Source organism: Urtica dioica, chromosome 6 (assembly GCF_054948205.1).
Source record: "Urtica dioica subsp. dioica isolate 48M chromosome 6, U.dioica_male_clone48M_v1_H2, whole genome shotgun sequence".
In the NCBI taxonomy this organism is placed as follows: Eukaryota; Viridiplantae; Streptophyta; class Magnoliopsida; order Rosales; family Urticaceae; genus Urtica; species Urtica dioica.
In genome coordinates, this window is record NC_142761.1 from 9,080,132 (window position 1) to 9,152,220 (window position 72,089).

The following is a 72,089-nucleotide window of genomic DNA, read 5'->3' on the forward strand; positions in this document are numbered from 1 at the left end:
TATATTTGTGTGTGTTTCGGGCTCGTGTGTATATTTGGTTGAACAATGTTAGGGTTTGGGCGAGTGTGTGTGTGTTTCTGGCTCGTGTGTATATTGAAGTCTTTTGGTCTTGAATTATTGATGTATTTCGTGTTCTCGGATTGTATTTGGTCTTGAAGTTGTTGAAAATTGGTGACTTGATTTGTTTTAGGTTTTATATTCAATGACGAAGTCTAAAGGAACCAAGGTCGAGGAGGCCTAAAAAAGTGTCCGAAGAAGTCCTAGGACGGCTTCGAAAAGGAAAATAATTTCGCCGTCCAAGCGTTCCGACGATGACGACGCGTTCATCGTCGCACCACCAAAGATAAAGAAGGTATAGAATAAAAATGAAGTGACTTAATTAGAGTAATGTATGGTTGTTTGATTTTGTTTTGTGTTTGATATAGACAAAAAACAAGGCTGAGTCCTCGGGCGTTGCGGCCGCCTCGGAGAGTCCTACCACTGTTATTTCCCGAAAGGTGAGTGTCACAAACTCATTTTGATCCTAGTTCGTGACAGATGTGTCACGGACTCACTCACTTCGTGACAGATGTGTCAGAAACTCGCTGACTTCGTGACAGATGTGTCACGAACTGAATCAGTCTGTGACACATCTGTCACGAAGTGAGTGAGTCCGTGACACATCTGTCACGAACTCAAGCATAATGGTTTCACTAATAATGTCATTGACTCATATGTGTAGAAGTGGAGACAGTGTATACCGGAAGCCAACGTTGAAGGATTTTCCTTTAACTTTCACGGGGGATTGGAAAATTTCCTCGCTCTCTTACTCGGCCGCAGCGTCGAAACTCAAGCTGGTTTCGCCCAATCATGTTTTGGGTAGTTTGTGGGGCAACCCAAAATAGTCCGATCATCGGCGATTATAAGCCACCTGGTGTTGAGGACCGGGAGCTTCGAGGGAGAAACCACTGGCATGCTTCTAATTGAGATTGGGGGCCAAGTTCGGGAGTTCACGAAGAGAGACTTCCAGAAGATTACATTCCTCAAAGTCGTCGATGACTACGAGAAATTCAAGTTCGAGGGGGTTGTTTCTGATGACAGCCTCTTCAAAAAATTCTTCGCAAGGAAGTATTTGAGTCGTAACTTGGTCAACCTATTCTTGGAGCCGAGCATGGATTGGCCGACAGAAGTTCAGGTAAATTACCTGAAAATTTACTTCATCTTGAATTTCCTCCTGGCGGACGACGCGAAGAACAGGACACCGTGCTTAGAGCTCATTAAGGCGGTGGAGGACATGGACACATTCAGTCGCCATCCATGGGACAATGTGGTGTGGAACTACCTTCTCGGCGAAGTCTGGAAGTTTGTTAAGAAGGGTGGCGAGCCATTGGAGCAAGGTAAAAAAAAGGAAGCTCCATCTCCCCGGATTCGTCGAGCCGCTTCAGGTTTGGGGAGTGTCTTCCTTTCGTGACGAACATGGGGGTTTGTCAGAGAGTCTCCACCACAGCTCGGCCAATAATGCGTCGGTGGAAGTCTATCGGACTTGTTCAGGATGCCGCCATGAGAGGAATCAACTTCAATGAGGTAAGAAATTTGTAGGTTAATTCATAGTTAATATTGATCACACTCGTTTGTTAACTTGTCCCACGTCTAGGTTGAATTTCACGGAATCGGCGACACTTCTTCAAGTGTTGCCACCCCTCTACGACGCTAGCGGTGGTGGACAAACGCCAGGAGAAGAAACCCAAAAAAGACGCCCCACAACCAGAAGCACCACCACAACAACCACCGCGACCACAAGCACGGACAGTTGAGGTAACACAATTTTGGGTTTCTATTTTAAGTTAAATAACCATTGTCCGTGACAATCTGTCACGGAGTGATGTGTCACGGAGTGGATTCACTTCGTGACACATTTGTCACCGAGTGGATTCATTCGTTAGCCAGCTTACTTTGTTATTTTGCTCATGGACAGTCCCGACTCGACTCTCTCGAAAATTCAGTTTGAAATCTCCACGATCGTTTCCTCTATATGCAAGAGGACTACAGGAAGTTCAAAAAGGAGATTTTGGATGCGGTGAAGAGCTACAGAGTGGCTCTTGATGAACTAAATCAGTACTACGATTGGAAAAGAGCGTTGCAGGAAGTTCACTTCGTGACACATGTGTCACGGACTGAATTCACTCCGTGACACATTTGTCACAGACTAAATTCACTCTGTGACACATGTGTCACGGACTGAGGTTTTTAGTGCTTATGTTTATCTTTTGTCGTGCAGCATGTGGACGTCGCGATGTACTACCTCCGGAAGAAGAAAAAGGCGGGTTTGTTACGTCACTCCTTCACCATCATGTCCACGGTCTTCTTTAAGTATCTCCAAGACACATGTGTCAGGGACTGAGATCACTTCGTGACATATGTGTCACAGACTGTGTTTACGTCGTGACACATGTGTCACGGACTGTGTTCACGTCGTGACACATGAGATTGTTTTATAAATCATTCTTAACAATAAACTCAATACCAATAAAGTTCAAAACATTCAAAATGTAATACATAGCAAAACACCAAGGAAGTTATAGACATTCATGGATAAAACGTGTCGAATTACAAACCAAACCAATGACCCATCCTCGGAGCCCTCATTTCTGGTGGAATTGGGTTGCGACACATAGCTCTATTGTGACCTACACCTCCACAATGGGAACATTTACGAAGCAGGGCATCAGATTCTCCAAGAGAGGGAATCCTTCTCTTCTTAGGTCTACCCGCCGGACGACCTAAGAAGTTAGGCGGATTTACTTTGATCTGCTTGATTTCGTCGGGAAAAGTCCATAACGATTCACTTCCTTGAGGATGAATAACCCCTGCATACGCCAATTTTCAATACTCGGTCGTGTAGTACTCTGCACAATAGCTCTCAACTGGTAGGTTGCGTAAGCGACAAGCCGCAATACCATGGGCATATACAAATAGATCAGTTTGAAATTCTCGACACGAGCACGTCTTATCAATCAAGTTCACTGCCCATGGTGTTTCATCTGTGTCTAAAACCTAGAATTCGTATACTGCAGAAGGTTGGACCTAAAACATAATAAAAAAAAACTTTAAACATAACCACTCAGTCCGTGACACATGTGTCACGAAATGACCCGAGTCCGTGACACATGTGTCACGAAGTGGATTCACTCTGTGACACATGTGTCACGGACTGAAGTCACTCTGTGACATAAGAGTCACGGACTCGGGTCATTTCATGATAGAATTTCAAAATTAAAAACACACTATAACCTGCATATTTGCCGAGACAGTAAGTTTTTTTAACATTTCGGTATGATATTCCATTGACAACACACTTTGAGTTGATGACGCCTTTTCTCATCGTTGGTAGAACCAAACTTGCATTCTCTCCCTCAACCAATCAAGGCACTTCACTATTGGAAATGATCTTGCTTTAACAGTTAAAGCATTCAAAGACTCTGCGAAGTTTGAAGTTATGATCGTATACCTTGATGTCTTGAAAAAACAACGTGCCCACTTCTCATTTCCTACTTCGTTGACAAGGTACGGCCGTATCAACGGATCTTCCTTGTCCAACATGCGCATAAACTTTTGATATTCAAATATAGTATACGCTTTTGCTGCACCGTAGAACTTCCAGTTGAATTCCTTAGCAAGTTTTTTGAATTTTGCCTTGACGTTATTCTTCACGTGGTATGCGCAAAAACCATGTTATGCTCTTGGAAAAACTTTCTTCGCGGCGTTATGACCATGTTATCTCTCTTCCCCAATGCTTCCTTAAGTTTGTTGAAGAAATAAAACCAGGACTTGGAAGTTTCTGACTCACCAATACCATAGGAAAGCGGGAATATTTGCTCATTCGCGTCCATCGCGAAAGCCGTAAACATGCTGCCCTTGTGAGAGTTTGTCAAGAAGGTTGCATCAACAATTACAACAGGCCGACAATACTTCCATCCCTCTCTAAACGGAGCCAAAGAAACAAAAAAGTACATGAAATATCCATCCCTCTCTGTATGAAATATTGACTCCAACCTCTGTTCGCATGTAACTCTGAATCTCCTTTGGGGTACAACTATGTACAGTTGGATCAATAAATTTATGTTTCACCCTCTCTCCAACCAACTCTGCAGTAGCTTGCGATTGCCCTTTTGTCTTACTCCACAAAACAAGTGTGTTTTGGATCATATCTTGAACCATAAACACGTACACAGGATCAAAAACATTTTAAAAATAAAAGTGCATCCATTTTGTGACAGATCTGTCATGAAGTGCATCCACTCGTGTCACGGACTAGATTCACTTCGTGACAGATCTGTCACGGACTGATTCATCTATGAAGAGAAGTTAAGAAATTTCAAATAAAATCAGTTTTTAGGTCGTGAAAATTTACCTGCTAATTTCAAAACAATCTGTGTTCTTTAGCTTCACTGCCCAGACCGCCCAATCACAATTTTTACCCGCACAAATTGTTGGAATTGATCTAGGGTTTAAGAAAAATTTAACGCTTCGGATAAGCGGCGGAATTTAAAAATTTTCTTTTTGACAAGTAAAACGATTTTACTAACCTAGAGAAAGAGCAAGTACATATAAATAAAAACTATTATGAGCATTATAAATTTACTAATCTTTTTAGAAGCTTGAACGTTGAGAAGCTTTTGGAAGGTTGCAACGTTCGTCTCTCTTCGCAGCACGTCTCTCTTATTTCCTCGTGAACTCGAGCAACCACAAAAGTTTCTATCACATAAATCACTCGAGAAAGAAAGGAATTAGTGTGTGGGCACTTTTAAACACGACGACTCGAGAACAAGTCACAAAGTCGAAGAGCTAAAACACTAGGTCAAATGTGGACCTAGGTGCCAAAACAAAAACGAAAAGAAAACAAGAGAGAGAGAGAGAGAGAGAGGAAGGGGGCGGCAACCACAAGTTCTAGAGAGAGAAGCTCTCAATCTCTAACTTATGTGGAATGAATGAAATGAGAGAAATGAGGTGGGGTATTTATAGGAGGATGATTACCTTCAAAAGGTAGTTTCCTCTTTTCTATAGAATATCACATATTCTTGAGAAAATATTATTTCCCCTTTTCCCACTATGTTGCATGTCCAAGGTTGACTAATAAAGCCTTGGATTTGTTTCCTCATTTAGTTTTTGTCTATCTCTTGCCTTGCATTGCCGAAATCCCCTTTTCCTCATTGAGAAAATTTGTTTCCTCTTTTTCTTTTGGCAAGTATCTTCATACATCAATGCACAAAATAATTTCCCCTTTCTCTCTATGGTATGCACGAAATTTTGAGCCTAGAACATGCTTCTAGATGTTTCTTTATTTGTTCATGACAATATAAGAAAAACCCATTAAGAATTTTCACATAAAATTCAATGAAATGAAATAAATCCTCAAGGCCCAAATTCTTTAAGTTCGACTTGTGATTTAAATTTCATTTTTCATCATATGACAATGTCAAAAAAAAAATTATTGACATTCATTTCGTCCTATTTCCAAAAAGACAAAAATACCCTTTTGACAATTTTCGTAAAACTTGTCTCGTTCTTGTTTTGACTTAGCTTCTAGTTTAACTATTCCTACTCGATATGATTTGTGACAGTGACATCATGGATCCAAATGAACAAAGCTTGAGCTAAATACTTGGACTCAAAAGTTCACAAACATTATCCAAGTTTAGCTTAATACCAACTGACTCCACTAAAGAGTTGACACTGAAAATCTCTCGGTTCAAATGAATTTATTTTCTACTCAAGAATTCAACCTAATTGAAATGAGGGGATCCATTGAATATTATCAATATTTACCCTTCATGAATATCATCAGCTAGTCGAGATTTACAAAATTACCATTTTACCCTTCTAGCTGTTATTTCCTCAACTCCTTTGTCGCTTGTGAATAAGTTAGAAACAATGTATTGACGAGGAGCTAACAAGTCACATTGTTTCAACCAAAAGAGTCAAGACTCAATTTGGACACTGGCCAGTTCATTTATTCACATTCCAAGGAACAAAGCATGAGGTGATATACATTGCATTTCAACAATCTTGTACATGAATTCCATATCTATGAGAACTTCACAAAGTTACTCATGACATCTTCACAACTTAGTACTTCACCAATAGGTCCTGTTCAGAATCACATAGTGAGTCCGAACTCTGACTTTCTCAAATGAGAATACGTAAGCTGTGAAATGGCATGTCTCATTTCAGGATTAAGGTAAGCACGATGCAATTCATACGTAGTGACTTCGAGACATAAGAGGTTAAATGGTTTGTTCTTATTTTGTCTCTAGAAGTGCACTGGTCAATTCAGTTCCTTCGAAAGATACCTAGAAGAACTATAGAGTCTCAAACTCTCAATGCCCCAAAACCAGACATCATAGGTTTTCCTAACAATCGTACTGAGGTCAATAGTCCTTTTACCATTAGATTGCGAATATATCGTTTTAAGCAAACTACGAAGAGTTTGTTCATGCAAATCTACATTTGTCTCTTCCTAAGTTGTTAGGTTTGTTTATGGACTAAAGACTAATGTTTTATCATAAAGCTTCAAACAGACAAGGAAGAATGAATGAACGTTTCAACTTTTTATTAATGAATAAGCAATTACAAGCAAGAGTCTTCGTGAGACTTTATTACATCAAATATACAAAAGTAAAGGCTACAACTCTTCTTGTGGCACCATTGACAACACAAATGACATGAAGTTTGAGCGGAGATGAGTTCTTCGTTTTGAACCGATAATGATTATTGATTGCATCTATCCGCAAATGCTTCAACAACGTCGCTTTGTTTGCATATAATCCTTTTTTTTTACACTTACCGGAGATAAAATGTCCAACACCTCAATATCGTTACTCTCGACACATTTATCTGATTCGGGAGCCGTAACTGAACACCTCTTTTGGCTCGATACCTTCTCTTTTCTTTGTGATTGAGTTGGCGGCTGTGGTGGAAGAGGAGGCTCTTGCTGGTGTTGAGTCTGTGGTGGAGCCTCTATCGACAAAATAACTGGTGGCGGAGACCCTCTGGGTTGGGGTGTCGCCTGGCTAAAAGTATTGATGTCATCAAACCCAACAGTATCATTGACGAAAGCCTCCGGACTTGGTACGTCCCATTCACATGACTCGGATATAGGACTCAGCATGTTTGGAATGATCTTGCTTCGATTGCAAGCGAATCCACTCTCGCTTGTGTTTGGTGTTGGAGTGCATCCAACCCGTGGAGAAGACGCTTCATCCGCTTTTTTCTCCTGAAATGCCTCCGGACTAATCTCAAGTACAAGATTCAACTTCGTCCGGTACGGTTCGTTCTTCCTCAAGTACAAATAACATCGCAAACTTTCGTTGTCGTCTATGGTTGGCGGTACGAGCCCGTCAGCTTCATTTTTGACGTTGATTGAATGCGTTGCAGGGGTCACGTTCAACCTGTTGTCAATGGTGCCCACAAGAAGAGTAGTAGTGTCTATTTATGTACATTTGATGTCATATAGTCTTACGAAGACTCTTGCTTGTAATTGCTTATTCATTAATAAAAAGTTGAAACGTTCATTCAATCTTCCTTGTCTGAAGCTTTATGATAAAACCATAGTCTTTTAGTCCATAAACAAACTAAACAACTTACGAAGAGACAAATGTAGATTTGCATGAACAAACTCTTCGTAGTTTGCTTAAAACGATATATTCGCAATCTTAGGGTCAAAGGACTATTGACCTCAGTATGATTGTTAGAAGAATCTATGATGTCTGGTTATGAGGCATTGAGAGTTGGAGACTCTATAGTTCTTCTAGGTATCTTCCGAAGGTACTGAATTGACCAGTGCACTTCTAGAGACAATATAAGAACAAACCATTTAACCTCTTATGTCTCGAAGTCACTATGTATGAATTGCATCATGCTTACCTTAATCCTGAAATGAGACATGCCATTTCACACCTTAGTATTCTCATTTGAGAAAGTCAAATTTCGGACTCACTATGTGATTCCGAACAAGGCCTATTGGTGAGGTACTAAGTTGTGAGTCTGTCATGAGTAACTTTGTGAAGTTCTCATAGATATGGAATTCATGTACAAGATTGCTGAAATGCAATGTATGTCACCTCATGCTTTGTTCCTTGGAGTGTGAATAAATGAACTGGCCAGTGTCCAAATTGAGTCCTGACTCTTTTGGATGAAACAATGTGACTTGTTAGCTCCTCGTCAATACATTGTTTCTAACTTATTCACAAGCGACAAAGGAGTTGAGGAAATAACAGCTAGAAGGGTAAAATGGTAATTTAGTAAATCCCGACTAGCTGATGACATTCATGAAGGGTAAACATAGATAATATTCAGTGGATCCGCTCATTATAATTAGGTCGAATTCTTGAGTAGAAAACAAATTCATTTGAACCGAGAGATTTTCAGTGCCAGCTCTTTAGTGGAGTCAGTTGGCATTAAGCTAAACTTGGAAAAGGTTTGTGAACTTTTGAGTCCAAGTGTTTAGCTAAAGCTTTGTTCATTTGGGTCCATGAGGTCACTGTCACGAATCACATCGATAGGAATAGTTAAACTGGAAGCTAAGCCAAAACAAGAACGAAAATAGTTAAAAGGGTATTTTTGTCTTTTGAGACATAAGGATGAAATGGATGTCAATAAATTTTGACAAGTTCATTTGATGACTTAATGTCACTCGGCCATAATATGATTAATTGGGCCTTGTGAATTAATTTCATTTCATAAGAATTTTATTGAAAATTCTAAATGGGCTTTTCTCATGTTGTCATGAACAAATGAAGAAGCTTCTAGAAGCTCCTTCTAGATGAGAATAGGCGCCCATAATACCCAAGGAAAGAGAATTTATTTTGTGCATAAATGTATTTAGATACTTGCCAAAAGAAAAAGAGGAAACAAATTTCCTCTAAGAGGAACAAGGACAATCGGCCAAGTAGAGTCAAAGAGGGAGAAGATATATGAGGAAACAAATCCATGTGGCATAGGTAATGCCTTACACGCCCAAAAAGAAAAAGGGAAACAATGGATTTGTTCATGAATATGTGATATTCAATATAGAAGAGGAAACTACCTTATTGAAGGTTAAGACCTCTCCTATAAATAGGAGCCTCATTCTTCTCATTTTTCTCATCCCACACAAGTTAGAGATTGAGAGACTCTCTCTCTAGACATTGTGGCCGAAATCCTCTCTCTCTCTCTTTCTAGTTTATTTTCGATTATTTCTTGTCTTGGCACCTAGGTCCTCACTCGACCTAGTCTTTAGCTCTGCGACTTCGAGACTCGTTCTCAAGTCGTAGTGTTTAAAAGTGCCCACTCACTAATTCCTTCTTTTCGAGTGATTTAGTGATAGAAACTTTCGTGGTTGCTCGAGGTGCCGAGGAAAGGAAGAGAGACGTGCTGCGAGGGGAGACGAGCGTTGCAACTTTCCAAAAGCTTCTACAAGGTTCAAGCTTCAAGAAAGGTTAGTAACTTTAATAGCTCATATTAGTTTTTATTTACATGCATATGCTCTTGTCTAGGTTAGTAAAAACTAGTTTTACTTAAAAAGAAAATTTTTAAAATTCCGCCGCTTTGCGAAGCGTTAAACTTTTTCTCAAACCCTAGATCGATTCCAACAAATGGTATCAGAGCTATGGTCAAAGGAATGCATGTGCATGTTTTTAAATTATGAGCTTGAAAATCGTTTTCGAAAGTTTACTAATTTTGTGACAAGTTAGAATTGTAATCTTAGATTTTTTTTAATTTATTGCTCATGCCTTTAAATTAAAAACCATGTTGATTTTCTATGAGTTTGGGATGATGTTAAAACACATTAGAATCAGTTCTAAAAGTTTTTAATTTTTTATATTGAAAAACGTGTTTTAAAGGTTTGAGAAATGTCGAGTAAAATTTTGTGACTAGTTTTGTTATCTTACTAGTTTCTTATTTTTACTTGAATCGTTTTATGCTTGTTGTTATTTCTTTTATATCATGTTATTACCTTGCTAATAAAACACAAATAAAAGCTTTAACAACCTTCATAAAACGTTCCGTTACACTCGATTCTTTTTCGCACCTTAAAAAGGACCAAGCTTTAATTATTTCTTTTTCTTCGAGCTGGAGTAAACCTGCATTAAAAGTGGCATAACTCTCTGCTCAGAAATCGAAATTTAATGATTCTTGAATCAAATTAAAGATCTGTCTGTCCTCTGTCCAATTCCACTGGTTTCGGCTCAAAAGGACATCGGAGCCGCCAGATATGGCGATTTTACTCCGAGGTGCGCGGCTGTCTGAAACTCCAGTTTTTTAGAAATCCGGATTTTCAAACCCCACTACCATGAGTTATAGAACTCTAATGAGAAAATTTTCTTGAGCAAAAATGTTTTTCATATGATTATAAACATGATGTGTAAGATTAAAAGTTTTGATTTTTGAAAGATTAATTGAAATTGAATTTTTACAAAACTAGTTTGAATTTTGAAAAACCGTTTTCACTTTCAAACTTGAAAAATATTTTGTCATCCAAATCAAATAAATTTTCAAAATGTTTTCAAAACTATATCTATATCACATATGTTCAAAATCTATATGCTCTTGAAAATTTAAGTGGGAGGTCTCCTTGTAGACAAGCCGAAAAATAAAAGGATGTGTAATCTCAAACTTTCAAGTGTTCGAGTGAGTTGAAGTTCACACTTCCCTCACGCACTTTCCCGAAATAGAAAATAGGAAAAGATCGAGTATGTACCTTGTGCCTTTATGCACTAATACTGCTCTGAACATGTCGATCTAGGATTCTCTTCTAGTTGTCCGCTCTGTCGCTCTCTAACTAGGAAATTTGTTTCCGAACTTATAAGAGTCGATGAACCAACTCCAAAAACTAAGTGGGAGGGTTATACTTGTTGTTTGTAACCCACGATCCCCAACACTAATGAAAAGTGCAAGTGTCGCCAGACTAAGAGTCACCCTCGTGGCCCTCTCTTAAATGAGAGTACTCAAGGGCGCTTTGCTCTGATCATTGCTCAATGAGCTACGTCCGAGAGTGAGACGATGATGGCAAGGCCTCCCCTTGGGGGATTGTTTTTCAAAGTTGATCTTTTGGACTAAGTGGTTGGTTGCACACTTAGGCTCAATCCCTAGTAATCCTCCCTCGAGGCCCTGCGAAAGGATGTGAGTGATCAAACCAATTTAAAAGGTGGCTAGTCAAAATAGATGTATTGACATCTTGGCTTAGCATTAATGATGTGTCATTTACTTATAAAAGGAGATTTTTTGCGGCCTTCTCTTGAGGGAGTAAATTATCGTTTGGTTTATAACACCTTTGGATTTTATAAAAGTCTTAATAAAACTTAAATCCTAAACCAAAGACTAATCATAAACTTGTTTCAACTTATATAGGCAATATGTCTCCCAACTCTCTCTCTTTCATTCTTTCCTCGATCAAACTCGAAAACGAAAACTACGTAGACTCGGTACGTAACCTCGACATAATACCTACCGTTAACAAGCACAAATGGGTACTCACCACCCCGTGTCCTCCTCTGACGAATGATGATTCAACTCAAGAGGACAATGACGCCTTAGCGGCCTGGCTTCGATCCGATGAGATTGTGAGGTGCTATATCTTGGCATCTATGAACAATATGCTGAAAGAGCAACATCGTGACATCGAGACTGCCGCTGACATGCTCTACAATCTCCTTGAGAGTTTTGGAGGGCAAAGGCGTCAAGCAAGGCAAAAAGCAGTCCGACAGTTTATGAACTGTCATATGAAGGCTAGGACTCCTGTTAGAGACTTTATGATACTGATCATTAGTTTTCTAAATAAAATGGAAATCCTAGGATCTGAGACTGATGGGAAGAATCTCATAGATATGATCTTAGAAACTCTCCCCGCGTCTCTTGATACCTCCAAGATGAACTACTCCATAAACAAGCTAGAGTACACTGCTACCAAGCTTATGGAGGAACTTCACACTGCTGTAGGTTTCACTAAGAGAAAGAGGAATCAAGGAGAGGCACATGCTACTGAGCAAAAAGCCTCCGCCTCTGAAACTGTGAAGAGACCTTACAAGGCCGATAAAAAGAACTGTCCCGCCTATCTCAAAGCAAAGGAACACAGTATTGTACTAGTTACCGAAGCATGCTTAGTAGCTGATAATGTATCAACGTGGATTCTTGACTCCGCTGCTACTAACCATATTTGCTGTTCCTTGAATGGTTTCAAGAAAACCAAAAGCTTAGAGGAAGGCGAGTTCTGTTTCAAATGGGGTGATGGGAGCCTGGTGTCTGCAAAGGCTGTGGGATCCGTGACGCTGTCTTTTGAAGACCGCACTTTAAACTTGAATAATGTTTATTTTGTTCCTACCTTTGGGAAGAACTTAATATCCGTTGCTCGTCTTCGTGAGCAAGATTATTGTTTAAAGTTCATTAAGAATGGAATTCGTATTTCGTTTCCTGATAATTCTTTTGTCACTGACGCATGTATGAAGAATGCTCTTTTCTACATCTATCCCACTCAACCTTCTCTTTTAGACACCGAAATAGATAATGATCTTATTAGGGAGCCAAAGAGGATCAAACTTTCTGAATCCTCCGATCTAACAAAATCAACACACCTATGGCACTTAAGACTTGGTCATATCAGTCTAGAAAGGATTAAGAGACTTGTGAGGGATGGTCCACTCCAAGCCTCTGCAATAGGTTCACTACCTACTTGTGAATCCTGCATAGAAGGAAAAATGACTAAGCGACCTTTCTCTGATAAAGGTCGAAGAGCCACTGAGTTGCTGGAACTAATACATTCTGATGTATGTGGTCCGCTCAGCCAACAGGCACGTGGAGGATACGAATACTTCGTTACCTTCATTGATGATTACTCACGATATGGGTTTGTCTATTTGCTCAAACACAAATCCGAGACCTTTAACGTATTTAAGGTCTTTAGGGCTTTAGTGGAAAAGCGAACTGGCAAAGTGATCAAAACCCTTCGATCTGATCGAGGTGGTGAGTATATGTCTGGAGAGTTCGACGACTTTCTTAAAGAAGAAGGTATTGCTTCTCAGCTTACCGCACCTGGCACACCTCAACAAAACGGAGTGTCAGAGAGAAGAAACCGAACTCTTATGGAGATGGTTAGATCGATGATGAGTTACTCATCACTCCCGCTTTCCTTTTGGGGATATGCCCTCGAAACAGCCGCTTACATTCTGAACCAAGTTCCGTCTAAAACGGTTCCTGGTACTCCTTATGAAAGATGGACTGGCCGTAAAGTAAGTTTGGGCCACATCCGAATTTGGGGTTGCCCTGCACATGTGCTAAGGCAAAAGACTAGCAAGTTGGCTAGTAGGTCAGAATTGTGCCTGTTTGTAGGATATCCAAAGGAAACCAAAGGTTTCATTTTCTATAGTCCCGAGGACGATAAGACTTTCGTTAGCACGAATGCTCGTTTCCTTGAGGAGGACTTTATGAAGGATGCGAAACCTAGAAGCAAAATTGTGCTTGAAGAAAAGTTGGGTGAGGAAGCTTCTACCTCATCTGTAAGCACTGTTCTTACCCCAACTGAAACACAACCTAACTCATCAGAATCTCGTCAAGTAGTACTTAGACGTAGTGGGAGGGCTACTCAAAAGCCTGACAGGTACATGTCTTATGGAGACTCTCTTGTAGCCGTCTCCGACATGGATGACCCTGTTTCCTATAGCCAAGCGATGGCTTGTTCTGAATCAAACCTTTGGCTTGACGCCATGAAAGTTGAAATGCACTCGATGTATGTCAACAAAGTCTGGAAACTTGTAGACCTTCCTGAAGGGATTAAACCCGTAGGGTGTAAGTGGATATACAAGAAGAAAAGGGGTCCTGATGGGAACGTCGAGACGTTCAAAGCACGACTTGTGGCGAAGGGTTATACCCAACAAGAAGGGATTGACTATGAAGAAACCTTCTCGCCAGTCGCGATGCTTAAATCCATCCGCATACTCCTATCCATAGCTGCAGCTCTCGACTATGAGATCTGGCAAATGGATGTCAAGACAGCCTTTCTGAATGGCAATCTTGACGAGCGCATTTACATGGCTCAACCAGACGGTTTCGTGGATAAAGGTCAAGAGGCCAAGGTTTGTGAGTTGCTTAAATCCATTTATGGACTAAAGCAAGCATCTAGGTCATGGAATATTAGATTCGATGAAACTGTAAAAAGCTTTGGCTTTGAACAGTCGATAGATGAGCCTTGTGTTTACAAGTTAATACACGAAGGTAAAGTTGTGTTTCTGGTACTATATGTCGATGATATACTACTCATTGGTAATGACGTGGGTAAGTTATCTAAGGTTAAGGTCTGGCTGGCAAAACAATTCGATATAAAGGATCTAGGAGAAGCCGCGTACATTCTGGGGATCCAAATCTTTCGAGATAGGAAAAACCGGACCCTGTCACTCTCTCAAGCATCTTATATTGATAAGGTGATGGATCGCTTCTCGATGCAAGACTGCAAGAGGGGTCAAACACCCTTTAGACATGGAGTTTCACTCTCTAAGGACCAGTCTCCCAAGACTGCACAAGAGATTGAAGACATGAGGAAAATTTCTTACGCCTCTGCCGTAGGAAGCCTTATGTATGCTATGCTTTGCACTAGACCTGACATCTGTTTCGCCGTTGGCGTAGTTAGTCGTTTCCAATCCAACCCTGGACCCGAGCACTGGATTGCTGTTAAGCATGTTCTTAAGTATCTTCGAAGAACTAGGAACTTGATGCTTACATACTCAGGTACTGACCTGACTATGACGGGATATACCGACTCCGATTTTCAAGCGGATAAGGATTCCAGGAAATCCACTTCGGGATCTGTGTTCATCCTTAATGGTGGAGCTGTTGTGTGGAGAAGTATTAAGCAATCTTGCATTGCTGACTCCGCAATGGAAGCAGAATATGTGGCTGCTTGTGAAGCATCCAAAGAGGCTGTATGGCTTAGAAAATTCCTTAAGTATTTGGAAGTTGTTCCAAACGTCGACGAGCCCATGACCCTTTATTGTGATAATAGTGGGGCTGTCGCTAACTCAAAGGAACCTAGAAGCCATAAGCACTCTAAACATATTGAGAGGAAATACCATTTGATTCGAGAGATCGCGCAACGCGGAGACGTGGAGGTGAAGTAGATCTCTGGAAGATCCATTCACCAAGGCCCTAGCGAACAAGGTCTTCGACCAACATCGTGAGGGATTAGGCATGTAGGACTACTCACATCTTTTTTGAGTCAAGTGGGAGTTTGTTGTCAATGGTGCCCACAAGAAGAGTAGTAGTGTCTATTTATGTACATTTGATGTCATATAGTCTTACGAAGACTCTTGCTTGTAATTGCTTATTCATTAATAAAAAGTTGAAACGTTCATTCAATCTTCCTTGTCTGAAGCTTTATGATAAAACCATAGTCTTTTAGTCCATAAACAAACTAAACAACTTACGAAGAGACAAATGTAGATTTGCATGAACAAACTCTTCGTAGTTTGCTTAAAACGATATATTCGCAATCTTAGGGTCAAAGGACTATTGACCTCAGTATGATTGTTAGAAGAATCTATGATGTCTGGTTATGAGGCATTGAGAGTTGGAGACTCTATAGTTCTTCTAGGTATCTTCCGAAGGTACTGAATTGACCAGTGCACTTCTAGAGACAATATAAGAACAAACCATTTAACCTCTTATGTCTCGAAGTCACTATGTATGAATTGCATCATGCTTACCTTAATCCTGAAATGAGACATGCCATTTCACACCTTAGTATTCTCATTTGAGAAAGTCAAATTTCGGACTCACTATGTGATTCCGAACAAGGCCTATTGGTGAGGTACTAAGTTGTGAGTCTGTCATGAGTAACTTTGTGAAGTTCTCATAGATATGGAATTCATGTACAAGATTGCTGAAATGCAATGTATGTCACCTCATGCTTTGTTCCTTGGAGTGTGAATAAATGAACTGGCCAGTGTCCAAATTGAGTCCTGACTCTTTTGGATGAAACAATGTGACTTGTTAGCTCCTCGTCAATACATTGTTTCTAACTTATTCACAAGCGACAAAGGAGTTGAGGAAATAACAGCTAGAAGGGTAAAATGGTAATTTAGTAAATCCCGACTAGCTGATGACATTCATGAAGGGTAAACATAGATAATATTCAGTGGATCCGCTCATTATAATTAGGTCGAATTCTTGAGTAGAAAACAAATTCATTTGAACCGAGAGATTTTCAGTGCCAGCTCTTTAGTGGAGTCAGTTGGCATTAAGCTAAACTTGGAAAAGGTTTGTGAACTTTTGAGTCCAAGTGTTTAGCTAAAGCTTTGTTCATTTGGGTCCATGAGGTCACTGTCACGAATCACATCGATAGGAATAGTTAAACTGGAAGCTAAGCCAAAACAAGAACGAAAATAGTTAAAAGGGTATTTTTGTCTTTTGAGACATAAGGATGAAATGGATGTCAATAAATTTTGACAAGTTCATTTGATGACTTAATGTCACTCGGCCATAATATGATTAATTGGGCCTTGTGAATTAATTTCATTTCATAAGAATTTTATTGAAAATTCTAAATGGGCTTTTCTCATGTTGTCATGAACAAATGAAGAAGCTTCTAGAAGCTCCTTCTAGATGAGAATAGGCGCCCATAATACCCAAGGAAAGAGAATTTATTTTGTGCATAAATGTATTTAGATACTTGCCAAAAGAAAAAGAGGAAACAAATTTCCTCTAAGAGGAACAAGGACAATCGGCCAAGTAGAGTCAAAGAGGGAGAAGATATATGAGGAAACAAATCCATGTGGCATAGGTAATGCCTTACACGCCCAAAAAGAAAAAGGGAAACAATGGATTTGTTCATGAATATGTGATATTCAATATAGAAGAGGAAACTACCTTATTGAAGGTTAAGACCTCTCCTATAAATAGGAGCCTCATTCTTCTCATTTTTCTCATCCCACACAAGTTAGAGATTGAGAGACTCTCTCTCTAGACATTGTGGCCGAAATCCTCTCTCTCTCTCTTTCTAGTTTATTTTCGATTATTTCTTGTCTTGGCACCTAGGTCCTCACTCGACCTAGTCTTTAGCTCTGCGACTTCGAGACTCGTTCTCAAGTCGTAGTGTTTAAAAGTGCCCACTCACTAATTCCTTCTTTTCGAGTGATTTAGTGATAGAAACTTTCGTGGTTGCTCGAGGTGCCGAGGAAAGGAAGAGAGACGTGCTGCGAGGGGAGACGAGCGTTGCAACTTTCCAAAAGCTTCTACAAGGTTCAAGCTTCAAGAAAGGTTAGTAACTTTAATAGCTCATATTAGTTTTTATTTACATGCATATGCTCTTGTCTAGGTTAGTAAAAACTAGTTTTACTTAAAAAGAAAATTTTTAAAATTCCGCCGCTTTGCGAAGCGTTAAACTTTTTCTCAAACCCTAGATCGATTCCAACACAACCGGGCATACAATGTTTGCATCAAACTTGGGTAATTCAAATTGGTAGGAAGTAAAAGCGTAAGAGTACCACCCTCTTGATATACGCCCGATTTTACCCACTTCCCGCTATGCTTAGCATATAAACATATTTCCGCCATGGCTGTATACGTTTAGTCATATTAGATATGAGTATTAAAAATGGTTATTAACATCGAAAAACATAAAGTTCGTGACACATGTGTCACGAACTGAATCCAGTTCGTGACACCCTAGAAAAATCGGGAAATCAACAAAAAACACCATTTTTTACAAACAAATCACACCCAACCACAATGGAACCTATTTCAACATGAATCAAAACAATTAAACATGTTCTTGTATGTTAAAGATAGGAAGAACTTACTAAAATTTGTTTGAAGAATTTTGGATCTTTGATTTGAACGGATATGAGCTTGGATCTATTCAATATTGAACAACCACTTTTGATTTTATTACATTGAGAGTTGGATTTCAAATGGGTTTCAGAGAGTTGGGTTTTAGAAATGGGTTTCAGAAAACAAACTTCAAGCTTGGGTTTTAGATATATAAGTTTATCATTATTACATTGAGAGTTGGGTTTCAAATGGGTTTCAGAGGAAGAAGAAGAGATTCCGGCGACAACGTGTGCAGATTCCGGCGAGGAAGAAGAAGAAAAACGTTGGGTTTCAGAGGAAGAAGAAGAAAAACGTTGGGTTTCAAATGAGTTTCAAATGTTAGCGTGAGAAGTTCCTGAATAGGGGTTGAGTGTGTATTGAATAGGGTTGGGGGTAGTTGGGTCAACATTTATTTCTCTCACCAAACTCTAGTATTAGTTTTGTTAATTTTTTAATTTTGAACTAAATATGGTAAGTGACATTGAAATAGTATTATTTGTGTCAATTCCCCATAAATCTTTATATATTCGTCAAAGTGTCATCGAAAGGTCTAAAGCGAGCTAAACAATTATTGATTTGTGAAACCTCTTTTATATATCAGGAATATGCCAAAACTATTTAAGCTTTATTACAAAAGATGACAATACTATTAAGATTAATTATTTAATATCGATGGTATTATAGAGTTTATGCTTGGGAGGAAAAAAAGTTGAAGTGTCCTAGAATTGATTTATGCCTTTTTAATCCTTTGTCAACAGTCACGGAGGAAAAAAAAAAAAAAAATCCTTTGTCAATGGTCTCATAAAATTTTGATAGAGCTTTAAAATTATTGGCATGTCATCATTAAATGCTAAAGCATGAATTTCGTAAGGAACTATTATGATAGAATAGAATACAGAAGGAATACTAAAATCGAATGTATGAGATTTTCGCTATAAATATTATTCCACATTATTAATACTATTTAAGATGCTTTACGAACTTTTTTAATAAAAAAAAAAAAAACTCAATATGGTTATTAACAACCAGGATAAAACATAACCTAGCATGAAAATGGCATTTTCAAAAAAGAAAAATGAGGCGCATATACAGTGACGGATCTAGGTGGGGGCCAGGGTGGCCATTATATAGATGCCATTAAATGTTTGAATTGAAGAACGAACTATTTCCCATTAAAGAATCGGAATATCGGACTCAGATACTCTGACATATGGGCCAATGCCTCCCCTCAATTTTTGAAAATTATTTTTTTAACCCCAAATTTTTATATTTTTATAATTTTACCCATAAATTTTATTAATAATTATGTTTTTGACCCAAATTTGTAAGTTTTTTTTCAATAATGCCCCTCCTAAAAAATATTTCTCAAATTTGCCCCCCCTTGATTGAAATCCTGGATCCGTCACGCATATATATGTATTTTATTTGAGGACACTACATCTCTTCTCTTGCATGAAGACATGAGCTCATCATTCTACCAAAACAACGATTTATCTTTATTATATGAAGTTTAAAGAATTTCTCTGTAATATGAGTTTAAATATTTCATGCACTATATGTCATTATATATGAATGTATAAATGAAAATATATATATATATATATATAGTATATAAACTCTCTCTCTCTCTCTCTCTCTCTCTCTCTCTCTCTCTCTCTCTCTCTCTCTCTCTCTCTCTCTCTCTCTCTCTCTCTCTCTCTCTCTCTCTCTCTCTCTCTGAGACAAAACATTACTAAATGATCCAAAAAAGGGTCATCATGCATGTCACTCAAATCTAATCTGAATTATGTGAAGGTGGAGGCAAATGAAGTTTCAGAAGTAAAACAACACTAGCCTTCTATGGCTCGTTTGGAGTTGAAGTCTCAAGTTTCTCATTTGAATATGCACAAATTGTAAGCTAAGATGGACCATCAGTCACATAATCACGAGGCTTAGTGTTAGCGGACCCACTATGAGCACTTCACCTTACGGACTACATAGGAGTTTTTTTTCTTCAATATATTCACTATTTGTTTTCTCTTTATAACTACTACTCATGGTTGAGCTTCCTAATATATTTAATTTTCCATTGATAACAAGCTTTTCAATCACTTCAGAAAGACAATCCCTCACTTCGACATATCTATCAAATTGACCGAGTTCCTTAGCATTCTTCTAGGCTCCCGAAAGACAATCCCTCTAGGCTTCCATTCTTCTCTAAAAGAGACATTACCATCGTTGTACAGTTCCTCGAGATACCTAACACAAGTCACCAACCAAATTATCAAGATTTTCAACGCTACTGTACACCAATATCTTCATTCATATCAAATCAACATTTTTCTAAGTCTCATTATTCAAAACATTTACCACGAGTTTCTCTTCAACACCTTTCTTTTGACTCTATTCCAGTATGACTGAGCTTTGTATCCTTGTATTCTTTTAAATCGTCAATGACCTCTAGATTCAAATCAAAGTTACACCCTTTTATTCTCATCTCCATCAACGATTTCAAACCCTTGTCCAAATCTCCGTTCGCATCCAAATTCAAATCAATGCCATTGGATCTTCAAACTCCTTCCCGTAATGAAATTTGGATCATATCAAAGTTAGACCTACATTCGAGTCCCTAGACACAGTAGCATCTTCACCAACCTTCCCCCTCGTTTTAGGATTCCGTCGACCCCCAATTTGTTTAAAGTTACTGTTCCTTTTAGGGGTGAAACTGGATCGGTTCGGTTCGGTTTTTGACATTTTTAGTATCCGAATCCGAATTTTCGGTTTTTAAAAACTCGGTCCAGTATCCGGTCCAATTTAGTCTAAAACCGAAATTCGGTTATCCAAATATTCGGTTATCCGGTTTCTTAAATCCAGTATCCAGTCCAGTATCCAGTTTTTAAATTCGGTTATCCAGTTTGTAAAATTTCAGATCCAATTTAATATCCAATTTTATAAAATGGATATCCATTTTCTAAAATCCAAATCCGGTTTGTAAAAATTCAAAAAACGAGTACAAACGACTCTTATAAAGCTCCAAAATGACAATACATAATCTAAAACTTAGTAAAAAAATAAAATTCAAAAGGACACTCGTTCCCAACTACATGCACATGTAAATATCATAATATAAAATTAAAATTACAACCCTAATGATCATAATGAACCATACAACAATTGAATTTGTATGTTACTTTTATAGATCACATAATCAAGTTGTAGTAGCAGTAAGAGTTGATATATGAGAAGTTTGTTCTTTTATGACAACTTGACCATCATCTGTTAATAATAATGACCATCATCCATTTTCTAAAATCCAAATCCGGTTTGTAAAAATTCAAAAAACGAGTACAAACGACTCTTATAAAGCTCCAAAATGACAATACATAATCTAAAACTTAGTAAAAAAATAAAATTCAAAAGGACACTCGTTCCCAACTACATGCACATGTAAATATCATAATATAAAATTAAAATTACAACCCTAATGATCATAATGAACCATACAACAATTGAATTTGTATGTTACTTTTATAGATCACATAATCAAGTTGTAGTAGCAGTAAGAGTTGATATATGAGAAGTTTGTTCTTTTATGACAACTTGACCATCATCTGTTAATAATAATGACATAAATTTAAAATAAATTTGTTTTAATAAACAAACAACAAATGAATATGTCAAATAAAATATCAAATTAATTATCTTACCCAAAACAACTTGCTTAGAATCATTTAGTGCTTCCACTTCAGCAAAATCTGATTTGGGTAAAAAAATAAAAACGCTAGGTCTCTCTCAAAATGAGGTCAAGTATTTTTTTTAATATATATTTATTTTTAATTAAAAAAAATCGGTTAAATAACTGATATCCAGATTTTCCCAAAATCAATTCCGATATCCGGTCCAGTTTTGTAAACCGGATCGGTTATCCGAATCCGAATTTAGGTTAGCTGACGTGGCTCCAAATTTCGGTTTCGGTTCGGTTTGGATATCGGTTTTATCCGATTTTCGGTTCGGTTTTGTACAGCCCTAGTTCCTTTCAGTTCCAGCTGCTAGGTTTCCCTACATACCCAAGCCGAGCCTTCGACGTCTTCGAGAGAGAGAGAGAGAGAGAGAGAGAGAGAGAGAGAGAGAGAGAGAGATTATAGTAATTTCAATAAATTAATAAGTCAAAAAGTTGACAAATGTCAAAATATGGTATAGATTTACCTCATGAATGATTTTAGAAATATACATCAATTTATAAATAACAAATTAAAGAACGTGACATTTTGAAAATCATAAGACATTTTATTAAAACTAATTATATATTTCGTTTTCCTTTTTCAAAATGCCATGCAAATGATTTCTTTTTTCCGAATATTCTTATAAAGACCATTTTTTTTTTTTTTTTTTTTTTTAAATATAAGCAATGTCCACATCATCATGAGCACGTCCAATTGTTTTGACGAAAAACGAAAAGAACGAACCTTCTTTATTTTCCCTCTTATTCTTCTTTTTCTCTATTCCGTTCGTGGCAAAATCCGAAATCGCCTCCGATTCCTCTTTCTCTTCGCTATCCGCTTCTACGAGATCTCCTATTCAGCTCAACTGAATTCGACGCAGAGCTTTGATTCGATTTATGTACAATCAACGGAGCTACTGATCGACATCCATATTTTAAAATATGGAATCCGAAACTAGGCCTGGATTCGAAGAATCTGGAGTTGAAATGTGAGAATTCTTAGGTTTATGCGTTAGGGTTTGTGTGGGAGGATATGGTTAGAGATGACTCGGGAGGTGTATGTGGTTCCTCTGGACCCGCAAGCCATGGTCATGGCGGTGAAGAAGAAGAACCCTCAGTCGTCTCGGAGCTGGGTTATGATGGATTGTACCGGCGAGTCGACGATTCTGGATGTCGACAAGTACGCGATCATGCACAGGGTCCAGATTCACGCTCGCGATCTCAGAATTCTCGATCCTCTTCTCTCGTACCCTTCGACGATTCTCGGCAGAGAAAAAGCCATTGTTCTCAATTTGGAGGTAATTTCAATGGAAGTGTGTTTGCCTTTCTTCCGTATAATTTGGTTATAGTTGATTTTGATAGGCTGCTTTGTGTCTCTTTGTGTTTGTCACAGCATATCAAAGCAATAATCACTGCTGAAGAGGTCAGTTACTTCTCTGTTTCTGATTGATATATATATATATATATATATATATATATATATATATATATATATCGTCATTTAAGTGAATAAATAAATCGCCTGTTGAAATTTCGATGGCTTTTTGAAAGAGTAAATAGCCATAGTCTGAAAGAACTTTAATGACTGAATCTCTGTTTTGTTTTTTAGTAAAGAGTTAGAAAACGCAGAATCCATGACGAGAAGTTAGCATTCGCCTTTGTTTTCATTTTAGAATTAATGAAAGCCATCAATAAGAAAGGAAACAATATTTCTTTTGCTTGCTGATATCTTCACATGTCTATGAATACAAATCAGTGCGGATAAATTCAAGAAGTGTAGACAACTGAAAGTGCAGATATTTTCTCTTAACAGAATACCACTTTATTGATTAAAACTAGACAATTATAAGAAGCAAGAGAGTAAACCAGAAAGGCACTCAGAGAACCGAATGCTGATATGGTTTTAATGGATTGTTAATGAGAATACAGGTTCTGCTTCGGGACCCGTTAGACGAGAATGTTGTACCTGTAATTGAGGAGCTTCAGCGGCGATTGCCTCCAGTGAATGCCATAAGCAACGATCATAGAGATGGACAGAATGACGTGGATGCTGGTGAAGAAGATGGTATTCTTCTTTGTTTCAGCTCATTTGTTTTTATCAGAAATATGTATTTGGGATTGTTGAGAAAAGAAAAGCTGTGTTTTTGTGAATTGCAATGTGTATTTTGGTCATTACATGCAGAGTCTCCATTCGAATTTCGGGCCTTGGAGGTAGCTTTGGAAGCTATTTGTAGTTTTCTCGCTGCACGTACAACAGAACTTGAGACCGCTGCATATCCCGCTCTTGACGAGCTTACTTCTAAGGTATAAAATTACTTCCTTAGCTTTTATTCGAACCATAAACCATGTTATTTTTTTTAATCTATGGTATTTGTTGCAGATTAGTAGCCGCAACTTAGACAGGGTTCGTAAATTGAAGAGTGCTATGACTAGGTTGACAGCCCGTGTTCAAAAGGTACTTGGGTTTATTTTTATAGTTGATATTATTTACTTTTAAACGGTACTTGGATACTCTTTATCACAACTATACTTCGTATGATAATACGCTTGTAATCGGGGGCTGTATCTCCGATTCTGGATTTTCAGTTTTTTGTAATATCTTAGCTGTGATGTTAATAATTAGTCCTTAAAATTTGTCAACATTCTTAATAATGCTCTAGATGTTGTATTGGTTGGTTTGTTGTGATCTGAAACTGTAGTTTACTTTTCAAAGTATTGTATTGAGTGAGTTCTTATTGGTTTTGGTTGTACGAAAGACTAATTAATTACCTCTTTACTACTGCAAATAACCCTTACTTATTGCTATACCAGGTGAGAGACGAGCTTGAACAACTACTAGATGACGACGATGACATGGCTGATCTTTATTTGTCAAGAAAGTTGGTCGGTGCATCTTCCCCCGTCAGTGGCTACGGTCCTGCCAATTGGTTCCCCGAGTCTCCAACTTTAGCCTCCAAGATATCAAGAGCAAGTAGAGCCAGCCGAGCGAGCATCGCTACCGTTCACGGCGATGAAAATGATGTTGAAGAACTCGAAATGTTGCTTGAGGTTGTACTAATGTTGACTATCTTTTTTAATTTCGTGTTGTTTATATGACTTGTTCTAAAGCTTGTGATAGTAACCTTGCAGGCTTACTTCATGCAAATTGACGGTACATTAAATAGATTAACAACGGTATGTCTTTTCATCGATTTGAGTTACTCGTTCTTTCTTTCATTTGGTTGTATTAGATATAATGTCATGTTTCTGTTCCTGAACAGTCAAAAGCTCACTGAATTTGTTGGGCAGAGTAGAAAACACAACTAGTTTTTGTTTTGTTTTGTTTTTGCCTTTTACTTTCTGCTATAAGGAGACATAAAATATGGCTAGCTTAATACATAGTTCTCGTGGTCATCAACGGAGTGAGGGTGCCTTGTATCGGTTGATTGTAGAAAAGATTATATATGTATATGTTTATTTAATTTCTCCGTTGATGCTTTAATTGGATATGTTTCAGTTACGAGAATATATTGACGATACAGAAGACTACATCAACATTCAGGTGAATACCATCCCCAAGACAAACATTCAGTAACCTACTTAAAAAAGAATGTTCTCTGACCAATTGTGGTGTTTGATGTTTTCAGCTCGATAATCATCGTAATCAGCTGATTCAGGTGTGTAACACACCCAACTCATGTTCATAATTCTCAATATAGAGTTAAAGTTGTGTTCATAGTCTATTTTGGCACTGCAGTTAGAGCTGCTGCTTAGTTCTGGAACTGTATGTATGTCCATTTATTCATTGGTGGCCGGAATATTTGGCATGAACATCCCTTATACATGGAATGACAACCATGGATACACATTCAAATGGGTATGCAAATTCTTTTTCGCGTTTTAAATCCCCTAAAAAAAATCACTAAGCTCACCATTCGACTCATTTTCTTAATCCCGCAGGTGGTGAGTTTGACGGGAATGTTCTGTGCCTGTGTGTTCCTAGTAATACTTGCCTATGCTCGCCACAAGGGTTTGGTCGGATCCTGAAATTTTTTACTTCTGAAATAATACATGCTTGAAAACAGATTCAGATTCAATGCCATGGATTGTTTCTCTCCATGTTGACGGTGAATAATCTCGGGTGATTCGAGAGCTGTTTCCGAAGAAGTCGGGGATTATTTTTCTTCCTTATTGGCCCTTTAATCATATAATGGGTCGAAGAGACTCGAGATACACACGTCTTTTAATTGAGATTTTTAGAAAAGAACGTGGCAGCTACTTTTGCTTTCAGGAATATCCTGATGGATTACTTTCTCAACAAACTGAAACTCGCAGTCTACAGAATTATAAATATCCCGCTTTCTGCGTTTGGGGTTTGTCACAATTCTTTGTTCTGCCATGTTTAATGTCGTTTCTTCGGGTAGCTGATAGGTTTGGATCAACAAATCTATGGTTATTTTTTTCTTCTTCCTGATTTCATTAGTTCTATTCTGTAAATATTCACTTGGAGAAACTTAAAGAGAAATTTCATTAAGTGGGCTTAATAAGCCTTTAAATATCATGATTAGACCCTAATTTCTAAAAATATCTAAATATGGATTTTTGTAGCGAAAATGGACAAAAATGCCCCTTGACCTTATATTACCGATTTGAACCCAAACTTTCCCTCTCACTCTCACTTTATCTCACTCGCTCAATCTCTCATAAAAAAAAATTTCGCGTACGATATCATACGAGTCAATACGACCCTGTACGAGTCATTACGATGGCGTACGATACTGAAGCTTCAATCTCCGGCGGTGGTGATGCTCAGAAAGAGACTCCTCAGAAATCCCGAGCTCTCAAAACGTCGAAAAAGTGAGTTTTTCAACTAATTTCTTGTTAAATCTCATAAAAAAAAATAGTCAGAATAGATATTAAGACTTAAGATTTATATGATTTGTGGTTATTTGAGCTGTTTTTGATCGGATTTAGAAAGTTAGGGTTAAAAATTGGGGGCCAGTGTACGATGAAAATCAGGCATCGTACGATGTCGTACGATGAAATTTATATCTCTGTACGATGCGATACGATGGGTTTATGTTTTTTTTTAAATGTCGTACGATGCTGTACGATGTTGTACGATGCTGTACGATGCTATACGATGATTTAAAAAAAAATTTGGTTTACGATGCTGTACGATTGTGTACGATGCCGTACGATAGGTTTAAAAAAAGTTGAAATTTTTGTTATACGATGCTATACGAGTCTGTACGATGCCATACGATGAATTGTGTTTCTGACCTAATTTTGTTGTTTTTTTAGGACAATTTTAACTACATATACAACGTCTCATTCCCGGGGCGTATCACCTACGGTGGGACGGGGATCTTGAAGCTGGTACGGAGGAGATTCGATGAGCTCGGGATAAAAGAACGAATCATCGGGACTCCGTTCGAGCAATTTTTTACGGAGAGCGAGCTTGGTTTCTCACCGGTGCTCGTATATACTCTCCTTCAGAAGAAGATCGAGGCGACGGTACGGGGGGAGATACATTTTGGTATCGGAGGCAAACGAGTACGATTTGGACGCCTCGAGTACGCACTCGTCTCGGGGATGAGCTATGAAGACGTTCCGACCAAAGCCGAACAAGACGAGCGAAACAACGATTGATTGATCACGGACCACTTGAACGGCGTTGTCGGAAGCAAGTTGAGCGCGTTGATCAACGCGTTCACCATATGTCAAAGCCATGACGATGCGTTCAAGCTCGGGCTGCTCGTATTCGTCTATGGGTATCTTCTAGGGCAGCCGGCCAACAAAGCCATCGAAGAAAGGTGGCAGAAATTTCTATACATCGTTCAAGACCTCCCCTTCTTCTTCAAGATGCCTTGGGGAAATTTGAGTTGGGCGGAGACGTATTCCAGCCTGTCGGTGAACCTAAGGCGTTATCACGAGACGCTGCAAAAAGAAGTTGAAGGACAAGCCGGACGTGGCACAGAAAGAGGCCAAGTACACATTGACGGGTAATCTCCATACCCTTCATTACTGGGCGTACGAGGCTATCCCAGAGATCGGGATTAGGTTCGGGTCGAACCAGGGGATTCGTGTGCCCAGGATGCACTCGTGGTCTAGTAATGTGGTCATAATGGGCAAAGACATCGAGGCCGTCCTGAATAAAAAAACGGTAACTTTTTATTATTTAACGTTTATTAATGTATTTTACATTATTTTGGAATATTGGTAACGTTTATTAATGTATTGTAGGTGGGTGTTTTTCAAATGCTGAGACCAAGGGCAGCAGAGAAAGAATTTTTCACTCTCCTCGAGACACAGACGAGCAAATGTCTGTATCCCATAGACGTCGAGGGAGAAGATGCGACAGAGCCGCGAGATATCGAAGAAGAAATAGATCGAGTCGCGACTGTTGCAGAAGATGCCATCGTCGGAGACTCCGACGACGAACACGTGTCAGACACTCCCGCAATGGGATCGAGGCCCACACCGACCACTCCCCCAATGGGATCGAGGCCCACACCGACCTCTCGCGCCGACATTCCCGAGCCCTTTGTCATAACACGGGAAATGTGCGAAGAAATGCGAGCTTCCCAAGAACAACTGCGAGCATCCCAAGAACAAATGATGCAGTCACAAGGGATAGTCTTACGTGCTCTTAGCACGACCGGCCGTAGAGTTGAGCGCATGAGTGTTAACCAGGTTAGGTTTAAATAAAGTTATATTTAAATCAATTTAACGTTTTAGAGTTGAGTTTAAATTTTATTTTAACGTTTTAGAGTTGAGTTTAAATTTAATTTAACGTTTTAGAGTTAAGTTTATATTTAATTTAACGTTTTAGAGTTAAGTTTAAATTTTATTTTAACGTTTTAGAGTTAAGTTTAAATTTAATTTAACGTTTTAGAGTTAAGTTTATATTTAATTTAACGTTTTCGAGTTAAGTTTAAATTTAATTTAACGTTTTAAAGTTAAGTTGAAATTTCATTTTACTTTACTTTAATTTAACGTTGTAAAGTTAAGCTTAAATTTAATTTAACGTTTTAGAGTTAAGGTTAAATTTTATTTTAACATTTTAGAGTTAAGTTTAAATTTTTGTGACAAGTTTAAATTTCGTGACATATTTTATTACTTTGACTTTCAGCTTGCTATGTGGAAGAGGCTGAACATTCTGTTCGAGGACGCAACGGGCTTGCTTGGGGGTGAAATTCCCACGACCCAAGCTGATGGTCGTCGTAAACGCCGGACCCCTCCTCCTCCTCCGGCGGCTAGTCAAAAGCCGGCATCTTCATCGCACGAGCCGTGTTCTTCGCATCGCGAGACATCGAAGAAGTCGAAGAAGCCGTCTTCTACGCATCGCGAGTCGTCGAAGCGATCGGAGATCAGGCCGGTGACTTCGCCCAGGTTGTCGACGTCTTTGTCGAGTCCTCGTAGAGAAGACGTCATTCCGGATAAGCAATGCCCGCTCACAACTCCGCTTAAAAGAAAAAGCCACACGGCACAACTTACTCCGCCACGTCCAGGTCGGCAAGTGCGACAGAAGTCGTCGCGTTGGGCCGATTTCACTGATCCGACGAGGCCCAAGTATTCAGAAAAGCCGATCCCCAAGTTCAAGCCGTTGAAGGACGCGAAGCAAAAAGAGTTTGATAATTTCGTTAAGTGGGTGCGGACAAAAAAGTGGGACGGCAAGTTCATGGAGTCGGCTCGCCTGAAGACGTGCAATGGAGACATGAATTTCTTCGACACGATATTGACAGAAACCAGATGGTTACATGATTCGGTACGTTATTAGTTATATAATTTAACTTTCCCTATCAATTTAAAATAACGCTATATGTTTGTAATGTCTCAGCATATTGATGCTATAATTCACATGATTCGGGCTCGCCAACGAGCTCTCGACGGATATCGGCAAGACGTCCGAATCATGGATTGTCGGTGGGTCCAACACGTGTACGGCCGATTCACAAAGGAAGAAGCGAACATCCAGAAGGCCATCGAGCTGGGGACAGAGCCTGAACCCGTGGACTGGGACATGAGGGCAACTATTACCCCGATGACTGGGTATAGGGACACCGATATTATGCCTTGGGATGGTGCTCGCGAGATCCTGTTCGTCGTGAACTTCAAGAACATTCATTAGTTCACATTTCGGATCAACATCGAGGGTTGGACCATTACCGTCCTCGACTGCCAAAAGGATCTCATGCAGTCATCGAATAATAAAAAGGACTTCACGGAGATGATGGAGGTACGTAAAATGTTATGTTATTCACAATTATTACCTTTATTTGTGGTCAATTAATATAAGGGTTACTTAACATTGTTAAAATGTTTATTATTCAGACTTGGAGTCAAGCATTTGCTAGGGTTGTGGCCATAGGTGGTTTCTTCAAGAACCATCCTAGCTCTTACCGGGAGAGTGAGCAGAGTGAAATTAAGTTCACTTACCCGACGTGGGTCGTCGATGAAAATGTCCCACAATGTGCATACAAGTAAACATGTTGACATTTTTTGTTACAAGTTTTTTGACAAGTTTATTGAACTTTTTTTGACAAGTTTTAAATTTGATTTTTTTTACAAGTTATGGGATTCAAAAGTTATTTTACAAGTTTGTTTATTTTTTGACAAGATTTTTTACAAGTTCTTTTAAAAAAGTTTTTTTGACTAGTTAATTGAACTTTTTTTGACAAGTTTTAAATAATTATGTTTTTATTGACAAGTTATTTTACATGTTTGTTTATTTTTGTGTTGTAGCGGTGATTGCGGGATGTTCGCAGTGAAGTATGTCGAGCACATAGTACTGAACGAATCATTTGACACTCTTCAAAGTGTCAATATGAGAACGTTCAGGAAGAAATGGTGCGTGGACTTATTCTACAACCACCTTATCCCGTGATTTTGTATTTTCGGATGTTTTTTTTTTTTTTTTTTTTTTATCTTTTCGGTTTTGTATGTAACAGTACCTTATAAACATATTATCGAGTTATTATCATATATCTATTTTTAATTACTTTGCTTTTCCACTTTGCCCGAGGAACACATACTGTAGAGTAGAGTTATAGACGACTCTTGATATTACTTTTATATTTTTCGTAATAAATTAACGAAAATAAACAGGTAACTTAAATAAACGATAAAGTTTTAAACTTAAAAATAAAAATAACATAAAGTCTAAAGTTTTAATCCCTCCAAGTGCATGTTTTTCTGTTATGTCCTCTACCACCACATTTCCCGCATTTTCGCTGGACAACAATCTTTTCGCCTTGAGATGGGTATCGATTAATTCTTCTTCTTCCTTGTTTACTTTTCTTCGGTCGACTGGCTTGCTTCTTTTCAACGGGTTCCGAAACTTTCAAGTTTTTTATCTCATCTAGGACATCCCATTGATCTTCATTGCCAACCGGATATATGGCTTCCTTGTACATCTCAATCCACGTCTCCTTCAAATAAAAGTCACTACATAACGAGTAGACGTCCACGCTTCGATGTTGGGCTGCTGCGATAGAATGCTCGCACGGGATATTCAATTGTTGTGGTAGTCCGCAAGTGCATGTCTTCGCCATAAGGTCTACATCGAAATCACCTCTTGCGTCTTTGACATGACATTCATATAGACCAAGCCCGTACGCATTGACGAACTGTGCCTTATTATTTAGCTGTGCGAGATCATTTTGCCACGTTGGTGTCAATTTTGTGTTCAACTTGTTCGCTATCTCTTCTCGTTCAAAAAACCAAGTTTGGAGTGTGAATCGAATAAACTCGAGCAACGTCGTAATGGGAAACGTCCTAGCATTCCTTGTTTTGTTGTTGAAGCTTTCTGCGTTGTTGCTCGTCATTAGGTCGTACCTATATAAAACATACTTGATTTATATAATCGACGACATAAAAAATTCAGTACAAAAGAAGTTCTAGACTCTTACTGTTTTCCAGGAAAGAAAGCTCTGGCCCACCAATCGACACCAACTTCTTCGAGATACTTTGCCATCTCGACATCCTTACGTCTCAACTGTCTAAAATTAGCTTCGAATGCTGTTTTACTAAAGGCGTAAGCCGCATCGTAAAGTTCAAAGAGACAATGGTCTGTCTTGAACTTGTGTTGGACATTCAGTTGTAAATGATGGTAACATGCTCCGTGGGGGATACCAGGAAACACAACCTCGACACCATGTATGATGCTAACGTGGCAATCGGATATGAACACCAAATTAGGTACGTCTTCACCGATAGCTTCTCGCAATCTTCTCAAAAACAAATCCAAGAAGCATGACACTCGCTATCTACAACTCCAAATGCAAGTGGATATAATCGTGAATTCGCATCCATTGCAATTGCGCAAAGCAACTGTCCCCCGTATTTTGTCTTCAGAAATGCACCGTCCAATGCTATGACCGGCCGACATGCTTTGAAGCCTCTACGACACGCCCCAATGGAAAAGAAAGCATACTTGAATTTGTCACCATCTTGCACAAAGTCTGTTAACATCCCAGGATTCTTTTGCTTCAACATGTATAGCCAAGACGGTAACTTCTGGTACGATTGTTCCGGCGTACCCCGCACGTACCCAATAGCTTTCTCCCTGGATCTCCAAGCTTTCAAATACGATATGTTCACACCCCCATCTTGTCTTCACTTCTTCCCTGACGTTATGCGCCGAATAGTCCGCCATAGAGTTAATTGAGTACTTGTCTTTAAATACGTGACCGATGACCCATGGTGCCGCTCCTCGATGTCCCTCTGTTCGAACAACACGCCCACATGAGTGTTTACCCTCGTACGACGTAATCTCCCACATCTCAGACCACTGCACGACACCCCTCAACCTCCATGTGCATCTCTCGTTTTTGCATAGAACATACCATCTCTTTTTCGAAGAAGATTTCACTCTAAATTTGAAATTATGTTTCAACGCGTACAAGTGGATATGTTTCTTCAGTTCATGCTTGTTTTGAAATTGCTGCCCAATATATATATTTCTTCTGAGCTACCTGTTAGTTTCAAAGGTTAGTTAAACAATAGGTGGTTTCATATTATACTTGAATCTCATTTGAATCCACTTAAATTACCTGTAGAAGAATGACTTGGATAATGACTCGGGTTTTCCTTCACAACATCATCGGCGCTGAACTCGGGTGCTTTCCATGAATAAGGAACGATAGGTGATCCGATCATCGGAGGCTCACTCTGACATTGACCCGATGGTTCACAATGACCCGTTGGTACCGTAAACGTTTTCACAAATTCTTCATATTCTTCGGGATTGGCGAATTCTTCAAATTCTTCACCTCTACCATTGTTATCTCCGTCATATCCATCACTATTCTCTTCATCACCATTGCTACCTTCGTTTTCATCACCTTCGCCACCTTCGTTTTCATCACCTTTGCCATCTTCGTATTCATCACCATTGTGTCCATCATATTCGTCACTGTTGTGATTACAATCTCTATCACGCCTGTATACTTCGTCGCCGTTTTCGGCACCCTTGTACTCGTTAAACAAGTCATCGTCACAGCCACCGTCTTTGTTTTCAATTATAGGATCATTTTGTCGATCCTCGATAACAAGAGTATTCCGTCTCTTCTTCGGTTCATTGCGAGACACCATTCCAACTTCCACATCTTTCCCTTTACATACTCCTCGATACGCAATAGGTGCAATGATCTGTTTCGGTACCAAACTTACACAAAGTGGAAATCTATTACGATATTTGTGCTTCATAAAATGCGAAACATCACCATTGTCCTTCAATACGACAGGACCCAGCGGAATTGTACCGACTGTGTATGGGACTTCGAGTTTTAAGTCGAACGCGAATCTGTCTAACTCGAACTTCTCGTATAACAAATCTACTAACTCCGTGTACGTTACCTCTTTCGGAACTACGAATGCACGAAATTCTGCATTGGTGAAAACCCATTGGTGTCCTTCCTTCTCCCAAGTGCCGTTAATCATGAAAAAAACTGCAAAAAACAGTCAAACTATGCAAAATTAGCTTCTATAGCGTACACTATTGTACAGCTCGTACATCATCGTACAGAATCGTACAGAATCATACAGCATCGTACAGACAGGCATCGTACAGCATCGTACATCATCGTACTGCATCGTACAGCATCGTACAGAATGCAATTTTTTTTTTCTAAATTTCATCGTACAAAAAGTTAAATCTCATCCTACCACATCATATACCATCGTACAAACAAGTTAAACCCAGATTTTGGACTTTGTTTTCAGATCTGATCGATTTTTTTTTGCTACATTCTATCATATACAATCATAAACTTTGTAAAAACGATTAAGTTAGTAATCTTACCCATGATTCTTTTGAAACCCGCTTAAGTAGAGAGGATTTGAGTGGATTTGAGTGTGATTGAAATGATAAAAATGAAGTGTGAGAAATGTATAGGGTTCAGAGGGGTATTTTTGTCCGATTTTGGGTCAAAAGTCCATATTTAGATATTTTTAAACATTATGGTCTAATCTTGATATTTAAAGGCTTATTAAGCCCACTTAATGAAATTTCTCAACTTAAATATACAGGGAAAAGAAAAAAAAATGTATAACTAATAAGCTAATAAAAATGGTTTTTATTTTTATTTTTTATTTATATATATATATATATATATATATATATATATAATATATATATATATATGTTTATTTTGTGTAAAAATGGACAACTTTTCCGATTAAATTCATCGGAAAACCCGTTTTCTTTAATAGCGGTTAATAAAGTTCATTGTTTTTTTTCCAAAAATATATAATTACTTTCAAGAGTTCTTTTAGAAGAAAAAGAAAACAGATAATCCAATTAACTTAACTAGTGGATAAATGTTTCAGGTTAGCTTTCAACCAAATTCAACTTGTGTTAACCAACCTCTCCAACTCACCATTAAGTTGAATGTTTGGTTCATTTTCTTTTTAAAATACTTTTTTTGTATATTTTTTTTAGAATAAATCTCATTTTTACCCCCTGTACTCGTACCTCGGTTACATATCACCCATTGGAGTCGAAAATGTTATAAAACTCAACTCAGAATTTAGACACGTGTTACAACTAGTCACTTTCGTCAGTATTTGGACGTTAAATTATAACGTTTTGATGATGTGGCATGATTTTAAAGGCTTTATTGATGGAATTATGATTTTACTCCTGACTTGGTTTATTTGAAGTGAAAAAGAAATTGAAAACTAAAATCTAAATGAAATAAACTCAAATAATAAATAGAAGAAAGAACCCTAAATCGAAAATCCCAAATCAAAGACTCAATCGCGATTTGGTCTGAACCCTAGATCGCGAAAAAACCTTCTTCTCGAAACAAAACCCTAATCCAATCCCCTGTTTGTCAAAAGGTGATCATCCTGGTCGGCGTTTTTATGGGTGTTCAAGATACAAGATAATTGGTATTTTCCCTATTCTCGTCTTCTTTGTTGTCTTGGGTTACTGATTTCGTGTCCTTGTTTTTATAGCAGAGTCCCGACGATAAAGGTTGTGGTATATTGATTTGGGTTGATCCTGAGATGTGTAAAAGGTCAGTTCAAATAATTCCTGGTTTACTTAAAAGGATTAACAATCTTGAAGCTGCTTTGAAACAAGTTGAAGTGTTAAAGAATTATGGTTATGGCGGAGACGAAGACGAGCTGAATAGACTGAGGGAGAAGATAACCACAGAAGCACAAAAGATCAAGTTTTATATGGTTCTCGTCATGCTTGCTCTTGTTTATGTCATCTGTTTCAAATAAGTATATGTTTTGAATTGATTGTGGTTGTTTATTAAGTTTGTGTTAAGTGAGACTGATGTAATTGTCAAGTTATGTTGTAATATTTTGGGGATTATGATAGTTGAAGTTTGGTCTGAAGTTTACAATTGGTATTTTTTTTAAGGGAAAATATCAAGACTATCCCTCATGTTTAATCGAAATGCGAGATTTATCCCCTCTATTTCTAGAAATATCAGACATATCCCTTCAGTTTAATATAAATGACATATACCTCCCCTAAAAAATATTATATTACAAATATCACCCTTTTCGTTTATTTTTTACAAAAAAATAATTTGAACTCCCCAAAATACCATTAATAGAATAAATAAAAATTTACTATTTTATTTTAAAAAAATCAAAATCTCTCTTTATAAAAAAAATCCTTAACTTTTTATAAAGAAATTTTTTAATTTAATTTTTTTGTATGTAGAATAGAAAATAAAAAATTATTTTATTAAGGGTATTTTGGGGAGTTCAAATTATTTTTTTGTAAAAAATAAACGAAAAGGGTGATATTTGTAATATAATATTTTTTTAGGGTATGTATATGTCATTTATATTAAACTGAAGGGATATGTCTGATATTTCTAGAAATAGAGGGGATAAATCTCACATTTTGATTAAACACGAGGGATATTCTTGATATTTTCCCTTTTTTTTTTAATGTAAATTGGTATTTTGTAATGGAATGTGGTATTTTCTAGCTTTGTCTGAAGTTTGGTTTTGGTTTGGCATTGACAAAAAAGCTGATACCTTAGTAATGAATAAAAAAGCCATAAAAATTGTCAAAGACACAAATCTGATACATTGCCAATAAAAAGCCATAACAACTTGTCAATAAAAGCCACAAATCTGATACATTGTCAATACAGAAAGAACCAGTTTTGATACACATAATTCATAGATTTTCCATTGAGTTTTGTGAACTTGTCACCCAAAAAAAGTACTCAGTTTTGTGAACTTTTCACCAAAAAAAAAGTACATGATCCAAAAAAAAAAGCATTTCATTGTCTTTACATCCAATCTCCAAATGAAGTTCTTGGTAGAAGGCTGAAACACCTTGTTGGGGCCTGGTGCATTCGAGGACTCCGCTGCAATAAGAAATGTTATGAGTAATGACCAAATAAAAACAACATAATTGGGTTTAAGGGTTGTTGAGTTTACCCTTATCGGTGCTTGTTGTGCCGGTTGTTGAGTTGATTGGCTCGTACTAGCTGCTTGTTGTGTGGGTTGTTGAGTTGATTGGCTTGATCCTCCACCACGTCCACGGCCACGTCCCTTTCCACGTCCTTCATCTTGAGCATCTCTAGCCTGTTGGCTTGACGTTGTTCTTGTCTCTGCAATATCAAGAAATGTAACCACATTTATAGACATTGCAGAGATTTTCTAAAAGCAAGAAATCTGCCAACAGAGTTAACAAAATGTGTACAATCTTACCAAATTTTCTTGTTGTCTTCTAAATTATGTAGTGAGGTTGTGGTCATACTTTCCACAACCAGAACATTTGACTGTGACATGTTTCTTGGTCATTCTAGTCCCACGTGGTGGCACAACCTCATCGTGCTTGAGTCGTCTTAGTTTTTTAGACCTTCCTGGTCCTACTCTGTTGGGAGGCGTTCTCATAGGTGTCTTTCCTGTCTCGGGCCACTGCTCTATGGGATTAATTGTACAGATTTTATGTAGATATTCATGTACGTTGACTTCTTGTAGCATTCATTAATGTAGTTCTTTGGTTGCTTGTCCCTTTGCCAAATGCACTGAATCGCATGAGCACAAGGAATACCTGACAAATTCAAGGATTAATAACATGAATAATATCAGTGCAATGAATACAAGTTTTTGGTCATGACAATTGTTAGACAACTGAAAGCGACCACAAGAGCATGTCTTCAATGCCAAGAGAACTCTATACATGCGACCATACAGATTTGTAACTTGATACAATGAATCCCTATACCATTCTGCAATGTTTTCACCACTTAAGGACTTGTTCTTCTCTATGATTTTGAAGATTCTAGGTCTTATGTCTCCATGCCATTTCTCCACAGCGAGGCGTTGTTTGGTCATCATCTTCATTAAATAGATCATAATCCTCTCTAGCATAGACAATATGGATCTCTGTCTAGCTAGTAAAATAGCCCTATTACCATTGAAACACTCACATAGGTTGTTAAGGAGTATATCACATCTTGAAGTAGTTTTGAAGTTGGTTCTTGCCCAATGCACTGGATTCTTCTCACACAACCACTTCTAGGCTTCCTCATCCTCATCCCTGATTAAGTTCATCTCTTGGTGAAACTTCTCCACAGAATACTGCTTGACTGCGGCCATGAACTTGTGTTTCAAGAACAGTCCCTTAAACACCTAACCAAATTTTACAAACAAGAAACTGTTAACTTCTTATGCAAGCTACTAAAATCATATTTGAAAATTCAAAATAGAAAGTGTTTGAAGTTACTTTACCCGAGTAAAATTGCTTTGCAAGTGACGAGCACAATGCCTATGCTCAACTTGCATAGAACGCTCCTCCCACATACCAATATTGAGTGCCTCTATCAAACCCTTCTGTTTGTCTGTTATGAAAGTCCAATGGTATCCATTGTAGATGTTGATATCATCTCTCAAATAATTTAAAAACCATTCCCAAGACTCTTTACACTCTGACTCCACAACAACAAAGGCAACAGGGAACATGTTATTGTTAGGATCAATTCCTATGGCCGTGAGAAGTTACCCAGTTTGTTGTCCCTTGATGTGGCAACCATCCAACCCAATCACTACCCTACAGCCAGCTTTGAATCCTGCCTTACTGTTGGAATTGATCTAGGGTTTAAGAAAACATTTAAAGCTTCGGGTAAGCGGCGGAATTTAAAATTTTTCTTTTTGACAAGTAAAACGATTTTACTAACCTAGACAAAGAGCAAGTACATATAAATAAAAACTATTATGAGCATAAAATAATTTACTAACCTTTGAGAAGCTTGAACGTTGATGAGCCTTAAGAAGGTTGAAACGTTCGTCTCCCCTCGCAGCACGTCTCTCTTCTTTCCTCGGTAACTCGAGCAACCACGACAATTTCTATCACAAGAATCACTTTAGATAAAAGGAATTAGTGACTGGGCACTTTTAAACACGACGACTCGAGAACAAGTCTCATAGTCGAAGAGCTAAAAACGCTAGGTCGAATGAGGACCTAGGTGCCAAAACAAAAACGAAAGAAAACTAAAGAGAGAGAGAGAGAGAGAGATAGAGAGAGGAGTTCGGCCAAGGTAGAGAGAGAAGCTATCAATCTCTAAAACTTTGGATGAATGAAATGTGAAGAATGAGGGCTCTATTTATAGGAGAGGTTTCACCTTCAATAAGGTAGTTTTCTCTTCTATAGAATATCACATATTCATGATCAAATATTCTCTCCTTCTCCCTTAGAGTCACACGGCCAATGCACCTTCTAGAAGGCTTGGATTTGTTTCCTCTTTTGCTTCCCCTTAGCCTTGGCCGATTTCCCTCCTTCCTCTTAGAGGAAATTTGTTTCCTCTTTTTATTTTGACAAGTATCTTCATACATTAATGCACAAAATAATCTCTCTTTCACACTAGGGCTGCACGAATTTTAGTCTCCCATTCCCTTGGGTTGGACGGCCAAAAGCCTTCTAGAAGGCTTTCTAGATTTTTCTTTACTTGTTCATGACAACATAAGAAAAGCCCATTAAGAATTTTCAAGTAAAATTCTATGAAATAAAATTAATTCACAAGGCCCAATGAACACATCATGACCGAGTGATTTAAGTCATCATATGACCATGTCAAAATATTTATTGACATTCATTTCATGCTATGTCCAATAAGACAAAATTACCCTTTTAGATGTATTTCGTCAACTCCTTTGTCGCTTGTGAATAAGTTAGAAACATTGTATTGACGAAGAGCTAACAAGTCACATTGTTTCATCCAAAAGAGTAAAGACTCTATTTGGACACTGGCCAGTTTATTTATTCACATTCCAAGGAACAAAGCATGAGCTGATATACATTGCATTTCAGCAATCTTGTACATGAATTCCATATCTATGGGAACTTCACAAAGTTACTCATGACATCTTCACAACTTAGTACTTCACCAATAGGTCTTGTTCAGAATCACATAGTGAGTCCGAACTCTGACTTTCTCAAATGAGAATACGTACGTTGTGAAATGGCATGTCTCATTTCAGGATTAAAGTAAGCACGATGCAATTCATACGCAGTGACTTCGAGACATAAGAGGTTAAATGGTTTGTTCTTATTTTGTCTCTAGAAGTGCACTGGTCAATTCAGTACCTTCAGAAGATACCTAGAAGAACTATAGAGTCTCCAACTCTCAATGCCCCATAACCAGACATCATAGATTCTCCTAACAATCGTACTGAAGTCAATAGTCCTTTGACCTTTAGATTGCGAATATATCGTTTTTAGCAAAGTACAAAGAGTTTGTTCATCCAAATCTACATTTGTCTCTTTGTAAGTTGTTAAGTTTGTTTATGGACTAAAGACTAATGTTTTATCATAAAGCTTCAAACAGACAAGGAAGAATGAATGAACGTTTCAACTTTTTATTAATGAATAAGTAATTATAAGCAAGAGTCTTCGTGAGACTTTATTACATAAAATGTACAAAAGTAAAGGCTATAACTCTTCTTGTTGGCACCATTGACAACAAACTCCCACTTGACTCAAAGAAGATGTTCCTTCATGTCTCTTTGAATGCTTCACAAGCAGCCACATATTCTGCTTCCATTGTGGAGTCAGCAATGCAAGATTGCTTAATTCTTCTCCACACAACAGGCCCACCATTGAGGATGAACACAGATCCGAAAGTGGATTTCCTGGAATCCTTATCCGCTTGAAAATCGGAGTCGATATATCCCGTCATATTCAAGTCGGTACCTGAGTATGTAACCATCAAGTTTCTAGTTCTACGAAGATACTTGAGAACATGCTTAACAGCAATCCAGTGCTCGGGTACAGGGTTGGATTGAAAACGGCTAACTACGCCAATTGCGAAGCAGATATCAGGTTTAGTGCAAAGCATAGCATACATGAGACTTCCTACGGCTGAGGCGTAATGAATTTTTCTCATGTCCTCAATCTCTTGTGCAGTCTTGGGAGACTGGTCCTTAGAGAGTGAGACTCCATGCCTAAAGGGTGTTTGGCCCTTCTTTGAGTCTTGCATCGAGAAGCGATCCATCACCTTATCAATATAAGATGCTTGAGAGAGCGACAGGGTCCGGTTTTTCCGATCTCGAAAGATTTGGATCTCCAGAATGTACGCAGCTTCTCTTGGATCCTTCATATCGAATCGCTTTGCAAGCCAGACCTTAACCTCAGATAACTTACCCACATCATTACCTATGAGTAATATATCATCGACATATAGTACCAGAAACACAACTTTGCCTTCGTGCATTAACTTGTAAACGCACGGCTCATCTATTGACTGCTTAAAACCGAAGCTCTTTACAGTTTCATCGAATCTAATATTCCATGACCTAGATGCTTTCTTTAATCCATAAATGGACTTAAGCAACTCACAAACCTTGGTCTTTTGACCTTCTTCCTCGAAAGCGTTTGGTTGAGCCATGTAAATGCGCTCGTCAAGATTGCCATTCAGGAAGGCCGTCTTGACTGGCGAGAAGGTTTCTTCATAGTCAATCCCTTCTTGTTGGGTATAACCCTTAGCCACAAGTCGTGCTTTGAACGTCTCGACGTTCCCATCCGGACCCATTTTCTTCTTGTATATCCACTTACACCCTACGGGTTTAATCCCTTCAGGAAGGTCTACAAGTTTCCAGACTTTGTTGACATACATCGAGTGCATTTCAACTTTCATGGCGTTAAGCCAAAGGTTTGATTCAGAACAAGCCATCGCTTGGCTATGGGAAATAGGATCATCCATGTCAGAGACGGCGACGAGAGAGTCTCTATAAGACATGTACCTGTCAGGCTTTTGAGTAGCCCTCCCACTACGTCGAAGTACTACTTGACGAGATTCTGGTGAGTTAGGTTGTGTTTCTGTTGGGGTAAGAACAGTTCTTACAGATGAGGTAGAAGCTTCCTCACCCAACTTTTCTTCAAGCACAATTTTGCTTCTAGGTTTTGCATCCTTCATAAAGACCTCCTCAAGGAAACGAGCATTCATGCTAACAAAAGTCTTATCGTCCTCGGGACTATAAAATGTGAAACCTTTGGTTTCCTTTGGATATCCAACGAACAGACACAATTCTGACCTACTAGCCAACTTACTAGTCTTTTGCCTCAGCACGTGTGCAGGGCAACCCCAAATTTTGATGCGGCAAAGATTTACTTTACGGCCAGTCCATCGTTCATAAGGATTACCAGGAACTGTTTTGGACGGAACGTGGTTCAGAATGTAAGCGGCTGTTTCGAGGGCATATCCCCAAAAGGAAAGAGGGAGTGATGAGTAACTCATCATTGATCTAACCATCTTCATAATAGTTCGATTTCTTCTCTCTGACACTCCGTTTTGTTGAGGTGTGCCAGGTGCGGTAAGCTGAGAAGCGATACCTTCTTCTTTAAGAAAGTCATTGAACTCTCCAGACATATACTCACCACCTCGATCAGATCGAAGGGTTTTGATCACTTTGCCAGTTTGCTTTTTCCACTAAAGCCCTAAAGACCTTAAATACGTCAAAGGTCTCAGATTTGTGTTTGAGCAAATAGAAAAAACCATATCTTGAGTAATCATCAGTGAAAGTAACGAAGTATTCATATCCACCACGTGCCTGTTGACTGAGCGGATCACATACATCAGGATGTACTAGTTCCAGCAACTCAGTGGCTCTTCGACCCTTATTGGAGAAAGGTTGCTTAGTCATTTTTCCTTCTATGCAAGATTCACAAGTAGGTAGTGAACCTATTGCAGAGGCTTGGAGTGGACCATTCCTCACAAGTCTCTTAATCCTGTCTAGATTGATATGACCAAGTCTTAAGTTCCAGAGGTATGTTGATTTTGTTAGATCGGAGGATTTAGAAAGTTTGATCATCTTTGGCTCCCTAATTAGATCGTTATCTATTTCAGTGTCTAAAAGAGAAGGTTGAGTGGGATAAATGTAAAAAAGACCATTCTTCATACATGCATTAGTGACAAAAGAATTTGAAAAAGAAATACGAATTCCATTCTTTATAAACTTTAAATAATAATCTTGCTCAAAAAGTTGAGCAACATATATTAGGTTTTTCCCAAAGGAAGGAACATAATAAACATTATTCAAATTTAAAGTGCGATCTTCAAAAGACAGCGTAACGGATCCCACAGCCTTCGCAGACACCACGGTCCCATCACCCCACTTGAAGCTGAAGTCACCATCCTCTAAGTGTTTGCTTTTCCTAAAACCAGTCAAGGAGCAGCAAATATGGTTAGTAGAAGCGGAGTCAATAATCCACAATGATACATTATCAGCTACCAAACAAGCTTCGGTTATAAGTACAATACCTTTTTTCTTAGTCTTGAGGCAGGCAGGACAATTCCTACGCCAGTGACCAGGCTCATTGCAATGGTGGCACTTGTCGTTAGATTTGTCCACCTTCGGAGCCTTTGGCACCTTCTTCTTCTTTTGAACCTTAGGTTGGTTCTTCTTCTCGGCCTTGCAAGGTCTCTTCTTAGATCCAGAGGTGGAGGCAGTAGCATGTACCTCTCCTTGAGCTCTCTTTTTCTTAGTGAGTCCCTCAACGGTGTGAAGCTCCTTCATAAGCTCGGTAACAGTGTACTCTAGCTTGTTCATGGAGTAGTTCAACTTGAAGGTATTAAAAGACTCGGTGAGAGTTTCCAAGATCATGTCTATTTTAGTCTCCCCATCAATCTCAGATCCAAGAATCTCCATTTCGTCTAGATAACTAATGATCAGCATCATATGGTCTCTAACGGGAGTTTCAGCCTTCATACGACAGTTCATAAACTGTCGGACCGCTTGTTGCCTAGCTTGACGTCCTTGCCCTCCAAACATCTCATGGAGATTATAGAGCATATCGGCGGCAGTCTCGATGTCACGATTTTGTTGTTGCAACACATTGTTCATTGATGCTAAAATACAGCACCTCGCAATCTCATCGGATCGGAGCCAGGCCGCCAGGGCTTCTTTTTCGTCTTGCGTCGAATCTTCATTTGTTTGAGGACAGGGGGTGGTGAGAACCCATTTGTGCTTGTTGACAGTAAGGACTATGTCGATGTTACGTTTCCAGTCGACGTAATTGTCGTCTTCGAGTTTATTCGAGGAAAGAATGTTTGAGAGAGGGTTGAGAGACATTTTGCCTATAAGAGTTGAAACAAGTTTATGATTAGTCTTTGGTTTAGGATTTAAGTTTTTAAACATTTGATAAAATCCAAAGGTGTTATAAACCAAACGATAATTTACTCCCTCAAGAGATTGCCGCAAAAAATCTCCATTTATAAGTAAATGACACATCATTAATGCTTAGCCAAGATGTCACTACACCAATTTTGACTAGCCACCTTTTAAATTGGTTTGATCACTCACATCCTTTCGCAGAGCCTCAAGGGAGGATTACTAGGGATTGAGCCTAAGTGTGCAACCAACCACTTAGTCCAAAAGATCAACTTTGGAAAAACAATCCCCCAAGAGGAGACCTTGTCTTCATCGTCTCACTCTCGGACGTAGCTCGTTGAGCAATGATTGAAGTAAAAACGCCATAGAGTACTCTCATTTAAGAGAGGGCCACAAGAGTGACTCTTAGGGATCGTGGGTTACAAACAACGAGTATAACCCTCCCACTTAGTTTTTCGAGTTGGTACATCGACTCTTATAAGTTTGGAAACGGATTTCCTAGTTATAGAGCGATAGAGTGGACAACTAGAAAAGAATCCTAGATCTTCATGTTCAGAGCAGTGTTAGTGCATAAAAGCACAAGGTACATACTCGGATCTTTTCCTATTTTCTATTCGGGAAAGTGCATGAGGGAAGTGTGAACTTCAACTCACTCGAACACTTGAAAGTTTGAGATTACACATCTTTTTATTTTTCGGCTCGTCTACGAGGAGACCTCCCACTCAAACTTTCAAGAGCATATAGATTTTGAACATATGTGATATAGATATAGTTTTGAAAACATTTTGAAAACTTATTTGATTTGGATGACAAAATATTTTTAAGTTTGAAAAGGAAAACGGTTTTTCAAAATTCAAACTAGTTTTGTAAAATTCAATTTCAATTAAACTTTCAAAAATCAAAACATTTTAATCTTTAACATTATGTTTATAATATTATAAAAAAACTTTTTTGCTCAAGAAAATTTTCTCATTCGATTTCTATAACTCATGGTAGTGCGGCTGAAATTATGGATTTCTAAAAAACTAGACTTTCGGAACAGCCGCGCACCTTGGAGTAAAATCGCCATAACTGGCGGCTCCAATGTGCTTTTGACCTAAAACCAGTGGCATTGGAAAAATGACAGAAAAAAATTTAATTTGAGTTAAGAATCATTAAATTTCGAATTCTGAGCAGAGAGTTATGCCACTTTTACAGAGGATTTTACTCCAGCTCGAAGAAAACAGAAATAATTAAAGTTCGGTCTTTGAGTGCGTAAAAAGAATCTAGTGTAACGGAACGTTTTAGGAAGTTGTTAAAGCTTTTATTTGTGTTTTATTAACATGGTAATAACATGGTATAAAAGAAATAACAACAATCATAAAAGGATTCAAGTAAATAAAAGAAACTAGTAAGACAAGAAAACTAGTCACAAACTTAAAAACACGTTTTTCAATATAAAAAATTAAAAACTTTTAGATCCGATTCTAATGTGTTTTAATAACATCCAAAACTCATAGAAAATCAACATGATTTTTAATTTAAAGGCAAGAGCAATAAATTAAAAAAATCTAAGAAAACAATTCTAACTTGTCACAAAATTAGTAAACTTTCAAAAACGATTTTCAAGCTCATAATTTTAATTACATGTACATGCATATCTTTGGCCATAGCTCTGATACAATTTGTTGGAATTGATCTAGGGTTTAAGAAAATATTTAACGCTTCGGGTAAGCGGCGGAATTTTTAAAATTTTCTTTTGACAAGTAAAACGATTTTACTAACCTAGACAAAGAGTAATTACACGTAAATAAAAACTATTATGAGCATTATAAATTTACTAACCTTTTTAGAAGCTTGGACGATGAGAAGTTTTTGGAAAGTTGCAACGTTCATCTCCCCTCGCAGTACGTCTCACTTCTTTCGTCGGCAGCACGAGCAACCACGACAGTTTCTATCACAAGAATCACTCGAGAGAAAAGGAATTAGTGACTGGGCAGTTTTAAACACGACGACTCGAGAACAAGTCTCAAAGTCGAAGAGCTAAAATGCTAGGTCAAATGAGGACCTAGGTGCCAAAATAAAAAAGAAAGAAAACTAGAGAGAGAGAGAGAGAGAGAGAGAGAGAGAAAAGTTCGCCAAGGTAGAGAGAGAAGCTCTCAATCTCTAAAACTTGGGATGAATGAAATGTGAAAAATGAGGGCTCTATTTATATGAGAGGTTTCACTTTCAAGAAGGTAGTTTCCTCTTTTATAGAATATCACATATTCATGAGCAAATATTCCCTCCTTCTAGAAGGCTTGGATTTGTTTCCTCTTTTGCTTCCCCTTAGACTTGGCCGATTTCCCTCCTTCCTCTTAGAGGAAATTTGTTTCCTCTTTTTCTTTTGGCAAGTATCTTCATACATTAATGCACAAAATAATCTCTCTTTCACACTAGGGCTGCACGAATTTTAGTCTCCCATTCCCTTGGGTTGGATGGCCAAAAGCCTTCTAGAAAGGCTTTTTAGATTTTTCTTTACTTGTTCATGACAACATAAGAAAACCCCATTAAGAATTTACAAGTAAAATTCTATGAAATGAAATTAATTCATAAGGCCCAATGAACACATCATGGCCGAGTGATTTAAGTCATCATATGACCATGTCAAAAAATTTATTGACATTCATTTCATGCTATGTCCAATAAGACAAAATTACCCTTTTGACAATTTTCGTAAAACTTGTCTCGTTCTTGTTTTGACTTAGCTTCTAGTTTAACTATTCCTACTCGATATGATTTATGACAGTGACCTCATGGATCCAAATGAACAAAGCTTAAGCTAAATACTTGGACTCAAAAGTTCACAAACCTTTACCAAGTTTAGCTTAATGTCAACTGACTCCACTAAAGAGTTGACACTGAAAATCTCTCGGTTCAAATGAATTTATTTTCTACTCAAGAATTAGACCTAATTGTAATTAGTGGATCCACTGAATATTATCTATGTTTACTCTTCATGAATATCATCAGCTAGTCGGCATTTACAAAATTACCATTTTACCATTCTAACTGTTATTTCCTCAACTCATTTGTCGCTTGTGAATTAGTTAGAAACAATGTATTGACGAGGAGCTAAAAAGTCACATTGTTTCATCCAAAAGAGTCAAGACTCAATTTGGACATTGGCCAGTTAATTTATTCACATTCCAAGGAACAAAGCATGATGTGATATACCTTGCATTTCAGCAATCTTGTACATGAATTCCATATCTATGATAACTTATCAAAGTTACTCATGAAATCTTCACAACTTAGTATTTCACCAATAGGTCCTGTTCAGAATCACATAGTGAGTCCGAACTCTGACTTTATAAAATGAGAATACGTAAGTTGTGAAATGGCGTGTCTCATTTCAGGATTAAGGTAAGAACGATGCAATACATACGTAGTGACTTCGAGACATAAGAGGTTAAATGGTTTGTTCTTATTTTGTCTCTAGAAGTGCACTGGTCAATTCAGTACCTTCAGAAGATACCTAGAAGAACTATAGAGTCTCCAACTCTCAATGCCCCATAACCAGATATCATAGATTCTCCTAACAATCGTACTGAAGTCAATAGTCCTTTGACCTTTAGATTGCGAATATATCGTTTTTAGCAAACTACAAAGAGTTTGTTCATGCAAATCTACATTTGTCTCTTCGTAAGTTGTTAATTTTGTTTATGGACTAAAGACTAATGTTTTATCATAAAGCTTCAAACGGACAAGGAAGAATGAATGAACGTTTCAACTTTTTATTAATGAATAAGTAATTAAAAGCAAGAGTCTTCGTGAGACTTTATTACATCAAATGTACAAAAGTAAAGGCTACAACTCTTCTTGTGGGCACCATTGACAACACTTACAACCACCATAGCAAATGTAAAATATCTTAAATATTGGATTACCTTCCTCATCTGCCTCTGTTAAGAACTCGATTGTTGTTCCTGAATTGGTCTTCTTCAACTCGGCTTCATAGTCCCACAACCTGGCATATTGGTGTGCATAAGAGCCTTCAATGATTTCCAAGGCTTTTTTCTTAGTCCTCCAAGCCTTAGTCCTCGAACAATCAAGTATCAAGTCCTTCTGGATTTTATTCATGACCTTGATAGATGACCAGCTCTCATTGTCCTTGAACTCCTCCAGGTACTTGTTGGACATCCAAGTTGCAGTACAAAATCTGTTCTTGTTTGTTTGAGCACATGTACGCACTAGTACATAGGTCTTGATCTGGAATGTTTGGTATCTTTCATTTTAGATGCATAGCACACCCATTTGCATGACTCGTACTTGCAAACTGCTCGAACTCGGTTTCGATCATTCACTTTGAACTTCAGCTCTTTGCCTGCCCCAATTGAAAATACCATGCCCAACTTAAACTTGGGGTCTGCCATGTCGGTGTCTTCACGGAATTCTTGAAACTTCGGGAGAATTTTTCTGGAAATTTTAGTTGGCTTAGGCTCAGGCTCACCTTCACTAGATGACTCCTCTTCCATCACAATGTTTTCCTCCTCGTTATAGTCACTGTCCTCGTCATAACCGGCTTCCTCATCAGTAAGAGGTAGCTTTCCTTTTCCCTTCAATCCTAAACTCGGTTTCGATCATTCACTTTGAACTTCAGCTCTTTGCCTGCCCCAATTGAAAATACCATGCCCAACTTAAACTTGGGGTCTTCCATGTCGGTGTCTTCACGGAATTCTTGAAACTTGGGGAGAATTTTCCTGGAAATTTTAGTTGGCTTAGGCTCAGGCTCATCTTCACTAGATGACTCCTCTTCCAGCACAATGTTTTCCTCCTCGTTATAGTCACTCTCCTCGTCAGAACCGGCTTCCTCATCAGTAAGAGGTAGCTTTCCTTTTCCCTTTAATCCTAAACCACGGTCCACAGCAACACCATTGACTTCAACTTCGTCTTCACTGTTCTCAAACCCACTATCTTGCTCAAGGTCATCAAGATGGCCTTGACACTCCTCAAACTCTTGATTACGGCCCAAGTCATGTGCTAGGCTCTGGCCCAACTCATCTGCTTGACTCTGGCCCAACTCATCTGCTTGACTCTAACCCAACTCCTCTGCTTGACTCTGGCCGAACTCATCTGCTTTACTCTGGCCCAGGTCATCTTGTTCACTCCCTGCTTCAGGCTGGCCCGAATCCACTTCAGTCTGGCCCAACTCATCTTCATTTTGGCCCAACTCAGTTTGAGTCTAAGTCAATTCTGGTTCAGGGTAAGTCAGGTCTTCATCGTGAATAGGGTCTTCAGGTTGAGTCTGACTCAATTCAGGTTGAGCTTCAGTCAGGTCTTCGATAAGAACTTCAACATCTTCATCGTGCACAGGGTCTTCAACTTGACTCTGTGCCTCATCCACGACTTGAATCTATCCATGCTCTCCCTCTTCAACTTCTTCAGGCTCTTCCACTTATAAGTCTTGAACTTGTTCTTCCTCTTCAGCTTCAAACTCTTCAACTGCAGGCACTGGGGGCAATAGTCTAGGCTCTTCTACAACAGATGTATCTTGTATGGGGTGATCAAGATACGAATTCAGTTCTTCAGAATCCTCATACAGCTTTGACACTCCTATAAACAGGCTCACATCACAGTCCAGGGCAAAGAACTCCCCATAAGATTCCAGATAGTACATGGGAATCGCTGAGTATCCAAGATTTTTCTCTACAATATTGTCTAGCTCGAACAAGGACAGTCTGTCCATGTCTACGTGATCTACGTAGTCAACCCGACCACCAATGTAGGTCAAACGCTCATTCACCACTTCCACTCTACCCCCTGGTGAACTTTGAACGTGCACATACCAGACCCTTTAACTGAAACAATAATCAAACAATTTTTTTATTAAAATCAACCAAAGTAGTATTAAAATACAACTAGTAGACAAATACAAAAGGACACAAAACCAATAACAGACAACAACCACCACTGGTCCCCCCATTATTTTGTATTTAAAGCTTCTAACGCTCAAAACTAAGAAACAACAAAACAATGGTGGTCCCTACTTAGATTCTTTACGAAATCGAAACATAACTCCAACCAGAATCAGACAATGTGGTCCCTACACTTTTCAAACCCTAAAAACAGATCTAAACATACATAAAAAGGGTTTCTCACCATATACTGGTCTATTATTGACCGATGCGCTCTCTGAGGAATTTGTCTCTGGACCAGCTCTTCTTTTCGTCGGAGACGTGTTTTTTTCTCCGGGCCTGGGATTTTTTCTTCGAGTACGCCGTCGGAGACTTCGCTGGCACGGTTTTTTTTTCTGCGCCGGAGACTTCATTCTGAAACCTGCTCCAGTTCTGCTAAGGTTTGATTTCGCCAGAGATTTTGATGTCGAAGGTTTCACCATTTTCACGATGATAGAACAAACCCTAGATATGTGTACGCGGGATTTGTTCTTTTATTTTTTTAAAAATATTTATATTTTTGAAACAATTGTAATATTTAATAATTATTCTAATAATTAATATATCTAATAATATTTAAACATTAAAAGTATTCATTATATGCAAAAATATGCTTATAACACGTTACCACTTAATGTCCAAATACTGACGGAAGTGAGTAGTTGTAACACGTGTCTAAGTTCTGAGTTGAGTTCTGCAGCATTTTCGAGTTCAGGGGGTGAAATGTAACGAAGGTACGAGGGCAAAAATAAGATTTTTTTTATGGTAGAATATTTGGTTGGTTGAATCGCAAATGCAAATTTGTTTGCAATTAATGAATCAGGCAAATCATTCAATGGAACCGAACCATATGTAATTTATGGGGAAAGAAAATACTGCTTTTGGAATTATCTATCTTGCGAAAACTATCAATTTTAATTAAACTTCAGATACCTTTGGCCTTAATGATTTCTTGACTTACTAACCATTTTCGAGCTTAGTCGGGTTCTTGAACAATTTGTCCGCCATCAGACAAGTGCTAAGATGATTGATATGAAGCGCCTGTCACTAACTAAAGCTCCAAAGAAAGTTTAAATTAAATGAAAAAGTTGAACTCACAACTCATAGACCGCTGGAAATTATGAATCCCTCGTAGAAAAGAGATTGAGAACTATTGTGAAATCGCATACAAGTTCGTTATACACTCGTATGCAGAGGGATGTTAATGGTTTGATGTTTGGAGCGATTGAGGCGTGGGAGAAACTCCATCAAAACATTGATGGGAGTTGGACTACACCTGCTGTTGGAGAATATCATGTAAATTTTATTAATATCAACGATTAATGTTTCAATTAACATAATTAATTAGTTAACGTTTATATGCAAGCATGAATCATAGACCAACTCGTTGATAGTGGATGACAAGCTGAGGCACGAGGGAAAATTGTGGACAACGACGTTATGGAGCACGCTGCGATGGCGCATATTCTTGGTACACAACGTGATTGGGCTATAGAGATAGGGTCATTAATGTTGTCAATGGTGCCCACAAGAAGAGTTGTAGTGTGTATTTATGTACATTTGATGTCATATAGTCTTACGAAGACTCTTGCTTGTAACTGCTTATTCATTAATAAAAAGTTGAAACGTTCATTCAATCTTCCTTGTCTGAAGCTTTATGATACAACCTTAGTCTTTAGTCCATAAACAAACTAAACAACTTACGAAGAGACAAATGTAGATTTGCATGAACAAATTCTTCGTAGTTTGCTTAAAAACGATACATTCGCAATCTAAGGGTCAAAGGACTATTGACCTCAGTATGATCGTTAGGAGAATCTATGATGTCTGGTTATGAGGCATTGAGAGTTGGAGACTCTATAGTTCTTCTAGGTATCTTCCGAAGGTACTGAATTGACCAGTGCACTTCTAGAGACAAGATAAGAACAAACCATTTAACCTCTTATGTCTCGAAGTCACTACGTATGAATTGCATCGTGCTTACCTTAATCCTGAAATGAGACATGTCATTTCACACCTTAGTATTCTCATTTGAGAAAGTCAGAGTTCGGACTCACTATGTGATTCCGAACAAGGCCTATTGGTGAAGTACTAAGTTGTGAGAATGTCATGAGTAACTTTGTGAAGTTCTCATAGATATGGAATTCATGTACAAGATTGCTGAAATGCAATGTATATCACCTTATGCTTCGTTCATTGGAGTGTGAATAAATGAACTGGCCAGTGTCCAAATTGAGTCTTGACTCTTTTGGATGAAACAATGTGACTTGTTAGCTCCTCGTCAATACATTGTTTCTAACTTATTCACAAGCGACAAAGGAGTTGAGGAAATAACAGCTAGAAGGGTTAAATGGTAATTTTGTAAATCCCAACTAGCTGATGATATTCATGAAGGGTAAACACTGATAATATTCTGTGGATCCACTCATTACAATTAGGTTGAATTCTTGAGTAGAAAATAAATTCATTTGAACCGAGAGATTTTCAGTGTCAACTCTTTAGTGGAGTCAGTTGACATTAAGCTAAACTTGGAAAAGGTTTGTGAACTTTTGAGTCCAAGTATTTTAGCTCAAGCTTTGTTCATTTGGATCCATGAGGTCACTGTCACGAATCGCATCGATTAAGAATAGTTAAACTGGAAGCTAAGTCAAAACAAAAACGAAAATTGTCAAAAGGGTATTTTTGTCTTTTGAGACATAGCATGAAATGAATGTCAATAAATTTTTTGACATTGTCATATGATGACAAATGAAGTTAAAACCTCACGGCCAAGTTAAAGAATTTGGGCCTTGAAGATTAATTTCATTTCATGGAATTTTATGTGAAAATTCTTAATGGGCTTTTCTTATTTTGTCATGAACAAATAAAGAAACATCTAGAAGCATGTTCTAGACTCAAAATTTCGTGCATACCATAGAGAGAAAGAGGAAATTATTTTGTGCATTGATGTATGAAGATACTTGCCAAAAGAAAAAGAGGAAACAAATTTCCTATGCATGGTAATGGGAATTTCGGCCAAGTAAGGAAGGGAACAAAAGAGGAAACAAATCCAAGGGCTTCTAGAAGCCTATTTGGCCGAGTGACTCTAAGGGAAGGAGAGCAATATTTGCTTATGAATATGTGATATTCAATGAAAGAGGAAACTACCTTATTGAAGGTAAAACCTCCCCTATAAATAGAGGCCTCATTCCCTTCATTTCATTCATTCAACATAAGTTAGAGATTGAGAGACTCTCTCTCTAGACATTGTTGGCCGCCCCTCTCCTCTCTCTCTCTCTAGTTAATTTCGTTTTATTGTTTTGGCACCTAGGTCCTCATTTGACCTAGAGTTTAGCTCTGCGACTTCAAGACTCGTTCTTAAGTCGTAGTGTTTAAAAGTGCCCACTCACTGATTCCTTTTATTTCGAGTGATTTAGTGATAGAAACTATCGTGGTTGCTCGAGTTGCCGAGGAAAGAAAGAGAGACGTGCTGCGAGGGAGACGAGCGTTGCAAATTTCCAAAAGCTTCTCAAAGTTCAAGCTTCAAGAAAGGTTAGTAAACTTCTATGCTCATAATAGTTTTTATTTACATGTGCTTGCTCTTTGTCTAGGTTAGTAAAAACCGTTTTACTTGAAAAATAAAATTTTTAAAATTCCGCCGCTTAACGAAGCGTTAAACTTTTTCTTAAACCCTAGATCAATTCCAACAAATGGTATCAGAGCTATGGTCAAAGATTAGCATGTACATGTATTTAAAAATATGAGCTTGAAAATCGTTTTCGAAAGTTTACTAATTTTGTGACAAGTTAGAATTGTTATCTTAGATTTTTTAATTTTTTTTTAATTTATTGATTTTCTATGAGTTTGGGATGTTATTAAAACACATTAGAATCAGTTCTAAAAGTTTTTAATTTTTTATATTTAAAAACGTGTTTTAAAGGTTTAAGAAATTTCGAGTAAATTTTGTGACTAGTTTTCTTGTCTTACTAGTTTCTTATATTTACTTGAATCGTTTTATGCATGTTGTTATTTCTTTTATACCATGTTATTACCTTGCTAATAAAACACCAATAAAAGCTTTAACAACATCCTAAAACGTTCCGTTACACTCGATTCTTTTTCGCACCTAAAAAGGACCAAGCTTTAATTATTTCTTTTTCTTCGAGCTGGAGTAAACCCGCAGTAAAAGTGGCATAACTCTCTGCTCCGAAATTGAAATTTAATGATTCTTGAATAAAATTAAAGCTATGTCTGTCCTCTGTCCAATTCCACCGGTTTCAGGTCAAAAGGACATCGGAGCCGCCACTTATGGCGATTTTACTCCGAGGTGTGCGGCTGTTCCGAAACTCCAGTTTTTTAGAATTACGGATTTTCAGCCCCACTACCATGAGTTATAGAACTCTAATGAGAAAAATTTCTTGAGCAAAATTGTTTTTTATAAGATGATAAACATGATGTGTAAGATTAAAATGTTTTGATTTTCGAAAGTTTAATTGAAATTGAATTTTTACAAAACTAGTTTGAATTTTGAAAAACCGTTTTCACTTTCAAACTTGAAAAATATTTTGTCATCCAAATCAAATAAATTTTCAAAATGTTTTCAAAACTATATCTATATCACATATGTTCAAAATCTATATGCTCTTGAAAATTTAAGGGGGAGGTCTCCTTGTAGACAAGCCGAAAAATAAAAAGATGTGTAATCTCAAACTTTCAAGTGTTCGAGTGAGTTGAAGTTCACACTTCCCTCACGCACTTTCCCGAAATAGAAAATAGGAAAAGATCGAGTATGTACCTTGTGCCTTTATGCACTAATACTGCTCTGAACATGAATATCTAGGATTCTCTTCTACTTGTCCGCTCTATCGCTCTATAACTAGGAAAACCGTTTCCGAACATATAAGAGTAGATGAACCAACTCCAAAAACTAAGTGGGAGGGTTATACTTGTTGTTTGTAACCCACGATCCCCAACACTAATGAAAGGTGCAATTGTCGCTAGACTAAAAGTCACCCTCGTGGCTCTCTCTTAAATGAGAGTACTCAAGGGCGCTTTGCACTGAGCATTGCTCAATGAGCTAAATCCGAAAGTGAGACAATGAGACAAGACCTCCCCTCGGCGGATTGTTTTTCAAAGTCAATCTTTTGGACTAAGTGGTTGGTTACACACTTAGACTCAATCCCTAGTAATCCTCCCTCGAGGCCCTGCGAAAGGATGTGAGTGATCAAACCAATTTACAAGGTGGCTAGTCAAAAATGGTGTATTGACATCTTGGTTAAGCATTAATGATGTGTCATTTACTTATAAATGGAGATTTTTTGCGGCCTTCCCTCGAAGGAGTAAATTATCGTTTAGTTTATAACACCTTTGGATTTTATCAAGTCTTAAACAAACTTAAATCCTAAACCAAAGACTAATCATAAACTTGTTTCAACTTATATAGGCAATATGTCTCTCAACCTTCTCTCGTTCATCCTTTCCTCGAACAAACTCGAAAACAAGAACTACGTAGATTCGAAACATAACCTCGACATAATAGTTACCGTTACCAAGCACAAATGGGTACTCACCACCCCGTGTCCTCCTCTGACGAATGATGATTCGTCTCAAGAGGACAATGACGCCTTAGCGGCCTGGCTTCGATCCGATGAGATTGTGAGGTGCTATATCTTAGCATCTATGAACAATATGCTGAAAAAGCAACATCATGACATCGAGACTGCCGCCGACATGCTCTACAATCTCCTTGAGATGTTTGGAGGGCAAAGGCGTCAAGCCGTCAAGCAAGGCAAAAAGTAGTCTGACAATTTATGAACTGTCGCATGAAGGCTAGGACTCCTATTGGAGACTTTATGATATTGATCATTAGTCATCTGAGTAAAATGGAAATCCTAGGATCTGAGATTGATGGGAAGAATGTCATAGATGTGATCTTAGAAACTCTCCCCGCATCTCTTGATACCTCCAAGATGAACTACTCCATTAACAAGCTAGAGTACATTGTTACCAAGCTTATGGAGGAACTTCACACTGCTGTAGGTCTCACTAAGAGAAAGATGAATCAAGGAGAGGCACATGCTACTGAGCACAAAGCCTCCGCCTCTAGAACTGAGAAGGGACCTTACAAGGCCGATAAAAAGAACTGTCCCGCCTATCTCAAAGCAAAGGAACATAGTATTGTACTAGTTACCGAAGCATGCTTCGTAGCTGATAGTGTATCAACGTGGATTCTTGACTCCGCTGCTACTAACCATATTTGTTGTTCCTTGAATGGTTTCAAGAAAACCGAAAGCTCAGAGGAAGGCGAGTTCTGTTTCAAATGGGGTGATGGGAGCCTGGTGTCTGCGAAGGCTGTGGGATCCGTGACACTGTCTTTTGAAGACCGCACTTTAAACTTGAATAATGTTTATTTTGTTCCTACCTTTGGGAAGAACTTAATATCCGTTGCTCGTCTTCTTGAGCAAGATTATTGTTTAAAGTTCATTAAGAATGGAATTCGTATTTCGTTTCCTGATAATTCTTTTGTCACTGATGCATGTATGAAGAATGCTCTTTTCTACATCTATCCCACTCAACCTTCCATTTTAGACACCGAAATAGATAATGATCTAATTAGGGAGCCAAAGAGGATCAAACTTTATGAATCCTCCGATCTAACAAAATCAACACACCTATGGCACTTAAGACTTGGTCATATCAGTCTAGATAGGATTAAGAGACTTGTGAGGGGCGGTCCACTCCAAGCCTCTGCAATAGGTTCACCACCTACTTGTGAATCCTGCATAGAAGGAAAAATGACTAAGCGACCTTTCTCCGATAAAGGTCGAAGAGCCACTGAGTTGCTGGAACTAATACATTCTGATGTATGTGGTCCGCTCAGCCAACAGGCACGTGGAGGATACGAATACTTCGTTACCTTCACCGATGATTACTCACGATATGGTTTTGTCTATTTGCTCAAACACAAATCCGAGACCTTTAACGTATTTAAGGTCTTTAGGGCTTTAGTGGAAAAGCAAACTGGCAAAGTGATCAAAACCCTTCGATCTGATCGAGGTGGTGAGTATATGTATGGAGAGTTCGATGACTTTCTTAAAGAAGAAGGTATCGCTTCTCAGCTTACAGCACCTGGCATACCTCAACAAAATGGAGTGTCAGAGAGAAGGAACCGAACTCTTATGGAGATGGTTAGATCAATGATGAGTTACTCATCACTCCCTCTTTCCTTTTGGGGATATGCCCTCGAAACAGCCACTTACATTCTGAACCAAGTTCCGTCTAAAACGGTTCCTGGTACTCCTTATGAAAGATGGACTGGCCGTAAAGTAAGTTTGGGCCACATCCGAATTTAAGGTTGCCCTGCACACGTGCTGAGGCAAAAGACTAGCAAGTTGGCTAGTAGGTCAGAATTGTGTCTGTTCGTTGGATATCCAAAGGAAACCAAGGGTTTTACCGTCTATCGTCCCGAGGACGATAAGACTTTCGTTAGCACGAATGCTCGTTTCCTTGAGGATGACTTTATGAAGGATGCAAAACCTAGAAGCAAAATTGTGCTTGAAGAAAAGTTGGGTGAGGAAGCTTCTACCTCATCTGTAAGAACTGTTCTTACCCCAACAGAAACACAACCTAACTCACCAGAATCTTGTCAAGTAGTACTTCGACGTAGTGGGAGGGCTACTCAAAAGCCTGACAGGTACATGTCTTATAGAGACTCTCTCGTCGCCGTCTCTGACATGGATGATCCTATTTCCCATAGCCAAGCGATGGCTTGTTCTGAATCAAACCTTTGGCTTAACGCCATGAAAGTTGAAATGCACTCGATGTATGTCAACAAAGTCTGGAAACTTGTAGACCTTCCTGAAGGGATTAAACCCGTAGGGTGTAAGTGGATATACAAGAAGAAAAGGGGTCCTGATGGGAACGTCGAGACGTTCAAAGCACGACTTGTGGCGAAGGGTTATACCCAACAAGAAGGGATTGACTATGAAGAAATCTTCTCGCCAGTCGCGATGCTTAAATCCATCTGCATACTCCTATCCATAGCTGCAGCTCTCGACTATGAGATCTGTCAAATGGATGTCAAGACAGCCTTCCTGAATGGCAATCTTGACGAGCGCATTTACATGGCTCAACCAGACAGTTTCGTTGATAAAGGTCAAGAGACCAAGGTTTGTGAGTTACTTAAGTCCATTTATGGACTAAAGCAAGCATCTAGGTCATGGAATATTAGATTTGATGAAACTGTAAAGAGCTTCGGCTTTGAACAGTCAATAGATGAGCCTTGTGTTTACAAGTTAATACACGAAGGCAAAGTTGTGTTTATGGTACTATATGTCGATGATATATTACTCATTGGTAATGACGTGGGTAAGTTATCTGAGGTCAAGGTCTGGCTGGCAAAGCAATTCGATATGAAGGATCTAGGAGAAGCCGCGTACATTCTGGGGATCCAAATCTTTCGAGATAGGAAAAACCGGACCCTGTCGCTATCTCAAGCATCTTATATTGATAAGGTGATGGATCGCTTCTCGATGCAAGACTCCAAGAAGGGCCAAACACCCTTTAGGCATGGAGTTTCACTCTCTAAGGACCAGTCTCCCAAGACAGCACAAGAGATTGAAGACATGAGGAAAATTCCTTACGCCTCTGCCGTAGGAAGCCTCATGTATGGTATGCTTTGCACTAAACCTGGCATCTGTTTCGCCGTTGGCGTAGTTAGCCGTTTCCAATCCAACCCTGGACCCGAGCACTGGATTGCTGTTAAGCATGTTCTTAAGTATCTTCGAAGAACTAGGAACTTGATGCTTACATACTCAGGTACTGACCTGACTATGACGGGATATACCGACTCCGATTTTCAAGCGGATAAGGATTCCAGGAAATCCACTTCGGGATCTGTGTTCATCCTTAATGGTGGAGCTGTTGTGTAGAGAAGTATTAAGCAATCTTGCATTGCTGACTCCACAATGGAAGCAGAATATGTGGCTACTTGTGAATCATCCAAAGAGGCTGTATGGCTTAGAAAATTCCTTAAGTATTTGGAAATTGTTCCAAACGTCGACGAGCCCATGACCCTTTACTGTGATAATAGTGGGGCTGTCGCTAACTCAAAGGAACCTCGAAGCCATAAGCGCTCTAAGTATATTGAGAGGAAATACCATTTGATTCGAGAGATCGTGCAACTCAGAGACGTGGAAGTGAAGAAGATCTCAACGGTGGACAACCTAGCAGATCCATTCACAAAGGCCCTAGCGAACAAGGTCTTCGGCCAACATCGAGAGGGATTAGGCATGGACGACTACACACATCTTCTTTGAGTCAAGTGGGAGTTTGTTGTCAATGGTGCCCACAAGAAGAGTTGTAGTGTGTATTTATGTACATTTGATGTCATATAGTCTTACGAAGACTCTTGCTTGTAACTGCTTATTCATTAATAAAAAGTTGAAACGTTCATTCAATCTTCCTTGTCTGAAGCTTTATGATAAAACCTTAGTCTTTAGTCCATAAACAAACTAAACAACTTACGAAGAGACAAATGTAGATTTGCATGAACAAACTCTTCGTAGTTTGCTTAAAAACGATACATTCGCAATCTAAGGGTCAAAGGACTATTGACCTCAGTATGATTGTTAGGAGAATCTATGAGATCTGGTTATGAGGCATTGAGAGTTGGAGACTCTATAGTTCTTCTAGGTATCTTCTGAAGGTACTGAATTGACCAGTGCACTTCTAGAGACAAGATAAGAACAAACCATTTAACCTCTTATGTCTCGAAGTCACTACGTATGAATTTCATCGTGCTTACCTTAATCCTGAAATGAGACATGTCATTTCACACCTTAGTATTCTCATTTGAGAAAGTCAGAGTTCGGACTCACTATGTGATTCCGAACAAGGCCTATTGGTGAAGTACTAAGTTGTGAGAATGTCATGAGTAACTTTGTGAAGTTCTCATAGATATGGAATTCATGTACAAGATGGCTGAAATGCAATGTATATCACCTCAGGCTTTGTTCCTTGGAGTGTGAATAAATGAACTGGCCAGTGTCCAAATTGAGTCTTGACTCTTTTGGATGAAACAATGTGACTTGTTAGCTCCTCGTCAATACATTGTTTCTAACTTATTCACAAGCGACAAAGGAGTTGAGGAAATAACAGCTAGAAGGGTAAAATGGTAATTTTGTAAATCCTGACTAGCTGATGATATTCATGAAGGGTAAACACTGATAATATTCTGTGGATCCACTCATTACAATTAGGTTGAATTATTGAGTAGAAAATAAATTCATTTGAACCGAGAGATTTTCAGTGTCAACTCTTTAGTGGAGTCAGTTGACATTAAGCTAAACTTGGAAAAGGTTTGTGAACTTTTGAGTCCAAGTATTTTAGCTCAAGCTTTGTTCATTTGGATCCATGAGGTCACTGTCACGAATCGCATCGATTAAGAATAGTTAAACTGGAAGCTAAGTCAAAACAAAAACGAAAATTGTCAAAAGGGTATTTTTGTCTTTTGAGACATAGCATGAAATGAATGTCAATAAATTTTTTGACATTGTCATATGATGACAAATGAAGTTAAAACCTCACGGCCAAGTTAAAGAATTTGGGCCTTGAAGATTAATTTCATTTCATGGAATTTTATGTGAAAATTCTTAATGGGCTTTTCTTATTTTGTCATGAACAAATAAAGAAACATCTAGAAGCATGTTCTAGACTCAAAATTTCGTGCATACCATAGAGAGAAAGAGGAAATTATTTTGTGCATTGATGTATGAAGATACTTGCCAAAAGAAAAAGAGGAAACAAATTTCCTATGCATGGTAATGGCAATTTCGGCCAAGTAAGGAAGGGAACAAAATAGGAAACAAATCCAAGGGCTTCTAGAAGCCTATTTGGCCGAGTGACTCTAAGGGAAGGAGAGCAATATTTGCTCATGAATATGTGATATTCAATGAAAGAGTAAACTACCTTATTGAAGGTAAAACCTCCCCTATAAATAGAGGCCTCATTCCCTTCATTTCATTCATTCAACATAAGTTAGAGATTGAGAGACTCTCTCTAGACATTGTTGGCCGCCCCTCTCCTCTCTCTCTCTAGTTAATTTCGTTTTATTGTTTTGGCACCTAGGTCCTCATTTGACCTAGAGTTTAGCTCTGCGACTTCAAGACTCGTTCTTAAGTCGTAGTGTTTAAAAGTGCCCGCTCACTGATTCCTTTTATTTCGAGTGATTTAGTGATAGAAACTATCGTGGTTGCTCAAGTTGCCGAGGAAAGAAAGAGAGACGTGCTGCGAGGGAGACGAGCGTTGCAAATTTCCAAAAGCTTCTCAAAGTTCAAGCTTCAAGAAAGGTTAGTAAACTTCTATGCTCATAATAGTTTTTATTTACATGTGCTTGCTCTTTGTCTAGGTTAGTAAAAACCGTTTTACTTGAAAAATAAAATTTTTAAAATTCCGCCGCTTAACGAAGCGTTAAACTTTTTCTTAAACCCTAGATCAATTCCAACAAATGGTATCAGAGCTATGGTCAAAGATTAGCATGTACATGTATTTAAAAATATGAGCTTGAAAATCGTTTTCGAAAGTTTACTAATTTTGTGACAAGTTAGAATTGTTTTCTTAGATTTTTTTTTTAATTTATTGCTCTTGCCTTTAAATTAAAAATCATGTTGATTTTCTATGAGTTTGGGATGTTATTAAAACACATTAGAATCAGTTCTAAAAGTTTTTAATTTTTTATATTGAAAAACGTGTTTTAAAGGTTTAAGAAATTTCGAGTAAATTTTGTGACTAGTTTTCTTGTCTTACTAGTTTCTTATATTTACTTGAATCGTTTTATGCATGTTGTTATTTCTTTTATACCATGTTATTACCTTGCTAATAAAACACCAATAAAAGCTTTAATAACATCCTAAAACATTCCGTTACACTCGATTCTTTTTCGCACCTAAAAAGGACCAAGTTTTAATTATTTCTTTTTCTTCGAGCTGGAGTAAACCCGCAGTAAAAGTGGCATAACTCTCTGCTCAGAAATTGAAATTTAATGATTCTGGAATCAAATTAAAGCTATGTCTGTCCTCTGTCCAATGCCACCGGTTTCAGGTCAAAAGGACATAAAGGTTTTGATTCGGTTCTTGTTAGAATTGTACATAAAATGTCAGTAATTATACAAAATGATTAACAGGTATCTCAAGACACTTGGTAGAATATCATTAAAATATCTAACCATTTATATTTTACCATCGGTTTATTGCAGTGTTTTGACGAGAATTAGTCACAAAGACTTCAAAACCAAGTGAAAATGTTCTCTCTCAACACAAACCATCCATTTTTCTCCTCTTGAAACCGACTCTTGCTGTGAAAGTTTTTTAGCATTGCCGATTCACCGTATCTTGACTTGAAAGTGCCGTATGTACATGTCAGATTTTGTGAAAAGCCGATAATTTTGTTTTTTTTTTATTTAAAAGAAAAGTATTTATGTTTAATCTTCTAATTAAAACTTCAATTTTCATGGCTTTTTATTATTTCTTCTAAAAATGGGATTATATAGATATATATATGTAGTGCAAATGCAACCAAGTTTGCACATTTTAAGATATCTAGTTATTTATTCAGATACTCTAGAAACCACATCTCTCCTCTGATAAGGAAGAAAAAATATACGACTAGTGCGATGAATTCGAGCAAAAATCTCACAAGTAACAAATCACATAAAATAACAAATATGAAAGTTAGTCTTGTAACTCTTTTTGTTTTATGGGGGGTGTTACCGGGCTAATTTAGCCCGATGCATAATTCACGTCAACGGGCCCACAAGAGAGAATTCCAGTGAGCCCGAGTGGTCCCACGGCCATCATAGGAGACATCTGCAATCGAAGTCTCGGCCCATAAGACCTTGCTGCGACCTCCATGGTCCATCCGCGTCATGTCTCGGCCGGCGAAGTCTCGCCGTGACCTTCAAGGGTCTCGCCACCAGTGGGTTCTCGCCGATAAGTCTCGGCGCTATCTGTAGGGGTTTCGCCTGGCTTGGTCTCGGCCATCACGTTCTCGGCCGGCACTCCCTAGACACGGAAAAAAGGATTCTTGCCTCTTATGCGTCAGATCCAAGGCATATAAATACCAACCTTGGCACACAAACCAAGGTAATCAACTCTTGGGTCTCGAAACGATGTCTAAAGGTTTACTGAGGCTTGTTTCGCTTGGAATTCATTGGTAACAAATTCTCGAGTCCCAAAACACTGCCTAAAGGTCTACTGAAGCTCGTTTGACTCAAAATTATGCATAAACATCCTAAAACATCGTAATTTATCTCTCTCAACTCTACTAATGTTGAGCGTTGGAGAGGTAATTAGAGGCACTGGCTCTGATTCCCTTTGAAGTTCGTCATTGTTCTTCTCTGTTTCAGGTAATTCGACGAGCGAGTTTCCAAACCATCTGTAAAGAGAAATGTAATCCTCAGGTCCTTAGCACCTTAGGCCTGAGCGCAATCACCTGATCCGGCCTCGGATCAAACTGCTCATGCTGTTAAATCGTTGTAGAGCGACAACATTTTGGCGCAAGATATAGGGGACTTCCCTACTTAGCGGCCACGTTCCTGCTTCCATCTTTTCTACTTCTTTCTTCATAAATTTTACTTAATCTTCTGACCATGAGTCAATTACCCGCCGCGTCCGCGATAGGAAACAATGCTAACGCTCGAGCTACTAGCTCGAGACGTTGCCAGAATCCCCGAGAAGGAGATTATAGGTACAACCTTCGCGAACTTTCCCATAGGGAAGGTAACGCATCACACTGCAAGACCGAGGGTCACCATGACGGTTCCTAGGGGAGCCATGCACCCTCGTGGAAGAAACTATCCCCGACTCACCAAAATCCTCGCCCAACCCGGGGTAGATCTCCTCCAGAGGGACGTCATGGCTATCTCGTTCACTAGTACAAAATATAGCATCAGGTGCGACATTTTTCGCACATGAAAGTGCAAAAGTCGCACTTAATGATACTTTCCGGTGCGACTTTAGATGCGACAACGTCGCATCTGAAAGTCCGCACCTGATGATATTAGGTGCGACTTTCCGCACCTGAAAGTCATCACTATCAGGTGCGACATTGTAGGTGCGACTGCTCGCACCAAAAGTCATACCTAAATTTACTCCAAAATAATATATTAAGGCGGGATATATAGTATCAGATGCGACTAGTTGCATCTGAAACCTTCGCGCGAAAAGTATCAGATGCGAGTAGTCGCATCTGATACTCTTTCCCGCCTAATATTTTGGCGGGATACAATACAATCAGATGCGACTAGTCGCATCTGAAACCTTTGTCGCGAATGAATCAGATGCGACTAGTCGCATCTGATTATCTTTAGCTTTTTTTTTTTAAATGCTGATTCTAATAGAATCGATTCTATTAGAATCAATATTTTTTTGTTAAATTAATTAAATAATTTTAATAATAATTATTATATAATATGAATTAGAATAATAATTATATATATGTTGATTCATATAATAATTATATAAATCATTTAATAGAAATTCTAATATTAACAACATAAAATTTGATAATTTACGTTCAATAAAATAAAAAAATTACAACCTATTCCTTATGTTTCCCTTTTTCACTCGGAGGGTTCCAATTCTTCAATGCACGACCTCCTCTTCCACCAGATCTTCCTCGTGCACCTTGGCGTCCTGGTGCGCTGCCACTCGGACGATGCCGCTGAAACTCTACCGAATCTGGCGTCTGAGCATTCGGCATTGAAACTGGTAGCGGCGTCTGAGCATTCGACATTGAAGCTGATGGCGGTGTCGTCCTAGGGTGCAGCATCGCGGGGGATGTCTGCATGGGAGACGGATGCTGCTGTGTGTAGGCAAAGAACTGTCGCTGAAAGGCCTCCATCTGAGCTCGTTGCTCACGCCTCATCTCTTCCATTGTGACCTGTTGTGCGGCCAACGCTGCTTGTAGCTCGATAACCACTGGATCTGGAACGCGCCTCGATGACGAGCTCTCGTGCTGAGCCTGAGCCAAGAGATACGAGGATCTCAGGATCGAGGGACCTATCCCGACATACCAAACTTGACGTTGCCCGAGAATAGTATCCATCGCGTACTTCTCTGCCTGGTCTATGTCAAACGTTTGGCCTGACTCTGCTGCTTGTCGCTGAATATCCTCGACTTGAGTCCTAATTCGCGCCTTCAAACATATGTTAAAAAAATTATTAAGATTATCGAATATTGATTATTAAGTAATTAACACAAGTAACTTACAAATGCTTGTTTTGCCCAATCTGTCGTCCAGTTGCCTTGATCATCTTGATGTTTTTTCTCCCACGTGTCTAACGCCGAGGCCAAAGTCCCATCTTCCCTACTCTGCAGTTTTTATCAAAATATGAGTAATGTATTTATTGCAAAATAAATATTACAAAATTAGAATAAACTTACGTTCAAATGTCGATGAGCCAAGAAAGAAATCGACCCTTGTGTGGACTTCGTTTTCTTGTTCTTTGAATTGTCCCTGTTGCGATCAGACTTTATCTGCAAATATTAAATTGCGTTATAATTCGATTTCATAGAAGATAACATATTTTTTTTGAATTATACATTACCTTCCAATCGTCAGTTACGAACTCCTCTATCACCTTCTCTCAATCGTCTTTTTGATATCCTTTTGGGATTTCTTTCTTGGCGACATTTATTTGCCCGCAACATTTGCCTAATAAAGTCTCTGATAATCTAGACTTTTGGTTGCGCCTCATTCGCTTTGCATCGCGAATGATAGTCTGTTCAATCTGATGACGAAAGCAATCCGTCGGAAGCAGCTCCTCGGTCTCATCATCCTTGTACACTAAAGTGTACTCGGAATTAAGTGCGCTCAGAATATTGCCCAACATCTGGGGCGTCACTTCATTCCAATCACGAATTGTGACCGGGATATGGACTTTCACCAAAGCGCCGGCACAGTTGTTGAATACTCCCACCTTTTTTTTATTGTTTTCCTTACATCCTGGTAGAAGGTTTGGTTGATTGGGTCCCACCTTACAACTTTCGCATCGGGTACCCCATGCGCTGCTTTTGCCGAAGTAGAGCCGGTTGTTGGTCACCCGAAAGTCATTTAGATGCGATATTTAGGTGCGACTAGTCGCATCTGATAGTCATGCGCATCAGAAAATCAAATTTGTAGCAGTGGTTGGATTATGTCCTCTCAATGGTGGAGGCTCGTGGTTGTACGAATTAAGTTACTGCGGGCTTTCATCAAGCTGATTCCTCACATCTCTTCGCTATTGCTATTGTCTCGGGGCTCCACACGACAAAGAACATGGGTCTTACGAAGATATTGGTGCAGCCAGATTGCCTCATTATACAGGCCACTCTTTTCACCAAAGTTTGCCTCCTAGTTGATCCCATTTTTTCTCACTCGGAGCACTTTTGTTCGTTTAATATTACAGAATAGCTCATGTTTTTGCTAAAAAAAAACGTGGAAGACTTACGAAATAACGGTTTTAGGGTGCAACATATCTAAAATAGCTGATATTTTAAATCTTTTAAAAATAGTGTTTTTTTTTCAAATAATAAACAATTATTTTTCTTATAAATAAAATTGTAAACAGCATTTAAATATAGTACAAAACAATACACAATTAAAAAGAAGATGTCTGATGTTTGAAAAATGGCTTTTTATAACTTATTTTAAATATGCTATTTTTTATGAAAAAAAAAACTGCTACTCAAAGCAATTACAAAAAAAAAAAAAAAAAAAACAAAAAAGCGGTTTCATTTTATACGTGTTGATCTGGGGGAGGCTGTTCCCTCGGATTATATTAATCTTTTATAGACTTAAATGCGTTAATGTTTACCCTGGTACAGGTCCTTTTTTAAAATGGGAAAGAAAAAAATGAATAAGTGTCTAGAAAAATTATAGACAATCCGTGTTTTTGTGTAACTAAATTGTTTTGCTCATTTGAAAGTATGATTTGAATAGGGCTTGTTATACCATAGAGTCCATTTGGGTTTATGAGAAAAAACCCAATGGAAAATAATAATACCATAAGACAGACGTTACCTATGTGCCGTACTTATTTATTCAAGAGCGCGTTACCCCTGACAAAAAAGGAAAATAATAAGAGAAAAAAAAAGGAAGGGACAAAAAAAAAAAAATAGAACTTTCATCAAATTTATTTATTTATTTATTTTTAAGGCAACTTTCATCAAATTTATTAAGTTTGGTATTTTGAATTAGTATAACCAATACAAATAAACAGACGTTTCAATAAAATTCATAGACTCTGGAAATTTGACTATTGTCTTCTTATTATTATTATTTAACTTTTACTATTTTTTGTAATATAAATATAGATATATCATTTTTGTTTACGACCTTACTCAAACTCATTTCCTCATTTGAGATTGGAGGTGCTTAATGAGAACTAACTCCTCTCATCAAGAATTTGGATATCCTCCTATTATAATGTAATAAAATTACGCATTTGTATATATAGGTTGACGAGTGCATATACTAATTGTAAGAGCGGTATTAGGAAACAATATAATTAATATTTGCTAAAGAAACACCATATAAACCTACCGAGCTCGCGTTATCGATTATAAGAAATATCCGTTATACACTATGACAAAGCATTACGCTCCGAAACATTCTTCTATAAGATATCAGTTACACTAATCCATAGCATTACGTTCCAAAAATATCACAAAATATTTTAAATTTCTAAGAAAATATACATTATTTATCACTTACGATACAAATATGTGTTGGAATAAAGTTAATAAATAATATTTATTAACATGTGGATGGCTTATTTGTGGCAACAATTTGAGTGGGTTCCACTCATTGGATTTAAATAATTCCAAGTGATACGGATTCCTCATAACGAGAGGTATAAAATTTAATATTTGTTTGCCAAAATTGGACCTAGGATGAATGAGAAATTGATGGTCAAAGTAAGCTTAAGAAACACATTTGTTGTTGTGTTGTGGAAGTGAATACCAAGAGTCCCACATTGGTTGGGGATGTGTGTTGTGATAGTATTTAAATACTATCTTCTTTAATTAGTGGATATCCAAGTGCAAGAGATGAGAGTGTGTGTGGGTTAACCCTTAACCCCTCACGCGCGCACACACACACACGCGCCGCCGAGCCGGGCCGGGCCGGGCTTGGGCTCGGGTTTCGGGTTTCGGCTCTTTTGTTACGTTGGGAATTAAACCTTTACTCGCGAGGGGTTAATGTACCACCTTTACTCGGCCATAATGGATTGAAAACGTTGCACAGTTACAGTGCGTTAATGGCCGGGTGTAATGGCCTCATTAGGAGCGGTAAATGCCTTTGAGGCTGGGTGTTTTTTTGGCTGGTTCAAATCCGTAACCTCACTGCCTTGGCCTCCTATATAAAGAAGGCTTAGCCCTCTCATTCGAACATACCTAGAACCACAATCTCCTACTGTTCCCGAGCTCCCTTCTTCCCAGAAATTTTTCCCTTTTGTTTTGTCGTGGTGATAGTTTCGCACATGTTCTAGTTCGCCGAGAGTCAATCCGATTGGTGCTAAGCTTGCCTCTGTAGTCATTGTATCCTTGGAGGCTTTCGCTCATGTGTTCCAGCATCCGTCGGAGGGCGATAAAAAGCTTCAAGAAAACCGTCCAACGGACCTCGACTGTTTCCTTCCGTCTTCTCCGATTTGATTTTCTGGTTCTAAGGTTGAACCGGTTTTATGTGTATTTTGTTATTTTTCGTGTAATTTCCTTCCATGCAATTTGTCTTATATTTCCGTCAATATTAATATAATATTGCTAACAATATATCATACTTTGTTCGTGCAATTTTTTTACGGTATAGAAGACACACCCGTCATACACTACAATACCGATACAATTACACGGTAAAAGGAAAAAAGAACTACAAACGAAGATTGAATTTATAATATGGAAATATTTTTCCCATATTGGTTGGTCATAGATGCAATGAATCACTCGTCAAGAATTTGACTATGCTCCTATTATAAAGTAATAAAATTCCGCATTTGCAAAGGTTGACGAGAGCAAATATACTAATTGTAATAGCGGTATTAGGAAACCATATAATTAATTTTTGCTTAAGAACTAACATATAAACCTAGCTTGCTCGCGTTCTCGATTATAAGAAATATCCGTTATATACTACGACAAATCATTACGCTCAAAAACATTTGTGTGTGAGATATCCGTGACACTAACAATCCATAGCATTGCGTTCCAAAAATATCACTTAAAAAATTTAAATTTCTAAGAAAATATACATTATATAGATAAATTAGTCTCTAAGCCACATCAAACGTTGCAATTATAATCTAGCCAACGTTTCGTTTAATTTTCGAATCTAGCCAAATTTGATGACGTGTCATATTTATGTAAGATGGTATTTACTATATTAGTCTTGGTTTGGTTTCAAAAATACTAGCCCACGTTTTGAAACTTGGTTTTGTAGCCGAATTTGTTATATTCGGTTTATACTTCGAATTTTAAAAAAATTCTATATTTGGCAAAGTTGGTTATTGAGCGTTTATTTATTTAATGAACATTATAGCCGTATAAGCAAATACAGTGTAAATGTTTGTAAATTTTTGTTGATCTCCGTTGCTTTGTTAATTTCTGTTAATTATGGTAAATTTACATATGTGCAGGTAGAGCCGATTTCTTTCATTTCTTTTAATACGCATTTAATACGGTATTTTTTGTTTTCCAAATTTATTTTCTAATTTTGAACGGGTCATGAGTAATTACGTGTATTCATTATCCTGTTTGACTTATTCAATCAATAAATATTTCTTTTCCCTTTTAATTACATCACTACTAGAAAAACAAGAATTGGTGGCACTTGAACAATGGCACTTATTTAAAAAACTGCCATCTATTCAAAAAAATTGGTGGCAATGATATATTAAATGCCGCTAAAACATTGTTAAGCTAAAAGACGGCATGCATAAATCAATTGCCACTAAAACCTCAAAAAGATGGCACTCATAACCGCCATAAAAAATATATGTGATTTTATAAATTTGTATTTAGTCACAAAATTTTTAAATTCTATTTCCCAAAATTAATTACAAGTATTTAGTGAATAAAAACCGAAACTCAACTTTTTCCCGCTGTCAAATTTGCACTAAATTATTTTCCCTCTTCATCTTTTTATCATAGTGGTTGCTTTTCCTATATTTTCGTTGGAGTTTTTAAATTAGCTCATATTTTTTCGTAGTAGTTACATACCACTATCTTGTGGAAACAAAATCAGGGAAATCTCTATATTCTTTCAATCAAAAGCATTATTTCTTACATTCAAATTGAATGATTCAATTCAGAAAATGTGATTTTATTTTATTCTTGTTTGCAGTTTCACCTCGCCGATCAATGGACAACCATTGTGGACTTCGTCGCTCGATGGCAACACCATGCTCCGGGGATACATCCGACGCGGCGGCAGTGAAGGAAGATAAAGTGAAGTTGAGCTCAGTCTTGGGGAAGGAAAGAGATGATAAGGAAGTTCAGTTCCGAGGGTTCGCGAGGTTTTAGAATATAGCAAGGATTTTGCGTTCAAGGAAGAACGTGGACAGAATGGGGACTGAGAGATTGGAATAGAGGATACGCGCCGCGCCAATGGTTTGTTTCGAGAGGGAAGTGTCGGTGAAATGTAGAGGTCCGACGAGGTCTTACTGTTGCACGACATATGTTCGATGAAATGTCTCAACGAGTTGCAGGAGGAAATCATATGTATTTGTCGCTTTTTTTAATTGTTGATGTTTGTTTTATAAGTAGAAATATAATTTCTCATTCAGTGGTTGAAATTTTTTTGTTCATTTTTATCAGTTCCCAGGATTTCATGCTTCCATGATGAAGAGTGTTTTCTGGTGTTGGGAGCAATTTGATGATCCATAAGAACTTCCACGATGATGCTATGACAATGGAGATATTTTATTGTTTACTTTTGCAATTGAGAGGATGATTTTTAGTTACAAAATCCTTCGGGATATTTTGGAGGAATTCAGTACTTTTTTTTTAGATGTTGATCAAAGATTTGACTGTTATGTTTTTATAATTTGATGCAAATTTTTCTATATATTGGATTACGAACGAACACTGTTTACAAATTAAATGATAATGTTCAATAATAATTTCTTTGGGACAAAGTATTCAACAATTAATTGAAAAATAAATAGTATCAACAAACAAAAAACCAATTATTATTAACATTTAAATAAATCAAAATTTAAATTTTTAATGTGTTTTTAGTGGCGGTTTATAGAAACCGCCATCTAAATTTGACCGCCACTAAAATCACAATAACTTTTAGTAGCATTCAGATAGATAGCACTTTTTAAGCGCCGTCTTTTATTTATAGTAGCACTTAAAATCCGCCACCTATTGACATTTTCCTAGTAGTGCATCACCGAATCTCCTATTATGAATTCAAAAAGCTGAAATTAAATTGCTGAAATTATAGCCGTGTAAGCAAATACAGTGTAACTGTTTGTAAATTTTTGTTAATCTCCGCTGATTTGTTAATTTCTGTTAATTATGGTAAATTTTTTGTGCATTTATTGCATTACTGGATTCACACGCATAATATCAAATAAAAATTGCGAAAAAATCTGAAATTAATTAGCTATATACAATTCAAACCGGTCAAACGTGGGCTAGTGCTTTGATCAAGTAAGTATAAGAAAAATGGTAAATTAGGTATTTTATATCAGTAAATTTCAGTAAATGGCTAGATTGCAAAATTTACCAAACGTTGGCTAGATTCCAAAAACCATGTTTCAAAATGGCTACGTTGCTAATTTACCCAATATATCATAATTTGTTCTCGCAATTTTTTTACGGCATAGAAGAAACACCCGTTATACACTACGATAATCGATAAATTTACGTGCAAAAAGTAAAAAAAAAACCTACAAATGAAGATTGAATCTATAATATGGAAATATTTTTCCCATATTAGTTTGTCATAGATGCAATGAATCTCTACGCTCATAAATTGTATTTGGTTTTCTCCCATTTTCTTTGTGACGAAGTATATGGACATAGTTTTGAATTTTCAAGTGTTAAAAAAAATTTATTACGGCAATAAAATTTAGAATGTCAATCGAGTATATATATATATATATATATATATATATATATATATATATATATATATATATATATATATATTTCATGAAAAACACGACTAAATAAATAAAATACATTTAAGTATACACATCCATATATATAAGTAGTAATTATCCCCAATCATATAATTGTATTCTAAAAAAGATAAGAAGAAACAAAACATGCGTTTATTAAGAGATTAAGCGGGCGAACGTTAAGCCCACATAAGCACCACCCCGCTGAAAACACTTTAAAACTCATCATAATCCGAACTCTCTCATCTTTTTCGTTTGCTCTCTCGTAACGCAAATCCAAAAAGAAGAAGAAGAAAAAATAACTTTTGTGCATTGTTTTTTGCTTTTTCTCTCTCGCTTTATTGTTTCTGAGGATATTCTTTCTGTACTTGTTCTTGCCACCCAAACACAACCTAAATCCAGGTACGCAACGTAACGTCTCTAATATTATCAGATGGCTCCATTAAAA

General features: G+C 38.0%; 1 protein-coding gene across 1 annotated transcript; it reads left to right on the forward strand.

The window, feature by feature from the left end:
• Window positions 1-22,220: 22,220 nt before the first annotated feature.
• On the forward strand, window positions 22,221-25,874 carry LOC149393294 (magnesium transporter MRS2-I-like). The gene is made up of 11 exons (XM_089617278.1): window positions 22,221-22,809; window positions 22,905-22,934; window positions 23,441-23,576; window positions 23,694-23,815; window positions 23,892-23,966; window positions 24,323-24,559; window positions 24,641-24,685; window positions 25,008-25,052; window positions 25,138-25,167; window positions 25,248-25,367; window positions 25,451-25,874. The coding sequence occupies exons 1-11, from the start codon at window positions 22,555-22,557 to the stop codon at window positions 25,535-25,537; spliced, it is 1,182 nt and encodes a 393-aa protein (XP_089473404.1). The 5' UTR covers window positions 22,221-22,554; the 3' UTR covers window positions 25,538-25,874.
• The last annotated feature ends 46,215 nt before the right edge of the window (window positions 25,875-72,089 follow it).

What these genes read in the sequence shown, in the direction of transcription:
- LOC149393294 (XM_089617278.1), top strand. Translation starts at nt 22,555, where the DNA reads ATGACTCGGGAGGTGTATGTGGTTCCTCTGGACCCGCAAGCCATGGTC. An exon ending in GGATGCTGGTGAAGAAGATG is followed by an intron (nt 23,577 to 23,693) that starts GTATTCTTCTTT and finishes CATTACATGCAG; the next exon opens with AGTCTCCATTCGAATTTCGG. An exon ending in TTGACGAGCTTACTTCTAAG is followed by an intron (nt 23,816 to 23,891) that starts GTATAAAATTAC and finishes TATTTGTTGCAG; the next exon opens with ATTAGTAGCCGCAACTTAGA.